Consider the following 60,948-nt stretch of genomic DNA (forward strand, 5'->3'; position numbering starts at 1 on the left):
TGATGTATGTGTTTTTATCGACATTGTTAATTCATTTTGTTGGATGAGTAAAAAGTTAAGGTAAATATAACTTCTATAGCCCTAAGAAGTTTTCAATCGTAGGCATCTAGTTCCAACTATTGTCAATGGTGTGGTATACTTGGGCTTTAGATTTGCCTCATCTTTAGGCTCATGCCTTAAAAGATCTAAAAAAATGATTGAACGATATTGATATTGTTTACGCATGCCCTGGCGTGTCCATGAGAACCAATGAGATACCACCACATGTCGGCACTACATACGAATGATGAACGAAATTCTACTCGTACCTTGAGAATATCTTTCACCCTATTTTCTCCAATAACACGCCACTTGCCAAAAGTAGAACAATTCAAAGTTGTACATACATCTACAAATGAGATGTTAAAACAAAGGATATGTAGCCCTCACACGTGTGACACATGTGGTCGAGCTGCGACCCACTAAGATAGGAAATTCATCACAATCCGAATATACTTAGCAAGGTTGTCTCACACAATTGTGTGCCTGAATGGAAAACTTTACGGAGATGATTAGTGATTTCATGGTGACTAGGAAAGTTCGAGAAGCGAATTCGTCCAAAATTTAAAAAAATCGAAGGATACGATGATGAATCTAAGTCCGACTAGGATCCAGTTTGATCCTATAACTTTCAAGAACCCCATGCAAACAAGGAAACTCAATAGAGCTACCTCATTTCAATATATATGAAGAGCACACAATAGTTGATGCACAAATTGAACCATCACACAACATTTTACAGCACAACTCTGTCTTATCTTAATTTTAGCTTTACCTCTGCTCATGTCCAACCCTACAGAAAATCCAGAGTTTAATGTAGCTTAGATCTGCTACTGTCCAACGTCATCATTGCGGTACGCCTAGGAGTAGTATACATATCCATAACTTATCGTCGTCGGATCTCCAATAATTGAATCCATACCTGGGATATCACATCGGTCATATCCTACTGACCATCTACCTCGATTGTTTGTCCACACAACCAATCATAGGTATTTATCTTTTATTTATTCTCTGCTTATTTTATGATCTCGTTGATTGTATAGATCACCATTATAAATCAATAAAGTGGTGATCAACCCTTTATTTTTAATTCTTTTAATTCATTATTGCATTACCGAGAAATCTAAAGCCCACAATTACTGTTAAAAGAAAAATCCTTAACTCAAGGTAAGAAAATCTCATTAGAAGGGCTAACTCTCCCTTTATAAATTGATTTATCGTTGCACATTGGTGGCTGGACAGTTAGGTCAACCTTCATAAATCTAATCTTATTACTTATTCGATGTAATGACCTAAGATTTTGGTGCATGTGTGTACGACCATATACATGTTCACTTACATTCATTGAAGTATACATGCATAGATCCATACATACATCCACACATACATGCATCCATCATTCTGAGTAAATTGTAACTATTTGTATATATGATTGATGTACTTAGGATGACCCATTGGCATATGTAATTATTAATTTATGTGTGTATATATATGTACATGGATGTATACCTTTCTCAAGACTAATGTACATAAAACCAACCATCCATTTGTAATTCACCAAATCGTAATCGTTAAATATACATTAAACCCATTTGATCGTCCATCATTCGCAAAGTCAAGATATGCGACCACTTTCTTGTCATCTATTCGCATGATCTTATGACTATCTAATTAATAATATGAATTGTTCACTCGTTGAACCATCGAACCAACCCACCTCAAAACACACTATGTACTTATCCATTCATGGAAGTGATATCATGTCAACCCATTTATACAAGTAGGTTCCTTATCATTTGATTATTTTACCTGTATCTTATCATCTAACCTTAGATCACATTTACATCCACTAATTGAAGCTCCTAAAAATTAAAGTAAACTATATATCTAATGCGAAGCATGTGTTATGCACTTTATAATTACCGGTTAGTTTCTACTTGAAATAGTTGCACACTCCGCTAGCTATATATACATCATCAAAAAGACCAAAACACAACCCAAAAGAAAACATGTTCCAAATGTTCGAGATCTAACTACAAATGGCCTTGGTCTTCCGTTCTTCCTTTATACATATATCTAGAAAGAATAAATGGAGTTATGAGCTTATAAAGCCAAGTGAGTACACACGTGTGTACGGTGTGTCTTACATGCAGACAAGTAAAATAAATATGGCATAAATGAGTCATGCACGATGGAATGCATGTAATATATAAGATACTGTACTAATATCAATGTAATGCAGTGTATGTGCATCATGATCATGCTCTGAAGCAATGCAACCAACACCACCATGTCATGCTATGCTACCACGCTTCCGTTGCCATAACCATAAGCATATCACACATGTCTGTAGTTACATCATCATCATCATGTTGTCGTCGTCGTCATCATCATCATCATCATGTTGTTGTTATATATAGGGGTGTACATCGAATCAAACCGAGTCGAGCTAACCTCGACTCAGCTTGGCAACTAGCTGACCTCAGCTTGAACTTGACTCGGCTCAGCTCGGTCCTCGAGCCTGATTGGCTAGCTCGGCTCAGTTCGGTCAGCAGCTCGGGCCAATTCGAGCCAAGTTCGAACCGAGTTTACTTGTGGAGCATTTTCACAAACACCTGAACTGCACCTTCAAAATCTCACTGTATTTAAGAGAGTAGCAATGGTTTTACAGGTATTTTATCAAACACCTTCTAAGCAACATAAAAATCAAGAAAAAAAAGGTATTGGTTTTTTTTTTTTTTTTCACCACACACACGCACACACCCCCATACACTCACACTAGTGGAATTTCACCACTTATGGATACTCGAACCCTTGACGGGGTGTTGAAACTCCTGAGAGACTACCACCAGAGCAAGAGTAAGGATCCAAAAAGGGTATTGGTTTCATATACATACCTTCCTTGCTACTAGCCACACTTGGTTGAGTCATTTCATCAAACGCTTAGTGAGCAACATCAATATCAAAGTAACCAAGTCACCGAACTGGCTTGATCCGAGTTCGATTCGAGCTGGGTTCGATCCGAGTCGAGTCGAGCTGGGGCCAGCTTGAACTCGGCTTGAACTCATTTTTTAGCTAAAAAAATCAGCTCGACTCAACTCGAACTCAACTTCGACCGACTCAAATCGAGCTTTTTCGAGTCGAGTCGAGCGAGCTAACCAAGCTAGCCCGAATTCAGCTTTTTCAAGTCGAGTCGAGCTAGCTCGAACTCAGCTTTGAACTGAGTCAAATCAAGCTTTTTCGAGTCAAGTTAAGACAACTCAAACTCAGCTTCAAACCGAGCGGAATCAAGCTTTTTCGATTCAAGTATAGTGAGCTAACGGAGCTACACCTCTAGTTATATTATGTCATGGCAACCATAAAAGCCACACATAAAGACATAAATATCTAAAGTGTACCTTCACAATCATCATAGAGAGATCTAGGTAAAGACTGGGATAGTTAGATAGAGCACGTGGACTTGAATGGTAGCTCAAGTTTTATCCCCATCAGACGGTGGGATAGTTAGATAGAGCACGTTGACTTGAATAGTAGCTCAAGTTTTATCCCCATTAGACGGTGCGTAAGCGCACCACGTGTTCAAAAATCCGTTTGAGAAAGGATAGGATGAGAGACTTCGGGTCTTTGATGCGGGAACGGATTGGCTACTCTCCCTGCCACCAGCCAATGGCAGGTGGTCGGTGCTCTGTGGGCCCCACAATGTTGTATGTGTTTCATCCATTCCGTCCATCTATTTTTCGATATCATTTTATGTTAAGAAACCAAAAATCATGTATATCCAAATATCAAGTGGACCACATTAAAGGAAACAGTGTTCAATGAGCCTTGACCATTAAAAACCTTTTGGGGCGTAAAAGCTTTGAATCAATCTGATCTTTGTTTTTTCCCTTCATCTGGGCTTGTATGACCTAATCAACTGATCGGATGTCAAATAAACAGTACAGTAGGCCTTAGAAGGATTTTAATGAAGGATATCTAATCACTATTATTTTCTTATGTTATGATCGACCTGAGACTTATATCCCTCTAAATTTTGGGATCAAGAACTAAAATGATATTAAAAACTGGATGAACGAAATGTATGAAATACATATATCATGGTGGGCTCACAGAGCACTGACCACCAGCCCACCAGCGACGGGGCTGGTGGCAGGGGGAGCAGCCAATCCGTTTCCCTTTGATGCATCGAGAGATGTCACTCTCGGAGTCTCTGTACAGACGTGTAAAAAGGGATATATAAAAAAAGAATTAAAAAAAACAACCGATTTTCGGTCTTTGGCAGGAAGTTCACTTAGGTTGGGCCAAACGTAATATGTTTTTGAGAAATCCACCTTGTTCATCCGTTTTATGAGTCTATTTTAAGACTTGAGAGAAAAATTAAACGAGAACCAAGACTCAAGTGGGCCGCACTAAAGGAAAAGGTGAGTAGGAAAATTACTACCATTGAAACCTCCCTGGGTTGACAGTGACTTTTACGTGCCATCCGTACCATTAATAACGTCATTCCAATTAGGATGAACTGAAAACACAAATATTAGCCTGATTCAAAACTTCTATAGCTCCACGAGTATTTCAACTGTTTCTGTTCAATTCTCATGTTTTAGGCCCACTTGAGTATTGGATACGTTTTATTTTTGGATTCATGTCCTAAAATGAGCTCACAAAATAGATGGACGGGGTGGATTTCTTAAAAAATCATAGTGGGACCCACTAGGTTCCGAGCGCAGGAACTTACTGCGAAAGCCTCTTGCAGGAAAACGGCGTCCTAGAAATTGGGGAACGGATTGGCTACTTCCCCTGCCACCGGCCATTCTGTGGGCCCCACCATGATGTAATCATTTCATCTATGCTGTCCATCTATTTTTTCATATCATTTTATATCATGAGACCAAGAATTAGGTATATATCAATCTCAAGTGGGCCACATTACAGGAAACAGTGTTGAATGAGCGTCGACCATTAAAAACCTTTTGGGGCCATAAAAGTTTTGGATCAAGATGATTTTTTTTTTTAAAAAAAATAAAAAATCTTCATCTAGGTCTGTATAACCTAATCAACAGATTGGATGTCAAAACAGTACAGTGGGCCTTTGTAGGATTTTAATGGTGGATATCTAATCACTATTGTTTTCCTGTGGTGTGGTCCACATGAGATTTATATCCCTCTAATTTTTGGGATCAATGCATAAAATGATCTGTAAAGATAGATGCACGGCATGGATGAAAAACATACATCATGGTGGGGCCCACAGAACACCGACCATCAGCCACAGGGCTGGTGGCTGGAGAGTAGCCAATCCGTTTCCGAAGCAGAGTGGCTGGTGAACCACACACCACTGACCTGGCTGGTGTGTTGACATCACCATTGGTCCATCATGAGGTATGTATTATATCTAAACCGCCGGATTCATTTGGAGAGATTGTCATAAGTTTAGTGCCTAAAAATAAGACAGATCCAAAGATCAAGTCAACCACACTGCAAAAATCAAGGGGAGATTAGCTTTTGCACATTTGTGGAGTTCTGTTATAAGTGGCTGTGAGTTGCAATATTATATATATATATATATATATATATATATATATATATATATATATATATATATATATATATATATATATAATACATGTCTTTGTGTCCTTATTAACAGATTGGGTGGAAAATAAATGTTATGGTGGGCCTATAAATGTTTTAACTGTGAAAATCATTGTACCCACTGCTATTTGTGTTGTGGTCCACTTAAGCTTTGAACAGGACAAATTTTTAGATTCATACACTAAAATGATCTCATAATTAATAAATCATTGTGCGGCCATGTAACTTTAATCTACTTTGAGCCGTTCGTACAACTTGGAGCTGACTGTTATCTCTCGTCTTCGCCGACACGTGCCCACACCAGCCAGGTCGGTGATGTATGGTACACCAGCCAATCAGCTTCCGTTGTGTGGGGCTTTGCTTCAGATGTGGAAACGTGGAGCCCACTTATCAAACTCTATGAATCTAGACCATCAATCAGTTGTCCCACCACTCGCTCGTCCCAACCCTCCACTCATCCTGGATCATTTATTCAACTCGTTGATCTAATTTATCATCATTTATCACAGCTATCTAAACGGTCCGTCCCAACACTATCTCAACCGTCCAATTCTAGATGTCTAATCAGACGGTCCACTAATCTGACTGGCCACTAATATTTTCCACATTTTCCATGCAACCCACGTTTGGTGCGGCCCTTACCGTGGGCCCACTTGATGTATTTTTTCTATATTCACGTCATCCATCCGTTTTTTCAGATATTTTTAGGGCATGATGCCAAAAATAATGCAGATCCAATTCTCAGGTGGACCATACCAAAGAAACGGTGCTGATTGACCATTAATGGGCCATAAAAGTTTTGGTTGAAAATGATATTTTTTTTTAAAAAAATAAATAAATTTTCCTTCATCAAATTTTATGTGACCTCATCAACAGGTTGGATGGAAAATAAACATTACGGTGGGCCCAATGATGTTTTTAATGGCATGGCATTCTATCACCACCTTATCCTAACATTATGGTCCACTTGAGATTTAGATCTTCTTCATTTCTGGGCTCATGCCAAGAAATGATTTGGCAAAACAGATGGACGGTGTGGATATAGAATGTGTACATCAAGGTAGGCCCCAAGGTAATGTAAAAGCCGCACCTAACCTGCTACCTAAAGTATCATATAACTAGAGCTGGGCATCGAGTTGAGTCGGACCGAGTTAGGGCTGACCCGAATTGATCCGATTTTAAAATAGGCCTGACTCAGACTTGACTCGGTGTCGAGTCCAGCATTTCTGAATCAATCTGAATATGGGTTTGAGATGAACTAATTCAGACCGAGTCCGACCTGATCAAAAGTACTGAGTCAATTTGAGTTGGCACCGATTCACAGAGAGAGAGAGAGAGAGAGAGAGAGAGAGAGAGAGAGAGAGAGGTGATGGTGGTGGGTGGCTGTCAGGCTTGGAAGAAGAGAGAGGGAGGGATTGGAGAGGAGAGAGAGGAGGAGGAGGGCATTGATAGTGCTGGGCGGCTGCCGGACTTGGAAGAGAGAGAGAGAGAGAGAGAGAGAGAGAGAGAGAGAGAGAGAGAGAGAGAGAGAGAGAGAGAGAGAGAGAGAGAGAGAGAGAGAGAGAGAGAGAGAGAGAGAGAGAGAGAGAGAGAGAGAGAGGTGGTGATGGTGGTGAGTGGTTGCTGGGCTTGGAAGAGGACGATGAGGGAGAGAGAGAAAGGCTTTGGGATTAGGTTAGGGGCCTGGCATATGGGGTTAAATATAATTTAAAAATAAGGTTTTTTTTTTTTTAAAAAAAAATTAAAATTATATATACACCCGAATCCAAGTCATAGATTTTGTCGAGTATACCTGGATCGAGTTACTAGGTAACTCAAATTCAACTCAGTTTGAATTTGAATTGGGCGAAGCTTACTTGTTTTGGAGTGACTCACCCATTCGATTCAGGGTGAGTCAGGTATGAACGGGCCTACGAGTCGAGTCGAGTCGAGTGGTTCCGTGCCCGGCTTCTGCATATAACGGCTGTTGAGATAAAATCTGATAAGTGCATTTCCTTTTGAGTTCCTGGTCACTTGGGGATAAAAAAAAGAAAAAAGGAAGCTGAATCCGTGCCTACTTAGTTCTAAACACGTGGCACACGTGGATGCGATCCATAACGTTCACTGCCATGCTCCAAAACTTGCTTTGTTTGTACAATTCCATCCATTGGTGGCATACAAATGAGCAATAGAAGACAAAACCCAGCAATCACTCCCATTAAATGAAGAAAGGTCCATTTATTATAATAAAGATAATGTGATCAAAATTCACTTTTTCATTAAAGGCTAATCCACGGTTGTGGTCACAAGATGCATGGTTTGGATCATCACACACATGTGACATGTAAGTGGTCTACAATCTGGGGGCACGAAAATTCCGTGCCATTAGGTGCACGGATTCTCTACAAATATATATAAAAAGCCTTTTCTACGGTCATAATGCTTCCATGAAATTTAAAAGTTCCTGCCCACGTGAAAATATAAAAGAAGAGAGATTAGGTTGGTGGAGGGATGTTGAAAAATAGCCAGGAACCTCACCTTGGGTACATGCCACGGTTAGTTTCACTAATGTCAGGTAAACGACTTAACATGTATGATCCATGCCGTCCATCAGGTAAAACCACACGTTGTTTAGACTAGATTTTTTTTTTTTTTTTTTTTTTTTTTTTTAAACAAAGCTAATTCGACTCTCAGGTGGGCCACGCTATAAAATGATACATAAAATCTCTAAATCTGCACGGTATGGTCCACCTAAATTTTGAAATACCATGATTTTTTTAAAACTTTTTCTTCATGGTGAGGCACGCCAGATAAATGGATTGGATGGTATATATCCCTTAAATAGATAAAGTTGGATGCCATTAGAAATCAATTGTTAGGCAAAAACTTTTAAATTCTACTCACGTCATAGATAATAGACATTAGCATGGAGAAATATATTGATCACTTAACGTGTGGAAATGTTATTTTTTGTCTTTTATCTGGTGTATGTGATATCCAACTCACATACTGAGTGAGTCCCAATATGATGATGAAATGCCTAAAAATGAGGTCTATAAGAATTAATAAGTGGGTCAAAATGAGAAACTTTGAACATCCATCCAAAACTTTCAAATTCATGTGGTGGTTGTGTTTGGCTTGAATTTGGTTCACTACACCAAAATCCTTAAACTGGAACGGTTGGGATTTTGGTTCAGAAACGGCTCAAAGCCGTTTCAAAATCGTTGCTGTTTCAACAGTGTATATTGTTATTTCCACTGTTTTATTGGTGTGTCCAAATTGAGTGTTAGATCTTCTTATTTGTTAATATTATGTTTTATTATTTTAATTTGAAACAGATGGACGGAATGGATTCTATTAGAACCCTCTAAGTGGACCCCACATGGCCCGAGAGTCACATTACTGTAAATCTGCTGCAAACTACCGAATTATTTTCATCATTTCCTTATGCCAAAACGCAATAAACCCTCATTTCAACCGTTTCCCTCTCCCTCTCCCTCTCCCTCTCACTCTCCCTCCTCTCTCGAAATCCGCCAAACACTCATCTCTCTCTTCCAGAAAGCAACACAGGTACCCTCTTTATCTCTCTATGTAAGATCTAAGGCTCTAAATCAGGCATTTCTCATTTCTCAAAGCTTTCTAGATATAGGGTTTCGATTTTCTTCCTTTTAAATTTTATTTTATTTTTTTTCTATATTGTATTGTATTCGTATATATTCATGATATCTACACCATCTCCTTTTGAGATGTAGTGTTAGATCGGAAGGTTTTCTGCATCTGTTTTTATATTTTGTTGATTTTGAATAGAATTTGTATTCGAAGCTCTTAAAATGCATTTTCGAGCTTCGATTTACAATGATTTTTGATTTCGTTATTGTAGTATTTCAACCTGTCAGATTTTATAAATTTTTGGTAATTTGTTGAGTTTCGGATGGAAATTACATCCAGAGCTCTGGAAATGTGATTTCGAGTTATGATTTTGGGCGTTTTATGTTGATTTTAGGGAGAGTTTAGTTGAGGTTAGGATTTTCTAGTCTTGGGCATTTTTTGGTGCATGAGCCATGCACGGTGAGGCATATCACTCCTTTTTTGAACGATTTCTTTGGTTCTCTTGTTGCTCAATGAATTTAGATTGAGATTTCATTGGATCATTTGTTCAGTTAATCGATTTTATTTCATAGCTCAATTCACCATGTATGATGACTTTTATGTTTTATCCTCGCATATCTTCCAAATAAAGCCACTAAGAACCTCCATCATATTTGTGCTTATGCAGCCACCTCCACCAGTTATTGATACCAATCCCTACAATGTATTCAGGCCTAGGGAGAAAGCCCATCGGCCCCACACAAGAAGGGTAGGTATTAGAATTTTGTTTCATGTGTTGGAAATTTGTATATCCCATTGAAGTTTCAAGCATATTAGATGATCCCAGCTAATAACAAAATTTCTATATTTCCTTATGCCAGCACGAACAGAACAAACTAATTTATTGTCTTTATCAACCTCTAACTGTTCATGGTTTTTAGATGCAAAGGCTGGAGAACAATGTTCAGTCCTTTGAAAAGCTTCGCCAGGTAAAACCCGATTCCCTCATAGGAAAGTAGTGGTTAAATTTCACACGCACAAATTTGTAAGAGCTGATATCTTGTTCCCTAGGATCTGGTTCAACTTTCTGCTCTTTTAACAATTTTACATCACACATTTGTAACACATACAAATTTGTAAGAGTTGATATCTTGTCCCCTAGGATCTGGTTCAGTTTTCTGATCTTATCTTTTAACAATTTTACATGACATCCACGCGCGCACGCAAATAGATACATACACCCATGCGTGTACTGTTCATTTGTTTTTCGTTCTATAAGTTATTTATTTGTTGAATTCACTCTGTTCAGGTCAGCCAAGGGTGCTTAGCTTATGTGAGCCTCGCCAAGGCATCAGGTTGACATAGGAGCAGATGAGAAGAATATGTGAGGGGACACCTTAAATGAAGGGGTTTTTTTTCACCCTCGGAAACCCAGCTTCCCCATATTAACCCTCTGAACCCATTTTCTCCATATAATTTAGATCACAAAAGTTTGGGTTCATGGGATATGATTTTCCTATATATTTTCTTCCACTAGTACTTTAGGATCACTAATTCAAATTTCTTGATGGTTAATTGAGCTTTTGTTGGTGACGCGGAAGAGATTGAGAATGATTTTCTTGGAAGCCTACACTTTCAAATGGAATTTTCAATATCTCTAATTTGAGTAGTTTAAGTAAGTACCTTGATTTAATCTTTTTAATGGTTTAGCTTGAGTGATCAATTGACTATGTTTCATGTGGTTATAACTTCACAATTAAACTACTTGTATGACTCACTTCACACATGAAAGCAGCAAATAGACGGGATAATTCTCATATTTGATTTCGTGTTTGGAGTGTAAGATTGTAACCAATTTAGGAGAATTTGGAGAAATTTTGAAATTTCCCTAAATTAGGCTGCCTGCCCTCAAAATTTGAAATTAGAGTGTACGTGATGATGATTTCATCAAACACTCCTAAATACTATGAAATTAGACTCAATTGACTGCTGTTACAAGAGAAATTTCGGAAAAAAAAATAATTAAAAAAAATCTGAAAAATCACAAAAAATTTAAGAATAAGTAGATCGGGCCTCATACATGTTTGATTTTGTGTTTGGAGTGTAAGATTGTAACCAATTTGGGAGAATTTAGGAAAATTTTGAAATGTAGATTGTTCTCCCAAAAGGTTGCAAACGATGGATCGAAATCTACCTGCAATCTGTTTAGAAGAAGAGAAGATAGATGGAAAAAGTGAAAAAAAAAAAAAAAGAGTTAGTAAGAGTCTATCTCCTACTGACTGTGTGATCTCTAGTTTTTCTATTCCAGGCTTAATTTTGTGTTTTTTCAGGTCATGTTATATGTGGATATGGAAGTAAATGGAGTACCTTAGAAGATCAAGGCACTATATATTATTTTTCTTTCTTTTGTCTAGGCACAGTTGATCTCACAATCGTTCCCTTTTCTGTTTAAATTCTTTGCATGACATGTGAGATTTGTAGTGGTTTCTGTATGAGAGCAATTTGGCTGAGCACACTTGAAGAACTGTACTGTACAACACAAGAATTCTACCAATGTCACTCAGTAATCAATGATAACCTTTTTAAAGATGAGTCACTCAGAAAACTGCTTAGTGCCTGAGAGAAGGGGAGGGTGGTAAATGTCTCAGTGAACCCCCAATGGCTCTGTTGGAATCTTGCAGTCATCTTTTGGTGTCTACACAATTCATTTTGCAAAGATGCACGGGTCATATGGGATCATAAAACTGGGCGTTCAAGAGGATTTGGCTTTGTTTCTTTCCGTAATCAGTGTGCTTGCATTGATGAATTAGGCATCTTTATGGATATGGGTAGATAGTAAATAACTCACCTTCTTGCAAAACAACAAGCCAATCAACTGAAAAAAGGGTCACATGTGGTATGATTACAGTTCCTCAGATGACTCTAGCTGGTTTGCGATAAGTATATTTGAGGATCAAGAAACTTATTTATGGTCACATCACATTTGGAATGATGTTCCAAGATTTTCCCAATTAAATGTGATTTTATGGTTTTATTAAATCCGCTTGATAAAGTTCATTGTTCAGTCAGAATTGCTTCTTTTTTTTTTTTTTCTTTTATATAGTAAATTCAATTACATTGTCTAAAATATACAAACATCAACTCTCTTAAGCTGAGGCATCCTTGTTGTATGTATCATGTATGACATCATATACTATCTGCTTATTGCTGGAAACTGATTACAGATTCAGTTGACCTGCAAATTCACCTGGAAGCATCAGCATGACTGGATCACTGGCCATCCCTCACAGGGAGATGTCTCCACCATCTCAGCTATGGAAGGCTCCTTGTTGTGCCAGACAAATGTGGATTTTGCATAGTTGATTATTTTGATTGTTTTTAAGCAGTTTTGTTTTTGGTGAATATCTTATTATTCAATAACTTTCTTTATGATTTTTATCTTTTAAATACAGTAAGGCTCAACAGAACAATGTTGAAATTACAGCTACTGTACATAGCTGTGAAAGGTTGCCTAGAAGTGAGGTATGTCTTCATATTGACCTTTTTTCTTTTAATTTCTTTCTTCTTGATTTAGTTGATTTGGTGTTATTTTTTTCTTCGTTTGTGAATGGCCTTTGGAGTCAATTGAAGCTTTTCTTTTGTCTTTAAAAAAAAAAAAAAAAGGATCACTTAGGGCTGTTTTTTAAGCTAACACAATGCCCAGAATGGCCCCACTTGTACAATATTAATTAGAAAAGACGTTCAAATTGCAGAAGAAACGATTAAAGCGAATTTCAAAATTTATGTATTTATGCTTCTAGATAGTTTTATTTGCTATAGATTTTCTGTTATTTCAGGTCCAGGTAAGTTCTTTTAGGGCACAATTCTGTGTATAAACTATCTCTAAAGCCCAGCAGTTGATTATGCCCATTGATCAGAGGCCAAAGCCTAATTACAAGCCTGCATTTACTCTTCTTTGGCCATGAGAGATTTGTTTTTTAGGAGGATGCTCATATACTCTTGGCTCACAGGATGGCAAAATTGAAGCTGAAGTTAAAATCACTGGAATTCTCAGCTTAGGAGCATTGCAGCCTGAGGAATCCAGAAAATATGGTACAACTATTGCTCCTGGGTCACATGCACCAGTCCATCAACACTTCTTTGTTGCTCGTATGGACATGACCATGGATTGTAGGCCTGGTGAAACATTCAATCGGGTGTGCTCCTATGAATTGATAGGATATTCCCCAATTTGTCTATAGTTTGATATATGCGAAAAGGAATTTGATATATTCCTCATATTTTGTGTTTCTGTTTTTGGTTCCATCATATTGTGATAGTTTCTACTACAAAATTTGGTCAGCTTTCTCCTCAATGAGATTTTTGCATTGACAAAAGGAACACACCAGTTCTTGCTTCATAAAGCCTAAGGATTGATTTTCTAGATACCCTTTAGTTTGACATTACAGGATTGTTTCTTGCAATCAGACTAGAACTGAAGTGGGATGATTGCGTATCGGCATTAATATTTAACTGCATCATTGATAAACTATTTGAGGTATGAGAGCAATGAAAGATGCCTTGGAGAGTAGCCAACATGTAAGTTTAGGACTGACCCAAAGCAGTAATACTTTAGCACCAACCAACATTACCAAACCTGGGCCAATAAAGGTCTAATAGGAACCAAAATATGTGAAAATTTTCAGATTGCAACAGACATTAGATTCCTAGGCTGTAATTTGCTGCTTGTTGCTGTTTCCTGTTGCCACTCCCTTGTCAACTTATTGTTGTTTCCTGTTGCCATTACCTTGTCGAGGAAAGGCTTTTCTTTAAAACCTTTTACATCTGTTACTAGTTACGACTTACAAATTGTCTGTTTTAATTGACTGATTATTTATGTTTGTGGTTATTGCCACCAAGTTGACGTGTGACTCTTAGGTTTCATTCTCACAAGCTTGACTTTTGACTCTTATTCTTTTTATGCCATTTGATTCAGGTCAAATGATGTCTACAAGCTCACTGAAAGCTGTGGAGTATAGAGGAAAACGACCTTTAAATTTTCCTTACTGAATTCAGGTCTTCCAATCCAGGACATTTTCAGGAAATGGTCCATTCAGGTTAAATGATGAATGATTTTATCACGTTGTCGTAAATTGGGCAGGTTATGATATTCTTCAGTGCACATGGGGTGACTGTAAGTTATGTTGAGGATGCAGGGGATCCTTATAGAGATCAGATGGAAGATTGTATCAGTTTAATAATGGAAGAATTGAAATCTAGAGGAATTGCCAACAGTCACACTCTTGCATACCAGGTAATTCATTTAAAATTTTAGCTTTTGGTTTCTAGGTTTGATTTCCAACTGCTCTATGCTTCTCAGTTCTTCAGTTTGTTTGCCACTTATGAGACATCTAAATCACCATCATCTAAGCCTTATCCCGACTAATTGGTGTTGGCTTCTGAGACATCTAAATAAACAGTGAAAATTACATATGTGCTACACCAACCAAGGCTTTAGAAATCGCCAAAACCAAGTGGACTTGGTTTCGCTAAGGAACAAATTGATAGGTCCCTTTGAAATATTTATGTTTCAGGATGAGTTGCTGTGTGACAGGTGGCAGTTTTAACTAACAGAGGCGCAAACTTACATATTCCTAACTACCCAAGTCTCCCATCTCAGTTGATGTGTCAGGTTCACAATGTTACACTACATGTATGTCTAACTCATACTCAATCTTCCTTTAGTCTTTATGTTTCCCTTAGTAGATGCTCTCTAATACCTGTCTGGTTGCATATATTGCTTAGAACTACAGGCAGAGAGAGATGCTGATGAGATTTACACCCAAACGACTCTTCAGCCAGTGAACTCTGTAAGCAGAATTTGTTGTTAATGCTGACTGAATTATGTCTTCCCTTACGATCTTTCATCTTTGAAGCTCACAGCAATTTTCATTTGTGTGATGCTCGTGCCCTTGTTGGAAAACAATTCTCTGCACAGGGGTCATGAAATTCCCCTTGGATGGGAAGCAGATTTTACTTGTTTGTGATTCTTTTCCATGTGCTGGCTTCTTTACATGCCCAGCCAAGACTCGGTGAGTTTGGTATCCCTGATTCAGTGGTTTGTACAAGATTTCATATAGGTATTTAACAAATTTGAGTTGACTCAGCATGTTTTCAATTGTGCTTGGGTCAGGAAGCTATTAGATTCTTTATGAATTTCTTGTGGTTTTCTAACTAGGGATTGGGTGCAAGACTGGCTATTGGCTTGTATTCTGGCATCACATATGGCCTACAAGAAGCTCGGGGAGCTCATGATTAGGTAACTTTCACATGCTTTTATTTGTCCGCATCTTATCTTAAAGATTCGATTAGTTACATGTGTGGACCCATGCATGCATGTGGGAGGCATGATCTTCAGGTGGGGCCCATATTTGTTGTATGAGGTTCTTTGTGGTAAAAGAAGCTACTTAAAGTCTTGTTCAAATGGTCTATTTGTTTTCTCCTGTTTTTAACTCTGCAGGGAGAGTTACGCCCATTTTTCTCATTGCCAAAAGTTATGGATGGCCTTTTCAGTCTTGCCAAGTTGCTTTTCGATATCAACATTGAATCAGCTGATGGCCTAGCCCCGGTAACATCTAAGCAGTCTCATCATTGCCTACTCTTTGGTCCTTTTAATGTTAAGCGTACATTGCTTCTATGGACTCTCAGCTTAAAAACTTCAGTGGTGGCTACTGCTTTGCGTTAAAGCTATTGAATTATTACAGAATGAGTTGAAGTTGACTGGGGGCTTTTTTCATTTTTGTTCTGGTGTTATTCATGTAATGGAGGCTCCTTGTATGAACTATTGGTTACCACGCAGCATGACTAATTGTGGAATTTGAATGAAGTTCATATTTCATTAGCCTTGATGCCAAAAACTGAAAAAAGGAAAAAAATCTGTTGTCTGTCAGGATCTACAATGAGGCGATCTCATATTATGAGAAGGCACTTGCCCTTTCGACCATAAGTTTGAGCACCTATGCAGGTCTGTACACTCATCATTCGCAGGTAATAATACTCTTTAAGCCTTGGAATCTTTTTGGTCTTTCCAATTATTTCCTTTGTATAAAGCAAAAGTTTTTTGTTCTTCTTTTAATAGCATTATAGAAACAATATTTGAAGCATCTACTTGGTGAAAAACTACAAAACTGGTTCTGAGGAATGCACTTGGGGTTAATGCAGTCTGTATGCATTTGGTACCTTTTGCAGTCTCCAAATTATAATAGTATTGTTGGCATATATCTCTTTAGTGTTTAAGCATCAAATAGGTCAATGAGTGTGTGTGGTTTGATAATCCCGACGTTATGCCAACCGTTTTAAGCGGAAGAGACTTTCATAACTTTCTAATAAGAGCTTATGTGAGTGGCATCCAACTGATCAAGCCTCACTCTTAGAGTTTTTCCTTAATTTACTTCGATCTTAACTTTGAATCTATTTTTCATATTGTTCTACTTGATGTTTGATTTGTAACATCTGTACAGTGGCTGGAGCAAGCTGCAGACCCATGCCAGGAAGTAGTGATAAATTCATTTGTTACAAGAGATGCTATGCTCGAGATCAGATTTCATATGCAACGGATGGGCCAGGCAGCAGGCTTTTTTTATTTTTGTTCTAGTGTTATTCATAAAATGCTCTTTGTTCCCTTTGATTAGCCAATAATGAAACTTTAACAAATAAATTTGCTTGCGTTTTTTGCCATCTCCCCAAAGCTATAATTTAAAGTGCTAGCCTTCACTGTAGCTTATTTTGTAAATTTGATTTTGCAAGGAAACATCTACAAGCACATTATTTTCTTATGTTTTTCTTTAGATTAATCTCTATTTTGATGGAATGCAATAAACTTCTATTAATTTATTTCCATTGACCCTAAATTTTGTGTTTATTAGGGTTTTATATTGTTCCTAAAATTTGGTCCTATAATGTGACCGTTGGCACTAGAACGGTTTAAAACTGTTTCTAAAATTTCATATCTAAAATTTGAAACAGTACCCAAAACGGTTCTGAACCGTTCATGACCTTTTTGCATGCCTCATTTAGGAACGGTTTAAAACCGTTCCTAAATGACGATTTTGGTGTAGTGATTGTGTAGTGCATTTGTGCTATGCTAGACTGCCAAAGCCTATTGCGGCTTGATTCGAACTGAATGTCTTTGACTCCAAGTGTTGAGATAGACTTAGAGACCGAGTACTACACGGATTAGCTGTCTACTCAGCCACTTGTCATAAAAATTAGGCCATTTGTGAAGAAGAGAGTTCATCGTTCTAATAAGTTCTTTTCGACTTTCAATCGAAATGATTTTTTTCCACCATGATAGGAGCAATTATTCAACCATAACACAACATGAAAGTAATTCAATGAAACATAAATTGCATTTATAAATGATTATAAACACTTGAGGTGTTAAAGCTATGGTCTTCCTTAGCAACTCTAGTGTAGATAAAGGGAATTACACTAAATGGTCAATCCGGTGTAGTGGCGTAGGCGAGTGGGATTACACTAAACTAAGCTAAGGTCGGTCTAGCGCAGTAGCATAGATGAATGACACTAAATTAAGCTAAGGTCATTCTAGCATGGTAGCATAGACGGACATGATTACATTAAAGTAAGCTAAGGTCGGTGCAGCATGGTAGCGTAGATGAATAGGATTACATTAAATTAAGATGGGCAATGTTGCATTGTGGTTTGGTTGTGTTAGCGAGGGCCCAAAGTCTTCTATCTTTCTCCTATTTATAGAATTTTTGGATAGTTGTTGAAGAATAATGTGTAGCTACTTTATACATTTGCTGAAGTGCAAATAACCAATAGGCCATAGACAGTCGTGGCCTATAGTTTTTTGCCATATGTGAGGAACGGTTGTTTTGTATTGTCCATCTATTGTGTATACATTTTTAGGCTACTAAATGGATGGGAGCCTCTTTTGTTCTATAATATGGGGGTGGTCACTATCATTTCTCTGGCTTAAACGTGCAGCGTGCGCCGTGAAAATTGGCTAACCTTTTTTTACACACATGCACACCCACACACACTGCAATAGACACTTGACCCATGATCTCAATGTTAATATTCACATAGTCAACCATTGAGCTATGACTCAGGGCCTATTGTTATTCGGCTAACCTGGCGTTGTTGTTATGTAACTCCTTTCTATTGAGTGTTTTTAGCCGTAAATATCTCTTTTTTCATGATGTTATAGTGCATCAACCAAAATTTTCATTGGCTTGGCCTTATTTCTATGTTACCTACAACTAGCCATGCAACTAATAAAGTCGGTATTCGAGTCTATCATGTTCCAAGTTATGTGACACGTGTTACTATGGTAATAGCCCATTAGACTTATCCTTTTGGGAGTACTCATGGTGTTTAGGATTCTGATCAAGTTTTCCATTGGAGCAGTAAAAAAGATCTTCCATTTGTCTTATTTATAGTTATCAATCCCACAATCATCTGTATTGCTTGATTTGAGAAGGTTAGATTACACATCAATAGTTTGATGGTTGGATCATTCTTACGTTTTAGTGTAACGTCCTGAATTTCGAGGGTCGAGTAAATGCTCGACTCCCGATATACTGGGTGTCACATATGCCTCGCGGAGGTGAGTATTATGGTTTGTTTGCTTGGCGTGTGAGCATTTAAGAAATTAAATGGATTATGCAACATACACTGAAATGAATGTAACTTAAACTTAAAATACAACTAGAAAAATGATGTATATACGTTCAGTGTACGGGACTGTGTCCTAGCAGAATACATAGAGTCCAAAAATACAAAATGTTTCTACTCTAAGGTCCCGTTGTTGGCCCTAGGGCAACCTATAGCGACCTGCCCTGCAGCTGAAAATACAAGAGCTCCTCCTCTGAGTGTATGGACGCCTCATCCAACACGTCAGACTCTGTGATACCTGTATCTAAGATTGGGTCTGGTTGATGTTTTAAAACATCGTCCTAGAGTGGGAGTGAGTGATCAACTCAATGGTGGTTGCATTAACATCAAGTTACACAAGTTATCAATTTCGCAGACACAATTAATGAAAACCAACTTAAACGTTCAGTTCCTAGATACTCTTGTTAATGCACGTGCATGTTATTATGAGATGACGCATGTCCTCACAATCCAACACTCTCTTATAGACTCCAATTCCTCATTTGTAAATGGCCAACACTCCCTCATCATGTGACCATAACGGCCAAGTCGTCATACCTAACTAATGCAATGCGATAAGATGATCATGTTAACTGAGTGTTTAGTTAAGTCCGTTCGTCCAACAAGATTGAAAAAACTAAGACACCTCCGTATAATTATGACCCTAACCTGATCGCTAGGCCCATGACGGCTATGGCGGCCCAGCGCCTGTGATCCATAATTTGTTTGGGTTCGTCACTCTCAGCCGAACTCATATGATAAGCGGGATTGTAAATTAATTGCTCGCGGTCACTACGGGGAGGCTCGTCACCCCAATGTATGCCGACAACGCGGACACAGTGTCCTATACCACCATGCTCGGCTCTCGATACTTGAGGATCGCATCACTAACGGTTGTAAGTGGGCATTCCGAGGGTGTGGGGTATCCTAAGTTCAGGCGGGCATGATTATACATGGGAAACACACATGGTTGGTCAGCTAATGGACTAGTTCGGTTGACTTAGGTGAACTATGACGTAACCGACATTGGGTGCAAGCATCCCGTGTAGTCCGACTATTATCGGTTGTCCGTGTTCGGCCTGGATCAATCGAACTAACCGAGGGCAACCAACCTAATAGGGATGCCCTTACGAGTTTTACGATTTGCTGGCCAACCCAATTGATCAATCAACTAAAATTAAATAGTATGCCACATACATTACTCATTTCAAGAGCACACAAGCATCCATAACAATAAATCAGGTGGTTCTATTTAATTTGGGCATTCTATCGAATATGCGGGTGCATTACTCAAATCATCGTAGATTTTGTAACATTAAGACATACGAGTGCATGTGGCAGAGAATAATGCAGAGCATGGACAGAAATTTCAGTAAATCTAACCTACTCTAGCATTAAATCAATGTTCAAATTACTCTATGCATAATTCACAATTGATGGAGGATAATCAAGCTCAGAGGTACTTACTAGTTAGCATGCAATCACATTTTTACTATACAATCATTATTTGCGACATAGGTTTGATAATTGGTAACCTAAAGGTAATGATCCGCACTTAGAAGCAGTCTGTCGAATTTCTAGTGTCGCTCTTAGGATTTAGGTATGTAGATTGACGTATCAATGCCCTGTGCCGATGAGGTTAGCTCGCAAGGGCGCATGCAAACAGCCTACAAGGTTCAAATTATGAAGATGGCCCGATAGTTACTTCTTTCCTGCCGCCGGGCTGTCCCCTATAGCAGGGCGCGGTCGTGAACTCTGTCGTGGCCATTGGTAACGAGGAAATCCCTCAAATCAGCTCTCCAAAGAGCTTCCTTTTTTTCCTTTTCCCACTCCCTCTCTCCCTTGCAATTGAAATTTCATATGAGAGTGAGGGAGTGAATTTCTAGACCCTTTATAGTCCAGATTTTGTGCCCAGATGGCCTTAGGGGCCTCTTTTCTATTATACTTGCCTTTAATGGGCTGGGTTTTGGCCCACATGCTAAGGGGCAAGTGCCCCATCATAAGATCTATGATTGGTCAAAATCAGGTAGATATCGGATACTTTGATCAACTGTGGGGACCCCATTTGAGACGGATGGTTGTTCGGTGATCGATAGGGAAAGCAATTATACGAATGCGAGCAGAGAAATATCCTTGACTCATGCCTCGAGTTTAGTCGCAATCTGACGGTCGGAAAGCCGCAAACTTCATGAAAGAGTGGGGGCCCTATTTTACTTAAGTTTAAGATTTACTCTTAGAAAATCACGTATTTCAAGCATTTAGCTCTTGACCCAAGTTGAGCAGTTCTAAGAACTATCTTGGTTCGTCACCCGCGATGGGCCTCAAGCCTAGTGAGGCCGACGATTTCTTATAGTTTCGGATGTAGTGGAATTACAACGAGCAGCCTATGCTTATTTTAGTTTGATGGAGTGGATCTTAGGAGAGCCAGCCCTTGCGATCCATTCGGGTCCCGGTCGTACCTAGGACTAGTTGTGTATGTGCGTCATCTTTTCATGATTTGTGAAAGTGGTCGTTCGATCTTATTTACCCCCTAGTTTCTGAGGCTTTGGACGTGTGCCCCATATAAATTGTCTGACACGGTCCTATGGTGGCTTGCTGGTGCATGCTCTAAGGTCCAATGTTATTTTGGCTTGGGTGTTACATTTAGGGTGGTGCAACCCTTATGGATGGGTTGGATTCCATACATGAATAGTAGTGGGAGTCATGGAATAAACTTTATTTACAATTATTGTAGAGTATCTAAACTTTCTTTACAATTATTGTAAAGTGTTTCGCCTCGTGATTGACATATAAATTCAATATATTATGCTTGAAATTTGAAGTTGATTATGCACTAAAGGGTTGTTTGGATACATGGAGGCAACTCGATCCTTCATGTTTGGGCATTCACAGGGTTGCCCATAATGTTGTTGTCTTATGTTTGGATAAAGCCTCTACAACAACCTTTTCATAAAAAGTATACTGATGGATACACACACACACACACACACACACACACACACACACACACACACACACACACACACACACACACACACTCACATGACACACATGCACGATATTCAAACCTTATACTTCAGTGGGTTCTAAAATGTGTGCATAGTCTCTTAAAATCTAGTCTATGCGGTATTCGATAACATATGGTGAAGTATTTTCTCGATACCTTTGTCTTCAACAGCAACCTCCGTTTTGACAACATAATATGCAATTTTTATTGGAAAGCTTATTTTCTATGAATGTATCTACATATTATATTCAATTTTAATTGGAAAGCTTGTTTTCTATGAATGTATTTACATATAATATTCAATTTTAATTGGAAAGCTTGTTTTTTAATGAATGCATTTGCACCAAATATGACACCATCAGATTTTATGGCTAAAAAGTCAACACGTGTGAGCAATATCTTTAGTATGACGAAGAGAAATTTTTTACGATCGATGACGGTTAAAATGTTCGATCACTAACTAACGACTAATGATCGACTGCCAAAACATCTAATGAATGACCACAACAAAAATGGCTGAAATAACAACATAAATGATAGTAACTTCCAACTACACATGACAAAGGGCATGAAGCCTATGGAATGCAGACCACGCAAGTGGTTCAGCCCGCTTCTGCTGTATTTGATCTTTACGCAGATTTTTTTTTTTTGGGGGGGGGGTGGTGGTTGAGGGTCAAACATTGCATATTATCCCTCATTTATATCTTGGTTTTATGAACATGATAATGCTTAATGTTTTATTTTACTCATGTTTGTGTTGCAAGGTGAATATAAGAGCTTGGATTGAAAAGGGGGCTAAAAGTATGGATTTGATGCTCAAGAATCACCAAGGTAAGGGATGGATCTTAGGAGACTAAGATTGAAGAATTCACATATCAAAGATCCAACAAAACCAAGTGAGGAATGAAGAGAATCAAAGATTTGAAGTGAAGAAAAAGAATCTTGAAATCGTCCTGAAAAAGCATATTCTGAAACTCTGGGTCATTTTGTAAAATTGTGCAGAGTGAAGTCTATTTTGGGAAATTACACAAAGTGAAGTCTATTTTAACAAACTGCGTAAATTTGAGGCGGTTTCTAGAGTTTTTCAACTAGCCGCGAAAGTTAGAGTTCCACAACTATAAATAAGACTCCCTAGGATGTTCCTAAGCATCTTCTAGGGTTTAAGGAGTGGAGCAAAAGGGTGGAGAAGCTGTAGCCAAGAATTTTTTTTTCTTCTTCCTTGGTTCTTTTTATGCTATCTTCAATGGTTTAAGGAGTGGAGCAAAAGGGTGGAGAAGCCATCGCCAAGAGTTTTTTTTTTTCTTCTTCCTTAGTTGTTTTCATGATATCTTCTAGGGTTTAAGGAGTGGAGCAAAGGGGTGGAGAAGCCATCACCAAGAGTTTTTCTTCTTCTTCCTCAGTTGTTTTCATATTTTTCTTAAGAGACTTTGGTTCAATCATGTCTATGGCTAACTAAACTTCTTAGCTAGGGTAAAGAGGTGAAGCTTGAAGCATGATGGGATGTTTCTATTGCTTAGATTCATGTTTATGTTGAACTCCATGGATTCTAATTTGATATTTAAGGAATACTTTTAGTTTTTAATGGTTTATTGTGACTCAAATTACAGTAGATCTGCAATAGCTTTGAGTATCTTCTTTTCTTGATTTGAGATTGTGAAATTAGTAAGTCTTGTTGTTCACCATCGTCCCTTGGGCATGGTAGGTGATGGAATTTTTTCTAATCTTCACGATTCTCCTGCTTTAAGATTATGGGATTGGTAAATCCTGTTGTTTGCCATTGTCTCTTGGGCATGGTTTGGTGATGGAATCCCTGCTAATTATCATAGTTCTCCTTCATTGAGAATTAGGTTAATGGAAGTTTAGATTTGGTTTTATTGATACATTTTTTAATTGGATAGGATAGGACAGGACTCTAATTCTAATTGTGTTATTTAAATCAAGAAAGAGGGCTCCTTGATCACTACAAGTGGATCCTTGGTATCCTAGTTCCTACCTTTAAATTCTTAGTTTTAATTACTTAATTCACAATTACTCTCTCAATCACTTCAGAATTAGTTTTACATCTTCTTCTAGTTCTACTTCTAGTTAATTTCAGAAACGCACAAGATCAGTCCCTGTGGATTCGACCTCGGTCTTACCGAGATTACTACTATACACTTGGGGTTGTGAACAAGTTTTTCGCACCGTTGCCAGGGATTGACGGTTGCATTTTTTGGATTTGATTAGTTTTGGAATTAGGTTAAGATTATGATTTATTTACTTTCTATTTTTAGGTTAGGGTTCTTTCTAATTTGTTTTTAGAAACTAACTTTTCTTTCTATTTTCAAATTTAGAAACTTTCCTAATTTGTTTTTAGAAACTGACTTTTCTTTCTATTTCCATATTTAGAAACTTTCCGAATTTATTTTTAGAAACTAACTTTTCTTTATATTTTTAGATTTAGAAACTTTCCAAATTTGTTTTTAGAAACTAACTTTTCTTTCTATTTTCAAATTTAGAAACTTTCCTAATTTGTTTTTAGAAACTAACTTTTCTTTCTATTTCCAAATTTAGAAACTTTCCTAATTTATTTTTACAAACTAACTTTTCTTTCTATTTCTAGATTTAGAAGCTTTCCTAATTTATTTTTAGAAACTAATTTTTTTTAAGAAACTAATTTGTTTTTAGGACTAACTTTTTGTTTTGTTTTTCGATTAAGGTTTTTTCTAATTTATCTTTAGAAACTAACACTGTTTTCTATTTTCTAAGATTCTAACATAGAACTCTCCAAACTGGTAAACTCCTTTTAAATTCTCCTCTACTTACTTTCTATATTGCTGTAGGATTTTTTATATATTCTATTTTAGGATTAGGTTCAGGATTAGGATTTCACCATGTATATGCAAGAGTGGGAACGTCGGTATACTAAACTAGTTTTAGAGAATGCGAGAAATTGAGAAGGACTGTTAGATGATTAAGTTAGGAAACAACCTGTCTCAAAATTTTTTTGAAACCATCATCAAGAATCAACCAGAATACAATGCTCCACCGGTTAAGAAGTTCTTATGTAATCATATGCAGGAGACTAATTACACCCCACAGATTAAGAAAACAGTACGTGATTGTTAGAGTTATCATAATTATGGGAGTGAGAACTATTATCACCCATCAGATAAGAAGAAAATAATGAGAGATTATATTATGGGTGATAATATGTACTAACAACCATCAGACTCTCCCATCTATGAGCTGGATAACTATGATAAGTGGAAATATCAACGTTGGAGTGATGAACCAACAATTGATTATAGTGACTATTCTCTTGGATCCCATACATTTGAAGTCAAACCAGAAACGATCCAAGAGGATTCACATTTGAATTTCATGGACTATCAAGAACAGTTTAACCAACTTGTCGCAAGCATGATGAAATCATTGAAAGCGATTGAATTGTGCCTCGATAAGGTTGAAGAGGATAGGTTATCACAATCTCAACCCAATCTAGAAACATAATACGAAGAAAGTAATCTTAACTCGCTTGTGGAGAGTACTGAAATTGAGAATGAAGAGTTGGATTGTGTTAACGAGCATACAACTCAATTTCCGGAAGAGTCAATCTCGAGGACTGTCCAAAGGAATGATTAAGAGACACGGGCATCTTTCAAATATAATGATATGACACACTCCAGTCATATGACACACTTGACTTCAATGAGGAGGAAGAGGCTAGTTTATTCGAGCCTCAACTTAACCTAGGAAAACAGTGTGAGGAAAGTGATATCATCCCACTTGTGAACTGTACTGAATTGGAAGATGATAAGTATTGGGATGAGAATCATGAGTTTACAACCTGAGATTTACTGGAATCGATTTCAATTATGGTTCAGGAAAGTGATCACGAGATACAGTACATTGTCGACCATAATGATATACTCCACCCATCTGACATGTTTGATTTACATGTGGAGGAAGAGTCCCTTCCAAGTGAACCACATGACTCTTTTGAGGCGTGTATAGACTACTCCCCTGATTTAGATTATAATATGATTAGGGAGATAGACAAGTTGCCCGAGATGACTCTGGAATTTGAAACCACTCAGTTAAGGCCACTTTCTGAGCCGTCAACACTTGACGATATAATGCCTTTATTGAGTAGTAACAATGAACAGAGTCTTCACATCAATATGCCTATTGATCCACAATCTGTCTATGCAGGGCAAGGCGAGATGTATCCGGTGACGATTGACTCTCACCAAGGTGAATCATATGTACTTTAGATACCTTAGGAGATTAAAAGAAAACTTTATGCTGAGGTCCACAAATTTCTCTGAAAAATCATGCTCCAGGGCATCGAAACTTATTGCAAAAAAGGGCTTTTGGATGATCTTGTTATGAAACTTACTAAGAAATTTATCAAGATATTTGTCACGCCCCGAACTCGAAAACCGGGCTCACAAAATTTCCAATCGCCGAATCCGGCACCGACAGCCTCTGTAGTACCCCATTCTCGGCTCCCGACATCTATACACCAGGTTCCGATTTTGGGATCCTACAAGGAGGATTTCAAGCATGATTTTGATTCAGTATAAGCAGTACCATAAGTATAACCCATGAACAATAACCACAAAACATCATCACAAAATCCACTATGATAAAAAACTTTTGAATGCAATGTGTAAAAAGGAAAATACAAGATGATGATAATAACAGGAACTTCAAAAGCTCGACTGCACGCTCCAACTCTAATGAGGCTACGGCTGCGTCTTGGCGTCACCTGCACGCATTAATCGTGCATAAGCTTATAGAAAGCTTAGAGGGTGGTGTAAGTGTGTGTGCAATATAAGCGTGCTTAGAATGCACAATCAGAGTAATGTGAAATCATGGTGATGAGTACATGAATGCAATCAGCCGTACCAAGGCTATGCGGTGCAAGATATGAATGCTATCGGCTAAAACACGGCCATGCGATCGAGATGCAAGTCAAGCATGCCAATCCACATCCATATATCAATGCAGCTCCTCACTAGAGCATCAAATCAGTACGGTTCTCAGTCTGGATAATCACCGGGGTCTTGCACACTCTACGCCAGATTGCCGCCCCTATCTGAACGCACAACTGGGAGAGTGGAAGAGACCTCACTATCCACCTGCCAATATCGGGCCCGACTCATCGATAGTGGACCCATTCCTCAAGCTGGTCAAACTTAATCTAGAAATTGCCCCCTCACTCAGGCGGGTAAGGTCACACTCCTTTCCAACCGACCATGACATAGTGGGAGACGTGGCCTACTGGTATATGACCCTCACGCGCTCGTGTATCCACTCAGTCTCGACGTTGGAGTCATCCTCTAGTACCATCGGGTTTAGGGATTTTCACCCAGAGACATATATGGTGCCCTGATGCTAAAAACAGTATTTTCGGTATCTAATCCAGCCATCCACGATGTGTTTATGGAGGCTATGGCCCTAATGTCGCTAGGGCATACAATAATTATAATCACACAAATACAAGTACATGAATCACTCTACCAGACATGCAACAAATCTTGCGCATACCATGCACTCATGAAGGGCAACTCCGCATATCAGGGAACCCATAAACAATTTGCCCGAGGGCATATGCTATGATCAGTCACTCCTCATATCAAGCATACATATTATGCGTATGATCATGGATCTATACTAAGCATGTTATATAATGATGGGCTCTGTGCATAGCGAAGATGGGCTTAGACGGCCTACACACTACAAGTATGGGCCTATTAATGGGCCCTAAGGAGAGTGACAATGTGGACATTTAACTAACATCGCCTTACAATGTGGACATCAAACCAACATTGCTCCCAAGGCACTGTCGTTATAAAGGTCAACACATAAACCATGGTGGAATCACGTTATAATGGGCCTCATGTACATCCTGAATTTTCGGGTTTGGGGCGTGACAATACTGGCCGGAGAAGGAACCTTGCGGCATGACTAAGTAGCTTTTCCCTGTTTTCTTACTTAAGTTTATTACTTTCAAAGAATTTAGGATTAGGATAGTTTTCTTTTTGTTGTTTAGGAAAGTTTTCTTTTTGATGGTTTAATTCTTGTGCTAACCCATCTTCACATTGAGATATTTTGAAAAAAAAAATCTCAGAATTCCTTCTTCAGGTACTACCATTTCACCACTTCCTATTTCTTTTTTTTTTTTTTACCTTATTTGCATTGAATGCTTATCTCTTTTACATTGAGGATAATGTAGATTTTAGGTTGGGGGTGTGGATTAGTGATTGCTTGCCTCCAAGTGTAGAAGTTCGTTACTAATATCCTATGAATACAGTGTTGATCCCACAGGGAGATGAATTACGAGAATGAGAAAATCAAATGTAAAACAAACTAAGTAATAAAAACTAAACTGATGATTTGATTTTGAGATTTTTGAATGGATGTAATCCAACTAAATTAAAACAACGCCCAAGCTTCAAAGTTCCACACATAGGTTAATATTCCAAAATCATGATGACTTGGATAACACAACTAAGATCTGAGTACTATGGTTAGCCTAATCGGAAAATAAAATAGTTTAAATATTTTAATAAATGATATAAAAGATTAGAAAATCATCGATTTATACCATTCACATATATTCTTAAGCGCCAGTGATTTTAAGAATTCAATATCAATGAGATAATGAAAATCAAAGAAATATAATAGGTTGAGAACCTCTCCTATCTAGGAAATCTAATTGATTTAGGGTAAGCCTATCCATCAATATGGATCTCATATGATGGAAACATATAAATCTCACAAGAGGATTAAAAATAAAACCTAAACAATAGATAACATGCATACACCATTCTTCTCATCATTAAAACAATCAACAATCATAACTTAAAGAATTATTAAACCCATGTTCTTCCCTTCTACCTTGGGCTAGAAGAAACTTAGAAAAACATAATTAGAATAGAGAAAGAGAGCAAAAAGAAAGAAATAAATGCAAATAGAAAAGATCTAAAAGGAAAAAAATAACTTATAAAACTTAAATAAAATTAAAAACCCTCTAAAAATCCAAAATCTTGCTCTTGAATGCTTTGAATGATGCTTAGGAATGCCCTGAGAAGCCCTATTTATAAGTGGGGAACTTCAATTTTCGTACAAAGTTGAAAAGCTTTAGAAACCGCCTCAAATTTATACAGTTTTTCAAACTAGACTTCTCGTTGCATAGTTTATTAAAACAGACTTCACTCTATGCAGTTCTCCAAAATATACTTCAGAGCTTCAGACTACACTTTTCAGGACGATTTCAAGATTCGTCACTTCAAATCTTCTATTCTTTTCATTACTCACTTGGTTTTCCTGAATCTTTGGTATGCGAATTCTTTAATCTTGGTCTCCTAAGATCCATCCTTTGCCATGGTGATTCTTGAGCATTAAATCCATGCTTTTAAAACCATTTTTCAATCCAAGCTCTTAAATTCACCTTGCAATACATACGTGAGTAAAATAGAATATTAAGCTGATTCATGTTTATAAAACCAAGATATAAATGGAGAAAATTATGCAATATTTGAGTCTCAACACACCCCCAACCAACATTTTGCTAGTCCCGAGCAAAATAAGCAATGAAAAATAAAAATAAAAATAAAAATTAATTCTAGAAATAAAATTAAAATGAAAAAAATTCTAACTGCACCATTTTTGTAGGTAATCTCGATTGTATTTAGCATATGCAACAAGCCTTTAAACCCCTAAGTTTCTCCTAGTAGACGAGTTATAGTCTCGTGAGGGTTCCTAAAAATGTTACCCACAAACATTGAAAACATGAAAAATAGTTCAACACTCAAAACAAAAAAATACTTACCTTAAGTCTGAAGTTAGTTAGAATCTCAATTTCCTAATCCATTACATCCTTCAGTTCAGAGACCTAATCAAAATTTAGAATAGTTATGATCCAATATACTTAGGTGCTCCGTGACACTAGTCTAACTTTGAGAAATATGTATGTTCCCTATCGTAACTCCTTTCAATCATCCCAAGAATATGAAATCTCTAGTTATCTCATTTCCTTCACTATATTTCTTCTTTTATCATCATATCCTCATTATTATAGACCACCTTTAGATGAAGATTCCCACCAGTTTTGCTTCATAACATAAAGTATTGTACTTGTAATAGTAACAGCAATGGATACTTAGGTATCCTTACTCCGGATTACTGACACGATTGTTATAGTCATTGCATTCATGTTTTATAATAAAAAAAATTTATCACTTTTTTTCCTTCAATATTCTCTCTTTTACGCATATATCAATGGTATTAGTTCATTCAATCTTGTTTGAATCAAAAGTTGTTATTCTAGTTCACATATCACATTCCTTACTTAGTTAGCTAGGATGTATTGTGAATTCAGTACATCAAATTACAACTCACTTTAAACTAGTGATTAGATAATTGAACTCAAGTCTATAATTTTCAGTTATCAGAATTCTGATTAGTATCAAGCTAGACTAAGTATTAACTTTGCCTTTGGAATTCGCATAATATCATGTTTAGATTCTTGTATATAAACATATTATTTTGAAAATGTTAAAATTTTTTTTCCATAAACCTAAAAAATTTTTCTCATAAACCTAAAAAAAAATAAATTGACACCTAAAAAAAAAACCTCACATGGATGACTATCCATACCCCCCAACCTAAAATCTACATCGTCCCCAATGTAATGATAATATAATGCAGAGAATAATAAAAATAAAAGAAAGGGTGGATAGTACCTACCATGAAAAACTCACCTGGTAGGTGACATTAAAAAAAAAAATAAATATGATACAAATCCTACATAAATGCTCCGTCAGACTAGGAGCATCAATCTGAATATTCTAGCTCATGAAGAGGGACAGACTCCTCTCCCAAATGAAAGTTTTCCACATAAGGCTTCAATCTCTAACCATTAACCTTAAACAGATTGCCATTACGTGGATTCTTAATTTCAACAGCCCCATGAGTATAAACATTCTTCACAATGAAGGGACATGTCCATCTTGATCTTAACTTTCCCGGAAAGAACTGGAGACGAGAATTGTACAATAGGACCTCTTGCTGAGATTCAAAATTTTTTCTCAAAATGTTTTTGTCATGAAAAGCTTTGGTAATCTCTTTGTAGATTTTAGAATTTTCATAGGAGTCTCTCCTCACTCCTCTAATTCATTCAACTCTAATTTCCTATGTCCACTTGCTTGGTCCATATCAAAGTTGAATTTCTTTATTGCCTAGTAGGCTTTATGTTCTAATTCTACAGGCAAGTGGCAAGCATTCCCATACACCAATCTGTATGAGGACATTCCAATCGGGGTCTTATAAGCAGTCCTATAAGCCCATAAAGCGTTGGATAGTCTAAGGGACCAATCCTTCCTATCTGGCCTTCTAGTTTTCTCTAAAATGTGTTTGATTTCCTGATTAGAAATCTCAACTTGCCCACTCATTTGTGGGTGGTATGGGGTGCTCACTTTATGCTTGATGTCATATTTCTTCATCAAAGCCCCAAATACCCTATTGCAAAAGTGAGACCCGCCATCACTAATGATGGCCTTTGGAGTTCTAAATCTAGAAAGAATATTTTCCTTTAGGAATCATATGACCACTTTGTTGTCATTGGTCCTACTCGGAACTCCCTTAATTCACTTGGAAACATAGTCCACACCAACCAATCTATAAAGAAATCCAAAAGAAGATAGAAATGGGCCCATAAAATCAATATCCCAACAATCAAATATCTCCAATGGTAAAATTGGGGATAAAGGCATCATGTTGCGCCGGGACACTCTTCCCAACCTTTGATATCTATCACAAGCAACACAGAAAGCATGTGTGCCTTTAAACATGGTGGGCCAGTAAAAACCACATTGCAGGATTTTTGTAGTGGTTTTTTTAGCAGAAAAATGGCCACCACATGCTTCTATGTGACAAAAGGAAATAACACTCTGAACTTCATCCTCTTGGACATAACGTCTAAAAATCTGATCAGTCCCATATTTATATAAATACGGGTCATCACAAAAGAAGTTTATAACTTCGGTTTCAAAACGCTTTCGATCTTGTGACTTCCAATGATAGCGCATTTTTTCCGTTATAAGATAGTTCACTATATCCACATACCAAGGCAATTTGGAGATCGTAAATAATTGTTCATCAGGAAAAGTGTCCTGGATATGCATCTACTCAGTGGAATCATCTAACACCAATCTGGAAATGTGATCGGCCACTATGTTTTCTACTACTTTCTTATCTTTTATCTCTAAGTCAAATTCTTAGAGTAGGAGGATCTATCTCAAAAGTCCCGGCTTTGCATCCTTCTTAGATAGCAAATATTTCAAAGCTGAGTGGTCTGTAAAAATGACTACTTTGGATCCCAGTAAGTAGGACCTAAACTTATCCAAAGCAAAAACTACTATAAGTAAGTCTTTTTCAGTTGTTGAGTAGTTCACTTCGACCGAGTTTAGAGTTCTACTCTCATAGTGAATAACGTATGGTCGTTTATCTTTCCTTTGGCCCAAAACAGTCCCTATAACATAATCACTTACATTGCACATTAGTTCAAAAGGAAGTGTCCAATCTAGTGGACGCATGATAGGTGTGGTGGTAAGGGATGATTTAATTTTATTAAAGGCACTTGCACACTCATCTGTCCACTTAAATGGGACATCTTTTTGAAGAAGATTAGTCAAAGGTCTAGTAATGGCACTAAAGTCATTGATGAATCTTCAATAGAAACCAGCGTGCCCTAAAAGTGATCTAATATCTCTAACAGTTCGGGGGATAATTAGATTAGCAATAATGTTAAGTTTTGAGCGATCTACCTCGATTCTATTTTTGGAGATAACATGGCCCAAAATAATTTCCTTTTGAACCATGAAATGACATTTCTCTCAATTTTAGATCAGGTGCTTCTCTTCACACCTAAATAAGACAAGAGATAAATTATTGAGGTATTCCTCAAAACTACTCCTAAATACAGAAAAGTCGTTCATGAAAACCTCAAGAAACTTACCAACCATATTTGAAAAAATACTTAACATACACCATTGAAAAGTTGCTAGGGCGTTATACAATCCAAATGGCATCCGTTTGAAAGTAAACGTACCAAATGGACAAGTGAACGTGGTTTTCTCTTGGTCTTCCAAGGCTATCTCTATTTGGTTATATTCGGAATATCCATCAAGAAAACTATAGGAGTGACTTGCTACCCTCTCTAAAACTTGATTAATGAATAGTTGAGGGAAATGGTCATTCTTTGTGACTTGGTTTAATTTTCTATAGTTAATGCAAACACGCCAACATATGGTGACACGTGTTAGTATGAGTTCATTATTAGAATTCCGCATAATAGTTATTCCATATTTCTTTAGGACTACTTGAGTTGGACTCACCCAAACACTATCGGATATTGGGTAGATGATTCCCACATCCAATAATTTGATCACCTCATTTTTTACAACTTCTTTCATATTTGGATTGAGACGCCTTTGAGGTTGTCTAATTGGTTTGGCGTCCTCATCGAGGTGGATTCGATGGGTGCATATGGAAGGGCTTATACCTTTGATGTCAGAAATGGTCCAACCCAAGGCTCCTTTGTAGTTCCTTAGAACATTCAATAATTTAATTTCTTTATCAGAACATTCAATAATTTAATTTCTTTATCATTGTCTAAAAATGAAGAGATTACCAGAGGATAAGTTTTATTTACACCTAAGTATACATACTTAAGCTCATTTGGTAGTGGTTTTAAATCAAGCTTTGAAATATTGGTTGGTGATGACAGAGGTTGTGAGTCCTTGATGTTTTATTTAAACCAACCTGATTTAAATGATTTTAAACTCGCAAGTATACGAATCAGATGTAGATATGGTACATATTACGAGATCGTTCCCACGAGGACTGATTGTCACAATTCAAAATTAAAGACTCTTCTTAACTAATCCAACAAATATTTGAGATAGTAATTGACTAAACTAAATAAAAATCAATGAAAAAATAACCGAGAGCAATAGTGAGAAAAATTCAATCAAGGAGAAGACTAGGACTTTCGAATCTACCTCTAATTATCATAAACCTTGTTTTACCTGTTGATTCATCCTAATTCAGATTGATATCAAAATAAATAGAGCGCACTCTATGTCCTTGGTCGGGCACACAGAATGTATAATTCCTTAAAGCATATGGATCACATCTTTCCATCCATGGTCAGGCATGGAGAGATGTAGATTCCTGTTTCTTCCTCTATAGGAACCTGTTCATGGTCAGACACAAGCACCTAGAATAATATTCCAAACAATATCCATAACTAGATTTTGGTTAAACTCATACCATGGAGAAGTACGAAAATTCCAGTCAAGTACACCAGAGAAAGAAACAAATCAATTAAATCAACATGAAATCAACACATAACAAGGGTTATTCAAATTAGGGGCTTCATCTCAGCCCTAGCTAGAAGATTAGCAATCCATGAATTCAAATAAAAAGAAAGAAAAATAAAATTGATATAAAGAAAACATCTCTCTCTCTCTTCTTCTCTTTTCTTCTCTTTTCTCTTCTCTGGATCTGTTCCCTGGCTCTCCTCCCTCTTCTCTACGTTTTGCATCCCTTTTTGTAGCTGGAGTGGGTGGAATGGAGAAAATCGGGTTTGGAAAGGTGTCGTATACGCAGCGACTTCAGTACCTGCATAAGTCCCTCATTCTTTGCATTTTCCGTAAAATCAACGCCTCCTGGGACGTTTTTGGCTGTTCTACATGAGGCGGATCAGATCTTCCATCTGATCGAAGATGGTGGCCACAACCGCCCGGAAGTCGGCTTTTCGCGGACGTGCGTAAGCTTCCTGCGTCGTGATGCTCGGTGGGCCCCAGATAACCATTTTGGGAAATCCACCCCGTCCATTGGATGCACGCCGAAATTTCGGTCAGATATGGATGGTTTTGAACATCCATTAAAAAAAATTACAATAAAATCAATTTTGAACGTCACGGTCCACTTGTGGCCCCTGTATCTCACACGTGTGCACATATGGGCACAAACGTAAACATGATTTTGTAGCTCTTGAACCCTCTACATGATGGACGGCTTGGATCACACGAACGTGTTACCGGTGGGGCCCACGGTCCGTAAAAACGGAGTTTCCGTCCGCCAGAAACGGAAGTTTCCATTTTTGAAAGGAGGAAGTCGGGTCAGCGCGACCGACTTAGGTCGTTCGGTGTCGGGCGGTGCACATGTGCACTATGTACACACGTTATACATATGGGGTCCACTGTGGTTTAGAAATCCAATCCATCCATCCTGTTTCTCACCTTATTTAAACCGTCTGGGTCAATTTTGAAGTATATCCAGATTGTAAGTGGGCCTAAAATTGAAGATTAATGGGCTGATCTGTCCGTTGGCCCACTTCTCGAGATATCCAATGATTGAAATTTAATATGTACAGTTTATTTATGGCCTCCAGGCCATATATGGAGTTTCGAGCCATTTGGATGGCGGGAACCATGTGATCTTGCATTTTGGACCATTTTCGGGCCTTTTTAACGTGAACGGCTTGACTTCCTCGGATCCCTGGCATGTGAATTCTTGATTAATCGATAAAGTGTCGTGCTCTGGTGACTTCGGAATGTCAAATTCATGCTTGTAGTACTCTTTTTCCATCCACGCTCCTTTCATCCTTTAACAAAAATATAATTAAAATACTCTTAAACATTATCATGTATGTAAAATTAGGTAATAATTGGGGTCGATATGTAATATTCGACCCTCATCACAACCCCAACCAGCATTTTGCTGGTCAGCAAAACATGCGAAAAATAATTTTAGAAATAAAGGACAATTCCTGTGAACCCGAGTGACTTGTGAACAGATCGTCGAGGCGCGAGAATTCTAAGATTCATGAATGGTGTACAGAATTTTCTTTTTCTGGAATCAAGCTCACGATAAACTTCATAATCAATTTCAAAATATTAATCCATTAATTAGAATATTCTAAACATTGAGTTCCATGAGTGTATAGTGTAATCTCGGCTTACTATCATTAAAAGATCCAATTGTCAATTTCATGATATCATTAGTAATTAACACAGAATGCATGACAACTGAAATCAACACTTGCCTTATAGATTAACTTTTCATTCTATCAGCCTTTAATTTTTTCATGAACAGTAACGCCAAGGAAGGGAATTAAATCCTCACCTATAGGGAGCAAACCTATGGTAAAGATTGTACACCTAACCCTTTTCTCATGTCAACCATGGGGAATCGAATCTTCATCTATAGGGAGCAAACCTATGATGAAGATTATATGACTTACGCTTTTTCTCAATTCTTAGTTATAGACAGATGCTAAAAATTTCAGGCTGGTTCCTTTCATGCTTAGTGATTACCAAGTTAATCATTCAATGTTGAAACGGAACCTTAATGTGCAACCGAGATGTGATATGTTAGATCATGACTCAATCAATGTTTAAAAGTTCTAATTATGGGTTAACAATTCAAACTTAACTGTGAAATCTAACGGATGGCTGAATCCAAGAGTTATAAATTACCGACATTCTATACCTTGCAATGTTAAAATCACCCTTATCCTTCACAATCACTTCAGATGCATAAGAAATTCCAGAAAATTTTAAAAATTTTTACAATTAGTGCTCAAGACCAAGAAAATACTAATGAGGTAATCTGATCGCAGGTAATCTAATCGCCCACCCCCAACCTAAAACCTACATTGTCCTCAATGTAAAAGAAATAAACATGCAATGCACATGGGACAACGAAAATAAAAGCGGGGTGATGGAAAGATATCAGTGTAAGAGTGGGTCAGCACAAGAGAGAAATCAACAAAAATAACAAAAATAACATCACAAAAAAAAATCCCACCTATACCACTTTCGCAGGTGTTCTCGATTGCATTTAGCGTATGCAACAAGCCTTTAAACCCCTAGGTTGCCCCTAGTGGACGAGTTGTAGTCTCGTGAGGGTTTACAGTAATGTTACCCACAAACATTGAACTAACTAACTAGGAAAATGAAATGAAATGAAAAGATGGGTTGCCTCCCAGGAGCGCTAAGTTTAACGTCTTCAGCCAGACAAGAATGGACCATGAACTAATTAATCTTGATAACCTGGGTCCGCCAAATAAATTTCCTTAACATCTTGATTAACCAATCCCAGACTTGTTGGGAACAACTTGAACCGTGCTATTTGAAACGGGGTAGACATCCAACAATTTAAGCACCTCCGCTCGAATGATTTCTTTCACGTCTAACACCCTAAGCACCTCCGTTGGAATGATACCAGCGTCTAACAATCTAAGCACCTTCGCTCGACCATCCTTTTTTATGTTAGGGTTAAGCCCCCTTTGCATTTCATGCGATGTTTCTGCATTTTTTTCAAGATCAGTACGATGCATACACAAAGTGGGGCTTACTCCCTTCATGTCCTCTATCGTCCACCCAATAGCTGCCTTATATTCTCTAAGCACTTTAAGCAACTTGTTCTTCTGTTCCTTCTCAAGGTTAGACATTCTGATGACAGGTAGGGTCTCAGACGGACCTAAAAATGCATACTTGAGGTTTTTAGGCAATTGTTTAAGGTCAAGTTCAGGTGGTTTCTCAATAGATGGAACCGGTTTAGACTCAGAGGGTGGAAGAGGTTCCACTTTCGCTTTCCATTTAACAGTCTCCATTATAGGAGTAGAATCGAGCAATGCATTGACTTCTTGGATGGAATTCTCTATGTCAAAATCCATGCCAAAATGTGCTAAGCAAGTCTCAAGTGCGTCTTCGGAAGATTTAAGGAAAGATTCATGCACTAGACTCTCAATCATGTCCACTTCACATATATCCTCCGAGTCTGCTGGTTGTTGTGCAGCATTGAAAACGTTGAGCTTGATCTTCATGTTACCAAAGGACAACTTCATAACTCCATTCCTGCAATTTATGATAGCATTGGATGTGGCCAAGAATGGACGTCCTAAGATAACCGGGATTTGACTTGTAGGATTCTGGACAGGTTGAATATCTAGAACGATGAAATCCACTGGAAAATAAAACTTGTCAACCTGGATTAGCACATCTTCAATAATACCACGGGGCACCTTGATAGATCTATCAGCTAGTTGTAATGTTATTTTAGTTGGTTTCAGCTCACCAAGTCCTAGCTGCTCATAGACCGAATATGGTAACAAATTAACACTGGCCCCTAAATCAAGCAACGCTTTCTGAACCTCATGCTCTCCTATGACACAAGAAATGGTAGGAGCTCCTGGATCCCTAAATTTAGGAGGAGTGTTGTGTTGAATCATGGAGCTGAATTGTTCCGCAAGGAAGACCTTCTTATGAACATTCATCTTATGCTTTTGAGTGCATAAATCTTTAAGAAACTTAGCGTGAGCAGGAACTTGCTTGATAGCATCAAGTAATGGAATGTTGATTTGCACTTGCTTAAACATGTCCAATATCTCATTAAAGTTGTTTCCTTTCTTAACCGGTGCAAGACGTTGAGGAAAAGGTGTTTTAGGCACATAAGATGGCACATGAGTGGTTCCTGTAGAGTCAGAGTGTTGTTGGACTTTGGATGCACTAGTATGTCTCTCCATTTCATTTTGATCTTCCGCATTAGACTTTGATTCTTCCCTAGGTATCTCTACTTTGTTCTCGATTTGTTTACCGGACCTAAGGGTAATGATTGATTTGGCTTGCTCATGATATTGTTCTTGGTTTGAATTAGAGCCAATCTCATACTGTCTTTTTGAATTTACCACAGGTTGACTAGGGAACTTGCCCTTCTCTCTCACTCAATGTGACAGCAAGTTGACTCAGCTGTACTTCCAACTTAGCAATGGATTGCGCATTTGCATGTAAACTCTGCTGGTTAGCTAGTAAAGTATGTTGGGTGTCTTTTTGAAATTGAAGTGAACTCTGCATAAAAAGATTGAGTGTATCCTCAAGAGATGGTTTTCTAGATTGTAGAGGTACTTATTGATACTGTGAGTGTTGATTGCCATCTTGGGAGTAAGGTTGCATAGGAGGATTTCCAGATGGTCCTCCTTGTTGTGGTCCTTTTGCCCAAGAAAAATTTGGATGCCTAGCCCACCCTGGATTGTAGGTGTTCGAGTAAGGATTATTCTCAGTTCTCTGAAAGGTGTTCATAGCATGTACTTGTTCAGAGAGAAATTCTGGAAATGCTGAACTAGATGGACAAGACTGCGTAGGATGGGCGAGACTAGAAAATATGACACATGACTCGACTTGAGTTGTTTGTGGAGGTCCATTGTTTAACATTAAAGCATCCACCTTCTTTGTCAGGGTATCAATTTTGGCATAAAGATGTGGCGTGACTCCTACCTCATATATACCCCCTTTCTTCAGTGGTTGAGGGCTTCTTTCACCTCTATTTGAATAGTCCCATTGCTGGGAGTTTTCACACAAGGTTTTAAAGAAATTCCAAGCTTCGACATCACTTTTGGTCATGAATGACCCTCCACTGGTGGCGTCAACCATGCGGCGGTTTTGGGGTGTCAGACCGTCATAGAAGTATTGAACCTGTTGCCACTTTTCAAAACCATGGTGTGGACATTTAAGAAGTAAATCCTTCCATCTTTCCCAACATTCATGAAAGTGTTCACCCTCTTTTTGTGTGAAATTTGTAATTTCTCTTCGGAGAGCATTAGTTTTGTGAACCGGGAAGAATTTGTTTAAGAACTTCTTAGACAGTTGGTCCCATGTAGTAATAGACCCAACTCCTAGAGAATTCAACCATGCTTTCGCCTTATCCTTCAAAGAGAAAGGAAAAAGGCGCAAACGGATCGAATCGTCTGAAAAGTTTTGGAACTTAAAGGTGGAGCAAATGTCTAAGAATTCTTTCACATGATGATATGGATCCTCCTTATCCTCCTTATCTGAACCATAAAAGGAGGGCAACAATTGTATGACCCCAGGTTTAAGTTCAAAGTGTGCTGCTGTGGTGGCAGGCAACACTATACATGAAGGCGCATTGAATTGGACAGGAGCTGAATAATCTCTAAGAGCTTTAGTTCCATTCTCTTCCGCCATTTCAAACAGGATGTTTCTAAATCTTCTACGAAAGGTTCTTTCTATTTCAGGATCAAAAGGTGCTAGTTCTATGTTCAGAGATCTACGTCCTAGCATAAACTATGTTATCAATATAAGAAAGAAAACTAAACTAAGATGCAACCTAAGATGAATAAAACTAAAAGAAAAAGTTATGAATTCCTAAAAATAAGAGAAAGTTGTGTAAACGAGAATTGGAAGGAAGAACCCGGAAAAGGCGATGATGAATGTCTGAAAATTTGAGAGCTCCTCCTTTTGAAGACAATCTTATTTAACAGCTTCCTTCCTCAATTCCTACAGACATAACAAAAAATAAATTGAATTTCCTAAAATAATGCTAGAAAAATCCTAAGCAACGGTTAATTTATAAGAAAGTTTCTAATCTTAGAAATAAAAGCTAAGTTAGTTTCTAAAAAGGGAAAAAATTTCTAAAACTAGAAAATAGAAAGTTACTTGAAAGAAGAATCAAAATCTAAAATTAGAAAATAAGAAATTTCTAAAAAAAAGAAAGCCTAGAAATAGAAAATTTCTAAAAAAAAATAAATAAAAATAAAACCCTAATTCTAAAAATAGAAATTAAAAAAAAAAAGAGAATTTAGAAAGAGATTACCAAATTAGCAGTTTATGTCAGGACCCTACAAAACAGGAAATAGGTTAGTTTCTAAAAAAAAAAAAGAAATTTAGCTTAAGTTAGTAAAAACCTAAGACTATGAATTATGATAAGAGAGAATCCTAAATCCAATTGGACCGAAACAGTCCCGACAACGTGATGTTTTATTTAAACCAACCTGATTTAAATGATTTTAAACTCGCAAGTATACGAATCGGATGTAGATATGGTACGTATTACGAGATCGTTCCCACGAACTAGTTGTCACAATTCAAAATTAAAGACTCTTCTTAACTAATCCAACAAATATTTGAGATAGTAATTGACTAAACTAAATAAAAATCAATGAAAAAATAACCGAGAGCAATAGTGAGAAAAATTCAATCAAGGAGAAGACTAGGACTTTCGAATCTACCTCTAATTATCATAAACCTTGTTTTACCTGTTGATTCATCCTAATTCAGATTGATATCAAAATAAATAGAGCGCACTCTATGTCCTTGGTCGGGCACACAGAATGTATAATTCCTTAAAGCATATGGATCACATCTTTCCATCCATGGTCAGGCATGGAGAGATGTAGATTCCTGTTTCTTCCTCTATAGGAACCTGTTCATGGTCAGACACAAGCACCTAGAATAATATTCCAAACAATATCCATAACTAGATTTTGGTTAAACTCATACCATGGAGAAGTACGAAAATTCCAGTCAAGTACACCAGAGAAAGAAACAAATCAATTAAATCAACATGAAATCAACACATAACAAGGGTTATTCAAATTAGGGGCTTCATCTCAGCCATAGCTAGAAGATTAGCAATCCATGAATTCAAATAAAAAGAAAGAAAAATAAAATTGATATAAAGAAAACATCTCTCTCTCTCTTCTTCTCTTTTCTTCTCTTTTCTCTTCTCTGGATCTGTTCCCTGGCTCTCCTCCCTCTTCTCTACGTTTTGCATCCCCTTTTGTAGCTGCTAGAGTGGCTGGAATGGAGAAAATCGGGTTTGGAAAGCTGTCGTATGCGCAGCGAAAGCCCTTTTCGCAGCAAACTTCTGTACCTGCATAAGTCCCTCATTCTTTGCATTTTTTCCGTAAAATCAACGTCTCCTGGGACGTTTTTGGCTGTTCTACATGATGGACGGATCAGATCTTCCATCTGATCGAAGATGGTGGGCCACAACCGCCCGGAAGTCGGCTTTTCGCGGACGTGCGTAAGCCTTCGCACGTCCGGTGCTGTGATGCTCGGTGGGCCCCAGATAACCATTTTCGGGGAAATCCACCCCGTCCATTGGATGCACGACGAAATTTCGGTCAGATATGGATGGTTTTGAACATCCATTGACGCGACCCAAAGAAGAAATTACAATAAAATCAATTTTGAACGTCACAGGACAGTCCACTTGTGGCCCCTGTATCTCACACGTGTGCACATATGGGCACAAACTGTAAACATGATTTTGTAGCTCTTGAACCCGTCTACATGATGGACGGCTTGGATCACACGAACGTGTTACCGGTGGGGCCCACAGCGGTCCGTAAAAACGGAGTTTCCGTCCGTTACGCGCTCCAGAAACGGAAGTTTCCATTTTTGAAAGGAGGAAGTCGGGTCAGCAGCGCTGACCGACTTAGGTCGTTCGGTGTACGGGCGGTGCACATGTGCACTATGTACACACGTTATACATATGGGGTCCACTGTGATTCTTTAGAGAAATCCAATCCATCCATCCTGTTTCTCACCTTATTTAAACCGTCTGGGTCAATTTTGAAGTATATGCAGATTGTAGGTGGGCCTAAAATTGAAGATTAATGGGCTGATCTGTCCGTTGGCCCACTTCTCGAGATATCCAATGGTTGAAATTTAATATGTACGGTTTATTTATGGCCTCCAGGCCATATATGGAGTTTCGAACCATTTGGATGGCGGGAACCATGTGATCTTGCATTTTGGACCATTTTCGGGCCTTTTTAACGTGAACGGCTTGACTTCCTCGGATCCCTGGCATGTGAATTCTTCAGTATTAGTTCTCTTGAGTGCGTCCCTTGCTCTGGTGACTTCGGAGTGTCAAATTCATGCTTGTAGTACTCTTTTTCCATCAACGCTCCTGATTTCATCCTGCAACAAAAATATAATTAAAATACTCCGTTAAACATTATCATGTATGTAAAATTAGGTAATAATTGGGGTCTGATATGTAATATTCGACCCTCATCACAACCCCCAACCAGCATTTTGCTGGTCCCGAGCAAAACATGCGAAAAATAATTTTAGAAATAAAGGACAATTCCTGTGAACCCGAGTGACTTGTGAACAGATCGTCGAGGCGCGAGAATTCTAAGATTCATGAATGGTGTACAGAATTTTCTTTTTCTGGAATCAAGCTCACGATAAACTTCATAATCAATTTCAAAATATTAACCCATTAATTAGAATATTCTAAACATTGAGTTCCATGAGTGTATAGTGTAATCTCGGCTTACTATCATTAAGAGATCCAATTATCAATTTCATGATATCATTAGTAATTAACAACGGAATGCATGACAACTGAAACTAACACTTGCCTGATAGGTTAACTTTTCATTCTATCAGCCTTTGATTTTTTTATGAACAATAACGCTAAGGAAGGGAATTAAATCCTCACCTATAGGGAGCAAACCTATGGCAAAGATTGTACACCTAACCCTTTTCTCATGTCAACCATGGGGAATCGAATCTTCATCTATAGGGAGCAAACCTATGATGAAGATTATATGACTTACGCTTTTTCTCAATTCTTAGTTATAGACTGATCCTAAAAATTTCAGGCTGGTTCCTTTCATGCTTAGTGATTACCAAGTTAATCATTCAATGTTGAAACGGAACCTTAATGTGCAACCGAGATGTGATATGTTAGATCATGACTCAATCAATGTTTAAAAGTTCTAATTATGGGTTAACAATTCAAACTTAACTGTGAAATCTAACGGATGGCTGAATCCAAGAGTTATAAATTACCGACATTCTATACCTTGCAATGTTAAAATCACCCTTATCCTTCACAATCACTTCAGATGCATAAGAAATTCCAGAAAATTTTAAAAATTTTCACAATTAGTGCTCAAGACCAAGAAAATACTGATGAGGTAATCTGATCGCAGGTAATCTAATCGCCCACCCCCAACCTAAAACCTACATTGTCCTCAATGTAAAAGAAATAAACATGCAATGCACATGGGACAACGAAAATAAAAGCGGAGTGATGGAAAGATATCAGTGTAAGAGCGGGTCAGCACAAGAGAGAAATCAACAAAAATAACAAAAATAACATCACAAAAAAAATCCCACCTATACCACTTTCGCAGGTGTTCTCGATTGCATTTAGCGTATGCAACAAGCCTTTAAACCCCTAGGTTGCCCCTAGTGGACGAGTTGTAGTCTCGTGAGGGTTTACAGTAATGTTACCCACAAACATTGAACTAACTAACTAGGAAAATGAAATGAAATGAAAAGATGGGTTGCCTCCCAGGAGTGCTAAGTTTAACGTCTTCAGCCAGACAAGAATGGACCATGAACTAATCAATCTTGATAACCTGGGTCCGCCAAATAAATTTCCTTAACATCTTGATTAACCAATCCCAGACTTGTTGGGAACAACTTGAACCGTGCTATTTGAAACGGGGTAGACATCCAACAATTTAAGCACCTCCGCTCGAATGATTTCTTTCACGTCTAACACCCTAAGCACCTCCGTTGGAATGATACCAGCGTCTAACAATCTAAGCACCTTCGCTCGACCATCCTTTTTTATGTTAGGGTTAAGCCCCCTTTGCATTTCATGCGATGTTTCTGCATTTTTTTCAAGATCAGTACGATGCATACACAAAGTGGGGCTTACTCCCTTCATGTCCTCTATCGTCCACCCAATAGCTGCCTTATATTCTCTAAGCACTTTAAGCAACTTGTTCTTCTGTTCCTTCTCAAGGTTAGACATTCTGATGACAGGTAGGGTCTCAGACGGACCTAAAAATGCATACTTGAGGTTTTTAGGCAATTGTTTAAGGTCAAGTTCAGGTGGTTTCTCAATAGATGGAACCGGTTTAGACTCAGAGGGTGGAAGAGGTTCCACTTTCGCTTTCCATTTAACAGTCTCCATTATAGGAGTAGAATCGAGCAATGCATTGACTTCTTGGATGGAATTCTCTATGTCAAAATCCATGCCAAAATGTGCTAAGCAAGTCTCAAGTGCGTCTTCGGAAGATTTAAGGAAAGATTCATGCACTAGACTCTCAATCATGTCCACTTCACATATATCCTCCGAGTCTGCTGGTTGTTGTGCAGCATTGAAAACGTTGAGCTTGATCTTCATGTTACCAAAGGACAACTTCATAACTCCATTCCTGCAATTTATGATAGCATTGGATGTGGCCAAGAATGGACGTCCTAAGATAACCGGGATTTGACTTGTAGGATTCTGGACAGGTTGAGTATCTAGAACGATGAAATCCACTGGAAAATAAAACTTGTCAACCTGGATTAGCACATCTTCAATAATACCACGGGGCACCTTGATATATCTATCAGCTAGTTGTAATGTTATTTTAGTTGGTTTTAACTCACCAAGTCCTAGCTGCTCATAGACCGAATATGGTAACAAATTAACACTGGCCCTTAAATCAAGCAACGCTTTCTGAACCTTATGCTCTCCTATGACACAAGAAATGGTAGGAGCTCCTGGATCCCTAAATTTAGGAGGAGTGTTGTTTTGAATCATGGAGCTGAGTTGCTCTGCAAGGAAGACCTTCTTATGAACATTCATCTTACGCTTTTGAGTGCATAAATCTTTAAGAAACTTAGCGTAAGCAGGGACTTGCTTGATAGCATCAAGCAACGGAATGTTGATTTGGACTTGCTTAAACATGTCCAATATCTCATTAAAGTTGTTTCCTTTCTTAACCGGTGCCAGACGTTGAGGAAAAGGTGCTTTAGGCACATAAGATGACACATGAGTGGTTCCTGGAGAGTCAGAGTGTTGTTGGACTTTGGATGCACTAGTATGTCTCTCTATTTCATTTTGATCTTCCGCATTGGACTTTGATTCTTCCCTAGGCATATCTACTTTGTTCTCGATCTGTTTACCGGACCTAAGGGTAATGATTGATTTGGCTTGTTCATGATATTGTTCTTGGTTTGAATTAGAGCCAATCTCATACTGTCCTTTTGGATTTACCACAGGTTGACTAGGGAACTTGCCCTTCTCTCTCTCACTCAATGTGGCAGCAAGTTGACCCAACTGTACTTCCAGCTTGGCAATGGATTGCGCATTTGCATGTAAACTCTGCTGGTTAGCTAGTAAAGTATGTTGGGTGTCTTTTTGAAATTGAAGTGAACTCTGCATAAAAAGATTAAGTGTATCCTCAAGAGATGGTTTCCTAGATTGTGGAGGCACTTATTGATACTGTGAGAACTGCTGAGGTTGTTGACTGCCAACTTGGGAGTAAGGTTGCATAGGAGGATTTCCAGATGGTCCTCCTTGTTGTGGTCCTTTTGCCCAAGAAAAATTTGGATGCCTAGCCCACCCTGGATTGTAGGTGTTCGAGTAAGGATTATTCTCAGTTCTCTGAAAGGTGTTCATAGCATGTACTTGTTCAGAGAGAAATTCTGGAAATGCTGAACTAGATGGACAAGACTGCGTAGGATGGGCGAGACTAGAAAATATGACACATGACTCGACTTGAGTTGTTTGTGGAGGTCCATTGTTTAACATTAAAGCATCCACCTTCTTTGTCAGGGTATCAATTTTGGCATAAAGATCTGGTGTGACTCCTACCTCATATATACCCCCTTTCTTCAGTGGTTGAGGGCTTCTTTCACCTCTATTTGAATAGTCCCATTGCTGGGAGTTTTCACACAAGGTTTTAAAGAAATTCCAAGCTTCGACATCACTTTTGGTCATGAATGACCCTCCACTGGTGGCGTCAACCATGCGGCGGTTTTGGGGTGTCAGACCGTCATAGAAGTATTGAACCTGTTGCCACTTTTCAAAACCATGGTGTGGACATTTAAGAAGTAAATCCTTCCATCTTTCCCAACATTCATGAAAGTGTTCACCCTCTTTTTGTGTGAAATTTGTAATTTCTCTTCGGAGAGCATTAGTTTTGTGAACCGGGAAGAATTTGTTTAAGAACTTCTTAGACAGTTGGTCCCATGTAGTAATAGACCCAACTCCTAGAGAATTCAACCATGCTTTCGCCTTATCCTTCAAAGAGAAAGGAAAAAGGCGCAAACGGATCGAATCGTCTGAAAAGTTTTGGAACTTAAAGGTGGAGCAAATGTCTAAGAATTCTTTCACATGATGATATGGATCCTCCTTATCTGAACCATAAAAGGAGGGCAACAATTGTATGACCCCAGGTTTAAGTTCAAAGTGTGCTGCTGTGGTGGCAGGCAACACTATACATGAAGGCGCATTGAATTGGACAGGAGCTGAATAATCTCTAAGAGCTTTAGTTCCATTCTCTTCCACCATATCAAATAAGATGTTTCTAAATCTTCTACGAAAGGTTCTTTCTATTTCAGGATCAAAAGGTGCTAGTTCTATGTTCAGAGATCTACGTCCTAGCATAAACTATGTTATCAATATAAGAAAGAAAACTAAACTAAGATGCAACCTAAGATGAATAAAACTAAAAGAAAAAGTTATGAATTCCTAAAAACAAGAGAAAGTTGTGTAAACGAGAATTGGAAGGAAGAACCCGGAAAAGGCGATGATGAATGTCTGAAAATTTGAGAGCTCCTCCTTTTGAAGACAATCTTATTTAATAGCTTCCTTCCTCAATTCCTACAGACATAACAAAAAATAAATTGAATTTCCTAAAATAATGCTAGAAAAATCCTAAGCAACGGTTAATTTATAAGAAAGTTTCTAATCTTAGAAATAAAAGCTAAGTTAGTTTCTAAAAAGGGAAAAAATTTCTAAAACTAGAAAATAGAAAGTTACTTGAAAGAAGAATCAAAATCTAAAATTAGAAAATAAGAAATTTCTAAAAAAAAGAAAGCCTAGAAATAGAAAATTTCTAAAAAAAAAATAAAAAATAAAAAATAAAACCCTAATTCTAAAAATAGAAATTAGAAAAAAGTAGAGAATTTAGAAAGAGATTACCAAATTAGCAGTTTATGTCAGGACCCTACAAAACAGGAAATAGGTTAGTTTCTAAAAAAAAAAAAAGAAATTTAGCTTAAGTTAGTAAAAACCTAAGACTATGAATTATGATAAGAGAGAATCCTAAATCCAATTGGACCGAAACAGTCCCCGGCAACGGCGCAAAAAACTTGATGTTTTATTTAAACCAACCTGATTTAAATGATTTTAAACTCGCAAGTATACGAATCAGATGTAGATATGGTACGTATTACGAGATCGTTCCCACGAGGACTGGTTGTCACAATTCAAAATTAAAGACTCTTCTTAACTAATCCAACAAATATTTGAGATAGTAATTGACTAAACTAAATAAAAATCAATGAAAAAATAACCGAGAGCAATAGTGAGAAAAATTCAATCAAGGAGAAGACTAGGACTTTCGAATCCACCTCTAATTATCATAAACCTTGTTTTACCTGTTGATTCATCCTAATTCAGATTGATATCAAAATAAATAGAGCGCACTCTATGTCCTTGGTCGGGCACACAGAATGTATAATTCCTTAAAGCATATGGATCACATCTTTCCATCCATGGTCAGGCATGGAGAGATGTAGATTCCTGTTTCTTCCTCTATAGGAACCTGTTCATGGTCAGACACAAGCACCTAGAATAATATTCCAAACAATATCCATAACTAGATTTTGGTTAAACTCATAGCATGGAGAAGTACGAAAATTCCAGTCAAGTACACCAGAGAAAGAAACAAATCAATTAAATCAACATGAAATCAACACATAACAAGGGTTATTCAAATTAGGGGCTTCATCTCAGCCCTAGCTAGAAGATTAGCAATCCATGAATTCAAATAAAAAGAAAGAAAAATAAAATTGATATAAAGAAAACATCTCTCTCTTCTTCTCTTTTCTTCTCTTTTCTCTTCTCTGGATCTGTTCCCTGGCTCTCCTCCCTCTTCTCTACGTTTTGCATCCCTTTTTGTAGCTGCTAGAGTGGCTGGAATGGAGAAAATCGGGTTTGGAAAGCTGTCGTATGCGCAGCGAAAGCCCTTTTCGCAGCAAACTTCTGTACCTGCATAAGTCCCTCATTCTTTGCATTTTTTCCGTAAAATCAACGTCTCCTGGGACGTTTTTGGCTGTTCTACATGATGGACGGATCAGATCTTCCATCTGATCGAAGATGGTGGGCCACAACCGCCCGGAAGTCGGCTTTTCGCGGACGTGCGTAAGCCTTCGCACGTCCGGTGCTGTGATGCTCGGTGGGCCCCAGATAACCATTTTCGGGGAAATCCACCCCGTCCATTGGATGCACGACGAAATTTCGGTCAGATATGGATGGTTTTGAACATCCATTGACGCGACCCATAGAAGAAATTACAATAAAATCAATTTTGAACGTCACAGGACAGTCCACTTGTGGCCCCTGTATCTCACACGTGTGCACGTATGGGCACAAACTGTAAACATGATTTTGTAGCTCTTGAACCCGTCTACATGATGGACGGCTTGGATCACATGAACGTGTTACAGGTGGGGCCCACAGCGGTTCGTAAAAATGGAGTTTCCGTCCGTTACGCGCTCCAGAAACGGAAGTTTCCATTTTTGAAAGGAGGAAGTCGGGTCAGCAGCGCTGACCGACTTAGGTCGTTCGGTGTACGGGCGGTGCACATGTGCACTATGTACACACGTTATACATATGGGGTCCACTGTGATTCTTTAGAGAAATCCAATCCATCCATCCTACTTCTCACCTTATTTAAACCGTCTGGGTCAATTTTGAAGTATATGCAGATTGTAGGTGGGCCTAAAATTAAAGATTAATGGGCTGATCTGTCCGTTGGCCCACTTCTCGAGATATCCAATGGTTGAAATTTAATATGTACGGTTTATTTATGGCCTCCAGGCCATATATGGAGTTTCGAACCATTTGGATGGCGGGAACCATGTGATCTTGCATTTTGGACCATTTTCGGGCCTTTTTAACGTGAACGGCTTGACTTCCTCGGATCCCTGGCATGTGAATTCTTCAGTATTAGTTCCCTTGAGTGCGTCCCTTGCTCTGGTGACTTCGGAGTGTCAAATTCATGCTTGTAGTACTCTTTTTCCATCAACGCTCCTGATTTCATCCTGCAACAAAAATATAATTAAAATACTCCATTAAACATTATCATGTATGTAAAATTAGGTAATAATTGGGGTCTGATATGTAATATTCGACCCTCATCAGTCCTCAATAGATAGGATTTGAGTGTGCAGTCTCCATTGGTACATACCAATGTCCTAGGTGGTAGTGCTCTCATTATCATCACAAATTTCAGCAAGCACTTTTTCTAAATCAGAATTTGTCAAGTCCCCAATGACTTGAATTAATTCCTCAGTCAGACTAGGTTCTAATTCCTCTTCTATTAAGCAGTCCATAAAATTCAGCTCATGGATCTCATTATTATTAATGGGCTACTTATATAGATTGAAAATATTTAGCTCTAGAGTCATGTTACCAAAATACAAGTTCATCATTCCATTCCTGCAATTTATGATTGCATTTGAAATTGTTAGAAATGGGTGGCCTAAAATGATGGAAACTTAAGCGCTAGCGTTTACACATGGTTCAGTGTCTGATACAATAAAATCCATGGGGAAGTAGAATTTCTCCACTTGGACTAGCACGTCCTCTAAAATTCCCCTTGGTACCTTCATGGAGCGGTTAGCGAGTTGGAGTGTAATCGTGGTTTAAGCTCGCCTAGCCCCATTTGTTTATAAACCAAATAAGGTACTAAGTTGACACTTGCACCCAAATCTAGCAAAGCATGCTCAATTTGAAAATTCCTAATAATACAAGGAATAGTCAGACTTTTCGGGTCTTTATATTTGGGTACGACCCTTTGTTGAATAATAGCGCTCAATTTGTCAGTAAGGAAGGCCTTTTTGTGCACATTTAATTTTCTCTTTACAGTGCACAAGTCCTTGAGATATTTTGCACATGATGGAATTTTTCTAATGGTATCAAGTAGAGGAATATTAACAGTAACCTTTTGGAGCACATCTAACACCTCTTGATATTTCATGGGGATAGTTGGATTCTAAAGTTTAGATGGAAATGGAACTGGAGGCTCATATGACTTAGTCTCTCTATCCTTTTGTTGTTGCGGCTCTTGAACTATAGCCGGTTCATCATTCTCTTGAGACGGTGGCTTATCCTCCGGTATTTCTACCGATTGCATGATTTGTTATCGACATCTTTTCCACTTCTCAAGGTAATGATGGTCTTAACTTGTTCAGGATGTAGCTCACTTGGATTTGAGTCTCCAATGAAATGTATGTTTCTAGGGTTTGGCACTGATTGAGAAGGAAGGTACCTTTTTCCCTAGCATTTAATTGAGTCTCAATCCTAGTCACGACCGTGTTTAATTCCTGATTTGATTGGATTAGAGATTGATTCATTTGAGCTTGAGTGTTCATGAATGCGGTCAATGCATCCTCCATAGATGATCGCTTTGGCGAGGGCACATATGGTGCATTTTTAGGTGCCCCAAAGAAGTTGTTTTGTGGAGGCATTTGAGATGTATTGGGTGCATTAATTTGTGGTCCATTCCTCCAACTAAGATTAGGATGGTTACGCTAATTTGGATTATACGTGTTTCCCATTAGTTGCATAATTGACCTTTGGTAGTTATTTATAGCATTTGCTTTCTCATGCTCATGCGTGATATTTTGTTCAACTGAGATTATCGGACAATCCTTTGTGTCATGGTTTGTACCACCACAAATGCTACAAAAATTACCTAAGGAAGTGTTTAACCATATCAACCTTCATAATTTCTAAGGCTTCGACCTTTCTAGCCAATTTAGTGAATTTTGCATTAAGGTCTTCTTCCTCTGTTAGGACATACATCCCCGCTCTCTTTAAGAATGGGTCTAGTTTGGCCTGGTTTAGTAGAGACATCCCATGTATGCCTATTCTCTGCTAACATGTTTAGAAAATCCTAAGCCTCATTATGATCTTTGTTAAGAAAAGTTCCACCACATATCATCTCTATGAACTGATGGGTATCTATGATGAGCCCCTTTCGGAATGCATCAATCACGTGCCATGGTTCATAACCATGATATGGACAAGTAATTAGAAGGTCTTTGAAGCGCTCCCAAGCTTGAAAATACAGTTCATTCCCCTTTTGGGAGAATGACATGATTTCTTATTTTAGTGCATTTGTTTTGTGCTCGGGAAAGAACTTTTTCAAAAACTCTCTATTTAAGGCTTGCCATGTAGTGATGGTATTAGGTCTTAGAGAGTTGAGACATGCTTTGGCCCGATCCTTTAGAGAAAATGAGAATAACCTAAGCTTAAGTACATCCCTATTGCCATTGTTTACTTGTAATGTTGCAAGTACTTCCTTAAAGTCTTTGAGGTGCAAGTAGGGACTTTCAGAATCCAAGCCATGAAATTTAGAAATTAATTGAATCACACCTGGTTTAAAATCAATGTTTCCTGTGTGAGCAGGGAACACTATGCAAGATAGTAAAGTTGATCTCTAAGGGTGTAGATGTTCATGTAAAGTCCGTGGTTGGTTTAACACATTCCTACGAACTTCATTTTCATCCTCAAGAGGAGGATTAGGTTGATTTTCTTTGTTTTAATTTATAGTTGGATCTGAAAGATTTAAATTTGGATTATCAACTGGGTCTTCTATGGAATCCAAGTGATGTTGAGTGCCTCTTCTAAGTGAATGATCAAGGCCTGAAACTAGTCCGCCTTTGGAAGAGAGTCGATTGTTTTAATCCCTACTTCAACGGGACATAAACCATTCACACCACACAACAAATACCACTAATTCAAATATCAAGTATGATACTTAAAATAAAAACAAAAACTTAACCAACAACCTAGGCGGCAGGGTCGACCATGAGGGTTCAGTCCACAAAGCAAAATAAATCAACAACCCAAGCGGCAAGGCCGACCATGAGGGTTCAATTCACAAAGCAAAAAAAAATTAACAACCCAGGCGGCAAGGCCGACCATGAGGGTTCCATCTACAAAGCAAAAATAAATCAACAACCCAGGCGGCAAGGCCGACCATGAGGGTTCAATCCACAAAGTAAAAATAAAAAATAAATCAACAAAAGTAAAACTAATGGAGAAAGTAAACTATGTTAATCTATAAAATAGATTCAGCGGATAATCTTTGTGATCAAACAACAACTGTAGGACAACCATAGTACTTGGGTGATAAAATCTCAAGTAGGGCAATCTTATGTCATAGTTAGTGCTTGAAAGACCCAACTGAATTTACTTTCAAAGAAAAAAAGAAAATCTACAAAAAATTGGAGGGTTTAGAAGAGAATTTACCTTAACTATCTTGCACAGTTCTAATCTATCTCAGTCTCTCCCTGATAACGGCGTAAAAAACTCAATTGCTTGCTTCCAAGTGCAGAGGTTCATAAGTAATATTCTGTGAATACAGGGTCGATCCCACAAGGAGATGAATTGCGAGAAGGGGAAAATCAAATGTAAAACAAACTAAGTAATAAAAACTAAACTGATGATTTGATTTTGAGATTTTTGAATGGATGTAATTCAACTGAATTAAAACAACACCCAAGCTTCAAAGTTCCGCACATAGGTTAATGTTCCAAAATCATGATGACTTGGATAACACAATTAAGATTTGAGCACTATGGTCAGCCTAATCGGAAAATAAAACAGTTTTAATAAATGATATAAAAGATTAGAAAATCATCGATTTGCACCATTGACATATATTTTCAAGCGCCAGTGATTTTAAGAATTCAATATCCATAAGATAATGAAAATTAAAGAAATATAACAGGTTGAGAACTTCTCCTATCTAGGAAATCTAATTGATCTACGGTAAGCCTATCCATCAATGTGGATCTCATATGATGGAAACATATGTATCTTACAAGAGGATCAAAACAAAACCTAAATAATAGATAATATGTATATACCATTCTTCTCATCATTAAAACAATTGACCATTATAACTTAAAGAAATATTAAACCCATGTTCTTTCCTTCTAACTTGGGATAGAAGGAACTTAGAAAAATATAATTAGAATAGAGAAAGAAAGCAACAAGAAAGAAATAAATGCAAATAGAAAATATCTAAAAGGAAAAAAAATAACTTATAAAACTTAAATAAAATTGAAAACCCTCTAAAAACCCTAAATCTTGCTCTTGAATGCTTTGAATGATGCTTAGGAATGCTCTTGGAAGCCCTGTTTATAAGTGGGAAACTCCAATTTTTATACAAAGTTTGGAAACTCTAAAAACCGCCTCAAATTTACACAATTTTCTAAAATAGACTTCTCGTTGCACAATTTGTTAAAACAGACTTCACACTGCGCAATTTTTCAAAATAAACTTAAGAGCTTCAGAATAACTTTTCACGACGATTTCAGGATTCTTCACTTCAAATTTTTGATTCTTTTCATTCCTCACTTGGTTTTCTTGGATCTTTGGCATGTAAATTCTTTAATCTTGGTCTCCTAAGATCCATCCTTTGCCATGATGATTCTTGAGCATCAAATCCATGCTTTTAGCACCATTTTTTAATCCAAGCTCTTAAATTTACCTTGCAACACATACATGAGTAAGATAGAACATTAAGTTGGTTCATGTTCATAAAACCAAGATATAAATGGAGGAAATTATGCAATATTTGAGTCTTAACAATTAGGCAGGCTAATCAGTTGTTTTCTTAGTGGCGAAGTTGTGAAAAATTGAGAAAATTTTCTGAAATTTCTGTAAATTTAAGTGATCTTGAAGTTAATCCACGAATTAGAATTACAAGATACTTAATATTGATGCCTTATGTCTCTTGAATTTTATTCACTTGGGAGATCTCAAAATTAAGTTAAGTCATTGATCCTTGATTAGAAGTTTTAAACATTGATTGAGTCATGATTTTACATATCACATCCAGCTTACACATTAAAGTGTCAGAAGATGAATTGTAAGGCAAGTTTCGGTTTAGGTTTTGGTTATCCTGAATGCTCTCTCTCTCTCTATTTTTTTTTTTTGGGTTAGTATGTTAGTACACACCCATGTCAGTAGACACACTCCATGTTAGCCACCCTCGCTAGGGATCGATTCTTGAATGCTCTTTTAATTATCGATGTTATAATGAAAGTGACGAATTGAACTTTTGATTGTGATAAGTCTAAACTTCATTACACACCTATGGAACTCAATATTTGGAATTGTTCTAATTGGAGAATTAATGCTTTGAACTTGATTATGAAACTTACCGAGTGCTAGAGTTTAGGAGAAGGTAATGTATAACATTGATGTATTTTAGAATTCTATTATCTGGATTATCTTTTTAAAACCACTCGAGCTTATAGAAATTATCCTGTGGTTCTCGAAATATTTTTCGCATACTTTGCTCGCGATTAGCAAAATGCTAGTTGAGGATTGTGTTGATGGTCAAATATTGCATATTATCCTCCATTTATATCTTGATTTTATAAACATGATAATGTTTAATATTTTATTTTACTCATGTTTGTGTTGTTAGGTGAATATAAGAGTTTGGATTGAAAAGGGTGATAAAAGCGTGGATTTGATGCTCAAGAATCACCAAGCCAATGGATAGATTTAGGAGACTAAGATTGAAGAATTCACATGCCAAAGATCCAAGAAAACCAAGTGAGGAATGAAGAAAATCAAAGATTTGAAGTGAAGAAACGGAATCCTGAAATCGTCCTAAAAAAACATATTTTGAAATTCTGGGTTATTTTGTGAAATCACGCAGAGTGAAGTCTATTTTGAAAAACTGCACAGAGTGAAGTTTATTTTAGCAAAATGCTGGTTGGGGATTGTATTGATGGTCAAATATTGCATATTATCCTCCATTTATATCTTGATTTTATAAACATGATAATGTTTAATGTTTTATTTTACTCGTGTTTGTGTTGCAAAGTGAATATAAGAGTTTAGATTAAAAATGGTGATAAAAGTATGGATTTGATGCTTAGGAATCATCAAGCCAATGGATGGATCTTAGGAGACTAAGATTGAAGAATTTACATGCTAAAGATCCAAGAAAACCAAGTGAGGAATGAAGAGAATCAAAGATTTGACGTGAAGAAAAGGAATCCTGAAATCGTCCTGAAAAAGCATATTTTGAAATTCTAGGTCATTTTGTGAAATCGCACAGAGTGAAGTTTATTTTGAGAAACTGCATAGAGTGAAGTTTATTTTATCAAACTGCACACACACACACACATATGTGAAAGGTTCTAGGTAGGTGATCTCATGGAAACTTCCCATGAGGTCGAGCTGTGTGGGCCACACTGTGATGCGTGTCGAACATCAACACCATGCATTTGATGGGTCCCCTTTAAATTATGGGATATACTAAAAATCAGCCGTATATAGAACTCAAGTGGGCCATACCATATTAAATCACGTGAAGACAGGGATAAAACATATAAAAGCACTTGGTGGGGCTCACCTGAAATTTGGATACATTTGAAACTTGGTCTGACCCCTCATCCAAGTGGGACACACAAAATGGATGGGCTGGATTTGTGAACCACATCTCGGTGGGCCCAATAAATGATTATGAATGTTTTAATGGGAAGGTAGCCCCTCTCAACTTTTGCATGTGGTGTGGCCCACACAAGTCATGGATTGACTTGATTTTTAAGTCTGAGGCCTACCATGGAATGATGCATCTGACTAATGAGGTAGATTTTCGACAAACATCGCCGTGGGGCCACATAGCTTGACCTCATGGGAAGCTCCCGTGAGGTCAACCGCATTGAACCATTTCCATATATATATATATATATATATATATATATATATATATATATATATATATATATCAACCACCACACTCAGGATGTCAACATCTAACATCTAATATGTTTGGATCGGACCTCACATGCATATTCAAATCGTGCTCTAATTAATATACATATACCATCCAGGATGCTACCAAAGTACGAGTTCTCACATCTAATGGTCCAATTAGATTTCACGGACACGTAGAATGGCATAACTACTTTAGAAAGTGATGAATAATTAATGTTATTAGTGGAAATTATGATAGGTAATAAATACATTAATGAAAGGGAAAATGGTCTGGGGCTCATGTAGGCTACACCATACACATGGTGTTTGTGTGAAATCCACGGCGTCCATCAAGCGCCACACTCCATGTTAGGCCTACAGCCAAAAAACTCAGTCCCATCTATGATTCAAGTGCACCACATGATTAGAAAGATTGTACTAGGCAAATCTCACCATTCAAAATATAACACTTAATGTGGCCCACTTGAATCACAAATGGGCTTGATTTTTGGGCTATCTAATATTTGGGGTGCTATCTAATATTTGGAATGGATCTCACATATACATCACGGTGGGCTCCATTAGAATCAAGGGTGGATGTCCCTTAAAGCTATGTGGCCCTACCATGATGTATGTGTTTTATCTACGCTGATCATCTATTTTTCTATCTCATTTCAGTGAATGATTCCAAAAATAAGGCAGATCCAACCACACCACAGGAAACGGTGGTGGAACGTCCATCATTAAAAACTCCTTTGGGCCCACTTTAACGTTTATTTGCCATCCAACCTGTTGATTAGGTCACACACACCTTGATGAAGGGAAAACACAAATATCATCCTGATGCAAAACTTTGTAGGCCTCAAGAATTCTTTAATAGTGGGTGTTCAATCACCATTGTTTCCCGTGGTGTGGTCCACCTGAGATTTGGATTTGCCTAGTTTTTGGGCTTATGCCCTAAAATGATCTGGCACAATAGATGAACAGTGCAGATAAAATACGTATTCCTTTCAACACAGGGCGGCGCAGGCGTGCGCTGTGTGCTGCAAAACGCACTTCCAGTCCATTTTTTAACGGTAATGGGGGTTTGACTTATCTGCACCTTTGATTTTTAGTGGTCATTACTATGCGTGTGTGAAATTTAATCCAACCATTTAATGTGTAATCACACGTTATGCACGGGGCAAAAAAATCAGACTGACCTCTGATTCAGGTGGGCCACACTAAAGGAAATAGTTAGGAGAAATGTTCACCCTCGATTTTTACAGGGCCCACTGAGATGATTACATGAAATTCACTCCATCCATCAGATGCCATAGAAAAATATAGGCCTGGATCCCCAAAATAAGTTCATTTGTGATTCATGTGGGCCACACCAAGGGTTACATTTTGAGAGGTGAGCGTTACCCTTTACACTCTTTCCAATCATGTGGTGGACAGTAATCATAGATGGGGTTTAGTTTTTCATACTGGGCTTAACATGGAGTGACGCACCTGATGAACGGGGTAGATTTCACATAAACACCATGGTGGGGCCTCATGAGCTACAGACCTTTTCCCCTTCCATTCATTTATTTATTACCACTTGTTACAAAGATAACATTAATTATTCACCACTTCCCACAGTGTTGTGTCATCTGATGTGATACTTTGGTTGTGTGGTAGATAATATATATTACTCAAATATTTATATATCATCCACCACACTATCAAACTATCAATGTCAGTCTCTCTGTCTCTCTAAGCTCTGGCCAGACTATATTGAAAATCTATTGGCCGTGAAAGAGGTTAGGTTGATTGAAAAATCTCAGGGCGTGTTTGGGCAGTAGGATTAGTAGGGATTAGGTGGGATGGGATTCATCTGGTCCCGTGCTTATTCCACTCTGTTTGGGAAGAACGGAAAAGCTTGGAATTAGATTAAATGGAATTGCATTGGTCCCGTGCCAATTTCACCCAATTTTAGCAAGTTGTGTAGGTCCCACCATAATGTGTGGGCTATATCCACACTGTCCACCCATTTTTTGAGATTATTTTAGAGCATGGGCCAAAAAATCAAGTAAATCTAAAGCTCAAGTGGACCCACCATAGAAAGCAACGGGGATTGAATACTTATTGTTGAAAACTTCTTTGGGGCCATATAAGTTTTGGATCTGCCTCATTTTTAGACCCATGCCATAAAATGAGGTTACGAAACAAATGAATGGCTTAAATATAACACGTGTGTTATTTTCAGTAATTTCAAATGATGGTGGGTATATCCGTTCAATGTACCATCATATTACAAACAAAGCATGGAATTAATCTTATCGCATGGCAATGGGGGCAATCCTTGCCATGGGTAATAATTATGTATTTTGAATCCCATCGCACCTAATCCCTTCTAATCCCACCGCCCAAACACGCCCTTAACATTTGATTAATAGAAATTTATTTGTTGAATTTTGATAAAATGTAAGCCCACGTCACAGCTATTATGTGGGACCTGCCTTCCACCACCGTCCATGACCATTTAGAGCCATTCATTAATTGGGTAGTGTACACTACATATGCAAAATATTGCAGTACACTTGTCTAAAAACCCTTAGAAAACCAACCTAGCCAATCCAAAATCCAATCCACAATAAAGCGCCACCCTGTGCCATTTATATGGACAACAGCAAATCACAGAATTACGATAAGTGCGCAGGTGGTTATAATTGTTGGCCAACCCATGTCAACAAGCCCAAGCAACACATATGGTCCAAAAGTGCAATCCATGTGTATTGCAGCCCCAAACGGGCAGATTTTAGGATCTCCCAATATTTTTTATATAGTAAACCAGCAGCCAGGCGGCAATATGATCTCCCAATATTTTTTGGACAATATTAAAGGAAACCAGTAGCCAGGTTGCAATATGATTATCGGCCCAAGGATAGAATGACCATTTGAATTTCCCTATGGGGTGAAATTATTTGTTTTACTACTTATCAAGGTAAATCTATGATGGCGTGTATTCTCCAAACATTCAGATTGCTCTACATAGCAAGTTTTCCACTATGTATTGTGTGTGTGTGTCTATATATATATATATATATATATATATATATATATATAAAAGCAAGGCCAACCTCTATAAATAGGTCCCACACCTCATTTAATACATCTAGCAAGAGACAAAAAGGGAGAGAGAAAGTCCTACAAGAGTGAGAGTGAGAGTGAGAGTGAGTGTGAGAAAAATTGTGTAATTTCCTCATTTAAGTCATTGAACCTAGTCTATATTAGCATCCAAGTCATCCCTACAATCCAAGACTAATAAAGTAGGGGTGGGATTTGAGATTTACGATCATCTTATCTTAGGAATAGTGTCTTAGCTCTCATATCTTCTCTCACATTTCCAGGTGTATGGGGCTGCAATCCATCCATCCATTTACCTTTTTTTTTTTTTAAATGTTCACACTTTGAATATCTCTCTCATGCACCCCTACTTAAAAGTTTGGGTTACTTTTGATTACTTTACACCTTGCTGAATTTTTGGATCATGGTGTATCAAAAGCTAAATCTTGCTCAAACTTATTTTAATCCTCTTTTTTTTAAAAAATAAAAATAAATAAATTTAAATCATCGGTATATTGCATTGGTGCTTCTTTTAGTAGTTACTATCTCTTCAAAACTCACCTCAGGTTGAGACATCACATTCTCCATAGCAGTGATTTGAACAAGTGGTAACTTATTAATTGTTAACATTTTATAAATAGTTAGATCATTAGCATATTACATTTGCCTTTCTTTTCTTCCTTTCTTTTATCGCTACTATCTCCTCCAAACCCACCTAAGGTTGAGACAATATGATCTCTTTAGTGGTAATTTAGGAGAGTAATGGTTTACTAGTCAGTTTTTGGCATTGTTGACAACTAGATAGTCAATTTGTATAAGGCTGTCTGAAATTCTAAAAATTCTTAAAAAGTCATAAATTTTGTAAATTAGAGATTGCACGCAAGCGCGGGTGGTTGAGGGTGCTTAACCCCTTCCCTCACTATCACGCAGGCCCTTACTTAGAATTCTTAATTGCGGACCTATTTGAAAAGTCATCTTAAGTTGGAGAGTCATCGATTCTCCAACCCAAGGCTATTCTACAAGTGTACCCGACCATAGATTCCAGGCCTTCATCGGTTAGTAGCGACTTCAAGTAATTTAAGCATATTATTCCAAGCATGTGCCATACCCATAAAAGAACCCAAGTCACAACAACATGAGACAAGTCACAACAATCCGCACGCCCACCGTCGAATGAGATTAGCGTCCACAAATTGGTGACTCCACTGGGGATGTTTGTGTGTTGGTAGCCAGTAGCAAAGATCTTAACTCGAAACACAATATTTAAGAATTTTTGGAGTTTCGGTCCATTTGCTTTCAAGTTTTCTGTCTTTCCTCGCTTTACTTTGTATAATTTACTTTTTCATTTTTTGTCTTTCTAG

At 37.8% G+C, this 60,948-nt stretch overlaps 3 protein-coding genes and 2 non-coding genes across 12 annotated transcripts; 4 read left to right on the forward strand and 1 right to left on the reverse strand.

The window, feature by feature from the left end:
* Positions 1–8,879: 8,879 nt before the first annotated feature.
* Positions 8,880–11,441, forward strand: LOC131231045 (uncharacterized). Its single transcript, XM_058227125.1, has 4 exons — positions 8,880–9,183; positions 9,890–9,970; positions 10,143–10,190; positions 10,511–11,441. The coding sequence occupies exons 1-4, from the start codon at positions 9,061–9,063 to the stop codon at positions 10,559–10,561; spliced, it is 303 nt and encodes a 100-aa protein (XP_058083108.1). The 5' UTR covers positions 8,880–9,060; the 3' UTR covers positions 10,562–11,441.
* An 802-nt stretch (positions 11,442–12,243) lies between these two features.
* Positions 12,244–16,231, forward strand: LOC131231500 (uncharacterized). 8 transcript variants are annotated; one of them, XM_058227722.1, is made up of 5 exons: positions 12,244–12,545; positions 12,654–12,723; positions 13,212–13,397; positions 15,701–15,808; positions 16,131–16,231. In XM_058227722.1, the coding sequence occupies exons 1-5, from the start codon at positions 12,463–12,465 to the stop codon at positions 16,140–16,142; spliced, it is 459 nt and encodes a 152-aa protein (XP_058083705.1). In that variant the 5' UTR covers positions 12,244–12,462; the 3' UTR covers positions 16,143–16,231. The 8 variants fall into 8 exon arrangements, 3 of the variants coding, with proteins under 3 accessions (XP_058083705.1, XP_058083704.1, XP_058083703.1); XM_058227721.1 differs by lacking the exon at positions 16,131–16,231 and adding an exon at positions 15,889–16,081; XR_009164392.1 differs by lacking the exon at positions 16,131–16,231 and having other exon boundaries at positions 13,021–13,397; positions 15,701–16,081.
* A 23,184-nt stretch (positions 16,232–39,415) lies between these two features.
* Positions 39,416–39,522, forward strand: LOC131232117 (small nucleolar RNA R71). The gene has a single exon (XR_009164721.1). It is a non-coding gene; the product is annotated as a small nucleolar RNA R71 (small nucleolar RNA).
* Positions 39,523–44,143: 4,621 nt separating this feature from the next.
* Positions 44,144–60,175, reverse strand: LOC131230589 (uncharacterized). Its single transcript, XM_058226493.1, has 2 exons — positions 60,149–60,175; positions 44,144–45,769 (listed from the first exon to the last, which is right to left on the reverse strand). Exons 1-2 carry the CDS (start codon positions 60,173–60,175, stop codon positions 44,144–44,146), a joined length of 1,653 nt encoding a protein of 550 aa, XP_058082476.1.
* Positions 46,560–46,666, forward strand: LOC131232128 (small nucleolar RNA R71). Its single transcript, XR_009164734.1, has one exon. It is a non-coding gene; the product is annotated as a small nucleolar RNA R71 (small nucleolar RNA).
* Positions 60,176–60,948: the final 773 nt, after the last annotated feature.

This window comes from Magnolia sinica, chromosome 17 (genome assembly GCF_029962835.1).
Source record: "Magnolia sinica isolate HGM2019 chromosome 17, MsV1, whole genome shotgun sequence".
NCBI classification, from domain to species: Eukaryota; Viridiplantae; Streptophyta; class Magnoliopsida; order Magnoliales; family Magnoliaceae; genus Magnolia; species Magnolia sinica.

Coding starts and splice junctions, on each gene's coding strand:
- LOC131231045 (XM_058227125.1), top strand. CDS start 9,061: ATGCCAAAACGCAATAAACCCTCATTTCAACCGTTTCCCTCTCCCTCT. Junction 9,971..10,142: donor ATCGGCCCCACACAAGAAGG/GTAGGTATTAGA, acceptor CATGGTTTTTAG/ATGCAAAGGCTGGAGAACAA. Junction 10,191..10,510: donor CCTTTGAAAAGCTTCGCCAG/GTAAAACCCGAT, acceptor CACTCTGTTCAG/GTCAGCCAAGGGTGCTTAGC.
- LOC131231500 (XM_058227720.1), top strand. CDS start 12,463: ATGACTGGATCACTGGCCATCCCTCACAGGGAGATGTCTCCACCATCT. Junction 12,546..12,653: donor CCTTGTTGTGCCAGACAAAT/GTGGATTTTGCA, acceptor TTTTAAATACAG/TAAGGCTCAACAGAACAATG. Junction 12,724..13,211: donor AAAGGTTGCCTAGAAGTGAG/GTATGTCTTCAT, acceptor CTTGGCTCACAG/GATGGCAAAATTGAAGCTGA.
- LOC131230589 (XM_058226493.1), bottom strand. CDS start 60,175: ATGGAGAATGTGATGTCTCAACCTGAG. Junction 45,770..60,148: donor ATGTGATGTCTCAACCTGAG/GTGAGTTTTGAA, acceptor GAGAGAGAGAAG/GGCAAGTTCCCTAGTCAACC.